Raw genomic sequence first — 68,505 nt, forward strand, 5'->3', positions numbered from 1 at the left:
TGATTCCTAATTGATCAAAGAATCTCAGCCATGCAAAGAGCGTAACAAAAGCTCAATTCGCCATAAAGAGCGCATCATAGGGATTTCCGTCCCTCTAGCCAAAAATCGTAGTGGAGGCACATAAGAGTTTCGGTGGTTGATCAAAGTATGTCTGGCACCTTCAATCCAGCTCTTAATGGCATAGTGGACAAGTAGGCATGCTTACGGATTCCTCAAACTCAACACCATGACTACTAGTGATTGTAGTAGTTGAAAGCCTTCCATATAATATTCCTACAGATGTTTGGCTGCAATAAATAGAGAAATGCCAGAAGCCATGTTGCGCACTGGAAGAGTAGCTCTAGCAGAGAGAAAAGCCGGCGAAAACCATGAACAGCCGCTTTACTAAACCTTTGAGATTACGTGACCTGCTTGAAAACCAAACTCCGTTGCCATAGCTAATCCTACGCATACAAAGCAACGTATCTTCCATGAGGCCCTCCGAAATCCAGCCTCGGTAGATATTCCAACCCAGTTAATTACTCCGCAACCACACGTAATGCCAGAATTAATGTTCACCATCAACTTCTGGGATTTCCAATCTCTGCCAACGAATAAAACAGCACTCAGCCCTCCTCTAATCACCTACATCCTATAGCATCTTGCTTCTGAGCTATCTTTATAGGAACCAGGATTTTGATGAGCAACCAATAGCGCACACAGGAAGTGGAGAAAAAACCCGCCACTTTGCAGCTGCTCATCATCAACTAAAGCAAAGAAAAACCCGTCACCACAGGATTAAACACGACCAAGGCTTGACTTAAGATCAATTGGCTGCCACTCAAACAGAAACATCCCTTAGTGTCGACTGAGATAAGCGACAAGCTCAGTGGTAGAGCAATCGGCTACTCTTTCCAATTCACTATCAATTCACGTAAACTCCACAAGCAATTAATGTAAGAACACACGTAGGAAGCAAACCCTGATCTTCCTTCCACTATCAAAAACATGAACATGAATTGGCCAGCCTGGCCTCCAAGCCAGAACTAACAAAACAAGATGGGATCTCCCACCGTAACCAAAAGAGACAAGAGACACTAACTCATAGTGCACATGACCAACTGCCCTCTACTTCATGAGACGAGCAAGAAGATACCTGTGAATCAATCCCACCAATGATGCGCAAACTAGCAGTTTCTTTTCACGCTTCCTACCTCATGTCCCCTCCTTTTCCATGGAAATCTTTGTTCATTGATTGGCTCCTTTTATCTCCACCCTTGAGATCCATTCCTTTAATTTCCTTTCCTTGTGGCCCACTCTTTCAGTCTGTGGTCGTGCAAAGCGCTCCTTACCTGTAGTCTTTTAGGAAAGCACTAGTCCTTCTTCAGTGCCTTAGTGACCACTCCCTCCATCATCCATTCCATGTGCCAGTGCAAGATCCAAGGCCCTCCTCCAAGCTCCGATGGCTATCCAATCATCTCATTGGCGACAAGGTCTTCATCATCATTTCTTGCAATCAGGGTTCTCTATACATATTTCCAATATATATGTATTCAATACAAAAATCATCTCAAAAAATAGAGAGGGCCAATGTCATGATATTTTCTAGCTACTATCTTCTATCCTATCCCTACTATCTACATGTGCCCTATCAGTGCTAGTGCCTCCTACACATGAGTGCTCTTATTCATGATTTACATAGCATTTTTTATCCGCCGATACAAAAAGATACCAATCGCACAAAAAAACCCATCACATTTTGCCCTCCCCCAACTGCTAGGGCATGCACATGCTCAACAGCACATGTCCTGTCCTCTTATCGTCATCCTAGATCAAATGGAAAAGATGAAATTGACCATAACTTTAGCTTGATAGAAGAGATGGAACCCCCAAGATCAAAGACCTGTTCACTTGCATTAATACCTTCATGCTTCCAACTCTCGACTTCGTGATGCCATATTCTGCCATGCTTCACTTCATCTTCAATGTGTTCCTGCACTGAGTAACCAATTGTATCTTTTTTTTAAACAACATCAAGATATCTTTCTTTATCTACTTTAATGTCATCCTTCATGGCATCTTTTGAGACACTATTGCAACTTGAACATCTTGCATATGCTCCACCTCTATTTCCTCCACTAACTCCATAAAAACAAACCATGAATCATCTTTACCCTCCAAACCATCCTCAGCTTCAACTTCACCCTCTAGCAACACAACTATCGGGGGCAATAAAAGAGACGTGCTACCTCTTTTGTTGCCCCAAGCAGTCCAAGACCCTCACCCATGTGAGGCATTTAAGTGATATTTAACTCTTGAATGAATGAAAGAAGTTCACAAAACAAATGAGCGAGTGCAAGTCCAATGTTCAAGCGTACAGATAAGAGGAAAAATTTTACAAAACCTTGTAGACCATAGGTATCTAGGTAGCGACCATGGTAAAGAAGGTCGAATTCGAAGATAGTCCTATTTATGCTCTAGAATTACATGAGAGACCAAAAGAGACAGCGCATTAACGCGTTGCCTATTTTGGTCCCTCGGGTAGTCCAATAGTCCCCTCCTTGCATAGCGTTCAAAAGACCATGTGACCTATCCCTCCAAGAGTCCAATAGCATTCCACTTCATCTCCAGTTGAACTTGTAATTTCAATTTCACTTTCGCTCCCTTCTTCACTCCCACTTGAGCTGGCTTGACTATTTTCTTTTTCTTCTTCTTCTTCCTCTAGGAGCTTCCTATCCACCATGGTAAATTTTTTTCTTAGCCCTTTTTTATCCAAGAGAGTAAGCGTGCCCTTCCCCCAGTCCTATACTGCTTTTACTAGTCTCAACCATGGTCTACCTAAGATTAGTGGAAAGGCTCCCATCTCGGCGGCTGGCATAACATGACAATCAACCTTTACATTAACCCCAAACACCCTCACATCCAAATCATTCAAAATCCCCAAGCATTTTACCTTGGCATGATTTGCCAGTCGGATCGCATACCCTGCTACTCCATTTAGCTCGCAGCCTAGCCTTTCAACACAAGACTATGTAATTATGCATACTTGGGCTCCACCATCAACATACGCTTCTCCTATGAATTTCCCTTTGTGCCAAGCATCTATCACATGACATATATCAAGCAATTCTTCCAAGGATTGAATTCTTACCGTTTTCTTTCTTTTCTGCTTAGGTGGGTTGACTAGTCGCTTCCATTCTCTCCTTAGCCGAGGGCAAAGCTCCATCAACTGACCATATGAAATATCCACTTTCTTACCTATCAAATCCTTCTGAAGAGAGTAATTTTCTTGACTTCCCTCAAGCGGTAAATCCCCTGTTTGAAAATGCCTTTGTGGTCTTGATTTCTTCTTGCTTGAAGCAGACTCCCCTTCCTTTTGTTTTCCCTTCTTTGCATTACCATGTCCATTCTCAGGCTCTTTTTCTCTTGCTCTTTTAACCAGCATGACTTCAGGATCTTCTAGGTATATCGGTGACACATCTGGCTACCTTTCATCTATCTGTCCTTTCCCTTTTTCCTCTAGTGTCAACCAGGCTTGTTCCAGGCATTCCCTTTATCTCTATTCCATAATCATTTGCACGATTATTCAAATTGCTCGGCAAAGGGAACATATCTCCTCCCCTATGTAGAGACTTATCATAATTTGGACTTGTGTGGCCCCAACCCCCACAATTGCAACAATTATAAGGTTCAAACCTTCTCTCATTAGCTCCTCTACCTGCTCCTGGATCCTGCCTGTTCCCTGGATTTTGATATGGTGGCCTGGGCCCTCTTCCATGTCCTCTTCCTGCACCTCCCAAAAGATTGAGACTGAGATTTTTAAACATGTCAACCACTCATGTATTTCTTTACGCAAACTATCATTCTCTGTATTCTTTGTTTCTCCTGGTGCAACCAAAGTGCTCATAGCATGTTGTTCTTCTCTCCTCGGAATTTGCTGTACTCCCGTGGTCAACTACTCCATTCTAATCATCTTTCACTCTTCACTACAAGGCATAGGCCCTTTTCTGACAACAATACCGACACTTTTTACATTAAATTTTTTTTTCACGGGTGCAAACATCGTTATTAAAGTCATCAAAAGCGTTAAAAAAGAACTGTCGCTATATAGCGATGCTGGTAAACATCCTTATATAGCGACGCTGATAATCATCGCTATATAACGACACTGGTAAACATCGCTATATAGCGATGATTAACAGAACTTTAAAAAAAGCATTAGTGGGCTAAACAAGGCCATAGCAAGCCCTGTTTTGCCTTACTAATGCTTACAAAAAAAAAGTTTTTTATTACAAAATTTTCCTTGCAAAAAGGGTGATACAAAATCGCTCAAATGAAATGATCGAGCAACAAAAGCATATACATGTCGAACATATACAACATTGTTTGTTACAAAATTACCCTTTCGAAAAGGGTGATACAAAATTGCTCAAACGAGCGGATATACAAAATGACATACATGGCGAAGTATATGCAAACTGCTACTACTACTACTACTCATTCGAATCGTCCTCGTCCTCACCCTCATCTTGTTGGCTTGATCCTTGGTCCTCTTGAGCTGTGCCTTTTTCCTGATCCTCGTCATGTGCTCTGATCCCTAGCCCTGGTGATCGCTCGCCTCCGATGATGGGATGCTCGAGCTTTGGTCCTAATAAGAGTGAACCATATAAATTAAAAATTAGATTGGAACTTAAAGAATAAAATAATTTAAAAAGTGAGATTACAAGTAGGAGTAGACTTATACCATGCGAGCAGCCACCTCAGCCCAATCGGCCATTGCTCCCATTGCCTCTTTCTCAATAAACCATGGCTTTATTCCTATGCGAAACGCGCATCGCATCTCTGCATTTGTAGGAAGACAACCCATCGCAGCTTGCTGTGGATCCAATTTATGAGAGTTAGAGTTAGATAAAGTGCATGTAATATGTAGTAAAACAAATTGAACAATACATTAAATGAGAAGAAGTAGACTTACCATGGTTGCCTCGAACACCAACCATCCGCCTGCACCAAAGTGCGAAGTACCTACAATGTCCAATCGTCTCTTCGCAGCCCTCCTCTGACCCTCGAACATTTCGGGATGGTCCCTATTTAACTTCTTGAAGAACTTCCAATCAGCTTTGTCTGCCCAGCTAGGTTTAGCCAACCTGTTTGTGATGGAAGTACGCAAGGTTGATCTACGATGCTTCAACACCAAACCCATGCGCTCTCGCATATAATTCTCATTAAACTCCCAATTTGGCGAGTTAGGGTATTTTTGTTTTAACTCATCGATGACCGCCTGCTTCTTTTAGTCATCTTGATACTGCCAATCGGTAGCAATGCCGCTCTTGAAGTGATGGCTCATCAACCACCTCATGGTGGCCATCACTGCTTTGTCCTTTCTATCTTCTATTATCGCTTCGGCAGCCGTGATTTGATAGGAGAAATCCTCTGATGAGTAAGGAGGACTAATGGTAGCAGAGTCAGAAGGAGTGGAAGTTATGCGAGCACTTCCAGAGTGAGGAGTAGCAGTGGAAGTAGGAGAGGGCAAGGGACTTGAGTGATACTGTGTCTCCGGACCAAGTGGAGACCTGTAGGGATGTGACTGTGCTGACTCGTCTACATCTCCCGAGTCATCATAACATAAGCGACCCCTCCTACTCTTCCTTCCCTTATGAGAGACATGCGCAGATGATGACCCCTCGGTCGAAGGGGCACGAGGGGACGGTTGGGTAGTAGGTCCAGCCGTCGATGTAGGGGAGGGAATTACTAAGGTCCTCTGAGATAGCAGAGAGAAGAATCTCGCTGCCTCCTCATCGCTCATCTGTGCTACAAACTCATCGAGACTCCCGACAAAGCCATGCGCAGCTAGCAAAGGAGTTCCCCGAGGGGTAGTCGCAGTGCTACGTCTAAGAGGAGTCAGACCAGGGGTAGTCACAATGCTACATCCGAGAGGAGTCGGTAGCCCCCTCAGGTGTCGCCTGAGAGGAATCAAAGTCCTCTGGAGCATATAGATCATGATGTCTCCTCCTGCGAGGCTGTTCGTACTTGTCGAACGTGCGACATGATCCCATGTCTAACATAGATATAAACACGAAAACAAAAAACAAAAGACAAACATAAGCATAGGCATAGGCATAGGCAAAGGGAAAGAGGAAGAAGAGGGAAAGGAAAAGAGATTGGAAGAGGGGAAAGAGAGAAGAAGAGGGAAAGGAAAGAAGAGAGAAGAAGAGGGAAAGAAGAGGGAAAGAAGAGGAGAGAAAAGGGAAAAGAGAAAGAAGAGGAGAAGAGGAAGAAGAGGGAAAGGAAAGAGGGAAAGGAAAGAGGGAAAGAAGAGAGAAAGAAGAGGGAAAGAAGAGGGAAAAGAGGATAAGCATATGTCTCCTCCTCTTATGCTCATGCATAAGCATAAGCATGAGCATATGTCTCCTTCTCTTATGCTCATGCTTATGCATAAGCATAAGCATGAGCATAAGAGAAGGAGACATATGCTCATGCTTATGCTCATAAGAGCATGAGCATGAAAGAGGGAAAAGAGGGGGGTAAAGAGGAGAAGAGAGAAGAAGAGGGAAAGGAAAGAGAGAAAGGAAAAGGGGAAAGAGGGTTTAGGATTCATATGCTCATGCTTAAGCTTATGCATGAGCATAAGAGAAGGGGGAAAGAGAGAAGAAGAGGGAAAGGAAAGAGAGATTGGAAAAGGAGAAAGAGGGAAAGAAAGAGAGAGGAAGAGGGAAAGTAAAAGAGGAAAAAAGAGACATATGCTCATGCTTATGCATGAGCATATGTCTCCTTCTCTTATGCTCATGCATAAGCATAAGCATGAGCATATGTCTCCTTCTCTTATGCTCATGCTTATGCTTATGCATAAGAGATCTCCTCCTCTTATGCATAAGCATAAGCATGAGCATAAGAGAAGGAGACATATGCTCATGCTTATGCTTATGCACGAGCAAAAGAACATGAGCATGAAAGAGGGAAAAGAGGGGGGAAAAGAGGAGAAGAGAGAAGAAGAGGGAAAGGAAAGAGAGATTGGAAAAGGGAAAAGAGGGAAAGAAAGAGAGAAGAAGAGGGAAAGTAAAGAGGGAAAAAGAGATAAGCATGAGCATATGTCTACTTCTCTTATGCTCATGCATAATTATAAGCATGAGCATATGTCTCCTTCTCTTATGCTCATGCTTATGCTTATGCATAAGAGGAGTCTTATGCATAAGCATAAGAGAAGGAGACATATGCTCATGCTTATGCTTGAAGAAGAGGGAAAGGAAAGCGGGAAAAAGAGGGGGTAAGAGATTGAAAGATTAAAGGAGAAGAAGAAGGAAAGGAGGGAAAGAAGAGGAGAGAACAGGGAAAGAAGAGGAAAGAGAGGGGAAAAGAGGGTTCCTATGCCCATCACTGCTGCTAGCGCTTAAGGCGTTAGCTGCAGGCCAATGCAAATAACAAAAATAACAAATGGAAAAAAGAGGAAGCACTTATCTGAAATAGTACGTCCTGCTCAATGTTTTGTGGACTAGCCGTACAAAAGAGAGGAAACATACCATTTTTCAAATAAGATGTTTGAGGAAGGAGGAGATTATAAAAGCAACTTCTCAAAAAGATTGGATTAAGGAGACAAGGAGAAAGAGAAGGAAGAGAAATACAAAAAAGACTAGAAGAGGTGAGTCTTCTTTCTTTCTTGAAATCTCATTTTTTGTTTCAATCCTTTGAAATCAAGCATGAAAACTAGTACACAGGTTTAGCAATACAAGAAGAAGCACTCACAAAACGAAATCTCACAAAAAACCTACCTACATTGTTGAAAGAGACTCACCTTTTGAAAAACTTCCTTTCAAGAAACCAAAGAGGGAGAAGGGTGGAGAGGGAGCACAAGAGCTAGGAGAGGGGTGAGTAGTGGTGAGGAGTGGAGAATAGAGTGGGAGGTCGTCAGAAATAGGTGGGAGGAGAGATTGCCTTGCTTACAATAGAGATTAGAGAGTGCTAAAGAAAGCACCGTGCGTCGCGTCGGGTTTCGGTTTTAATCCACAGCGTCACTATATAGCGACATAACAGAGCAAAACGTCGCTATATAGTGATGCTTTAAGACACTTTATGTTCTAAGTTAAAAAAGAAGCTCATAGATGCTATTTTATAACTATTAATATATTTTCTTACAACTTATGTTGTGATTTTATAAGTGTAGATGGAAGGGACGAGTGGAAGCTCATCCGATGATGCGCCAACGCCCAGGAGCACAAAGTGGCTTACGGAGAGGTTATATTGTCATTGCACTCATTGCAAGAGAGAAGTACAACATCAACATCGTATTATCATGCGCCACTTGCAGATGTATGGGGAGGAGCCCGAACCAGTGCCCACCATTGGTGTTGCACATGTTGATGGATTATCGGTAAGTCAAAGCTAGTTAAGTTCACGGTTAATATTGGATACTAGGAAATACAAGATCTTATATTTACACAAAATCTTAAAACACGATGCGGAGGCTGACAAGGGTACGCATATATCTTCACACTTTGAGCAAGACTATAGTCTCTTGGATGATGACGAGGGTATGGTCGACATGATGGATTCTATTTTTAGGGGCATTACATCACATGTATACGTGATGTGAGAGTCTGAGATCAAAATGCGAGAGTTGCAATCAACACAATTGTACGAGGGTGCTAGGATGTCTAAACTACGTGGTTATCTCTTAATCTTGAATGTGCAAGTAAAGTATGGGTGGTCGGATACAAGTGTCTCGGCCCTAATGAGGTTAGCTCTTGCATTAATTTAACTTATTATTTGGATATTGTTTGTTTTAAGAATCATCATGTATGGATTAGTGTACCGAATCATCATTGTTCGAAGCCTATGTATTTTTGAATTGTGATAGGTTGCTCCGCACCAAATACCATGCCCGAATCAAGAGATAAAGCGAAAAAGATGCTAACAACAGTGGGTATGGATTATGATACCATCCATGCTTGCCATAATGATTATATTCTCTTTCGTCGTGAGCATGGAGATTTGGCTAGTTGTCCAAAGTGTGGGGAACAACGAAATAGAGATGACTTGCAGGGTGAGCGGATACTGGTAAAGGTCTTGAGACACTTTCCCATCATTGCAAGAATACAACACATGTTCCGATGCAAATCCATAGTGGAGTTGATAACATGGCATGCATCTCATCAATCCACTGATGACACATTGAGGATTCCCGCAGATTGTGCAACTTGGAAGCACATAGACAATCAGTGGCCGGACTTTGCGAGGGAGCCACGCAACTTACATCTTAGTGGACGGCGTGAATCCTTTCGGGTTACGCTTAATATCTTGGTCGACATGGCCCATAGTCGTGGTGAATTACAAAATCCCACCATGGCTAACAATAAAAAAAGGACACGTTATGCTTGCACTACTTGTGCCAGGAAAGTACAAAGCAAAAAATATGGACGTGTACAAGTTACAGATATTATGGAGAGGAGTGCAGGTCTTTGATATTTCCAGAGCTCCTAGACATACCAATGATATTTTGGTCAGGGGTATCTTGATGTGGACCATGCATGACTACCCAGGATATGGAGAGTGCGCAAGTACGTGGTTGTTCTCTACATGTATAATATAGAATTATGCTTTTATAAATCTCTTTCGCATGCATGTCTTATACTAACACATTCATGCACGTAAGCAGGACTTGTTACAAGTGGGCACCATGCTTGTCCTGTTTGTGGACCGAGTTTGAAATCACTTGCACGCTACTCCAAACATATGCAGAAAAATGTTTATGAAGGTCATGCTCGATACCTTCCGCTCGACCATCTTACACGTGGAGGTCAACTTAATCCACCACCATCATATTTGAAGGCAAGTGGCTGGATTCAAGCTTGGAGGGTGAATGGAGAGGAACCTCTTCCTGGTATTAAGAGGCTATCGATCTTTTACGAGCTTCCTTATTGGGGTCAGTTATAAATTAATCATCCCTCGGATCCGGCCATGCATATCTTCAAGAATGTGGGGGCTACTATTTGGGCACACTTGGTTGGTTCCAAAGACTCGAGAGGAGTGCGAGAAGACTTGCATGCTATGAATAGGATGTCTCATTTGTGGCCTCAAGTGCATGCTTCGGGAAAATTTGTCCTCCCGAAAGCAACATGGATCCTCTCTACGAGGGAGGAGGCAGCGGTTAAGGTGGACATTGCCTCTTTTCAAACACCGATAGGGTACATGCATTGCGTGAAAGGAGCATTTTCATAGGACAATAAGCTTAGTGGCCTCAAGTCCCATGATTGGCACAAGGTCTTACAGGTATTCTAAGCTATAGAATTAGTGTACCGATAATCGTGATGCGTTAGCATAATTATGATTATGTTATATTGTTGACATGAATTCTTTGTTGCTTTGATAGTTCTCCCAATTACAATAAAAGCGTGCTTACAAGAAGATGTTAGAAATGCTATATTCAAGATCTATGGTATTGTGAGGTATGCTTACTATCAAATCGCATTGATTGCATTTTCTTCAATTTAAGCTGATTAATCTGTAGATTGATTATGAAAATATCTTACATGGACATGTGAAATAGGTGGATATCTCAAAAAGAGATCTCCATATCGAGCATCGAGAAGGCTAGGGTGGAATCCATCGAAGCCGTATGCTTGCTTGAGAAGCACTTTCCCTCGAGCATTATGACAACTCAAGTCCACTTGCTTGTGCACATAGTTGATGAGGTGGCTATTGCAGGGATCGTGCATAGTCGATGGATGTTTTTTCTCGAGAGATTTATGAAAACTTTGAAGGGATTTGTAAGACAAAGAGCAAGACCAGAAGCAAGCATGGTAGAGGGATGGCTTGTGCAAGAATCATTAGTATATATCACGGAGTTTCTTGCATCCACGGATCCCGATATGCTGCAAGCTTGGCATAACAAGGATGATGATCGCATCATTGGTGAGGTTCCCCAAGGAAAAGGGATTGAAAGAAAGATGAGCAAAGAAATTCAATAAATTTTGTAACCTCAATAGCCCTGAGATGCAGAAGTGGATTGAGAGATATGAAGTGGCCAAAGCAGAAAGAATAAATGCAAGGACGAGATTTAGAATAATATACAGGTGATCGCAACCATATCCACGGGATCTGGCTCTTCTCCCCACTCACATGTCACTTGATTGGCTACAACTGACTCTACGTAAAGCCGAATGCGATGGAGAGACAATAAACGTGTGCAAGTGAGAGTTATCATTTGGATGTATGATGCATGTAAGTTTCTTAAGTAATTATTTGTGGCAATATACGCTATAAAATAGATGCATCTTCATTGTTTTAATGATGCTCTTTTATAGTACAAAAAGTACAGTGCATTATGGTCATATGGACGACATTTTCGCGTGAAATGTATCGATTCAAAGAGAGTCATGTATTGACGACATCTGGCACCCATCTTCAATATAGGTGGTTTTTCATCCGGATCCTTCTAATCCAAGATGGTGGTACATGATCTAAGTTGCACCACGAAGTAAGCAAATTTTTGAAGATAGAGATGTGGATATGGAGATGCCACTACCAATGCTGGATCCAATTGATCCCGATGAATCTAGCAAAGAAGATGAAGATCACAATATGAGCCAAGAGGAAGATGCCCATAATGACATCGCACGGGGGAAAGATGGAGATCATGATATTGAGGAAGAAGACAACGATCATCAAGAATCACCACACTTTATTGAAGAAGATGATCAAGTACTTTTAGGTGAACGTACGATGCTAGAGTATGATGATGATATAGGAGATCAACTCGGTATAGAGTTGGAGATAGACTTGTTTGGTGCCTTAGACTTAGCTCAAGATGAAACAGTTGATATAAATGCTCTTGATTGATTTTTTTCATCTCAAACTTGGACATGAATATATGAGCTTCATAGGCTTGATGTACATGCTCTCATATTTTTATTCTCTCAAAAGATCAAACATGTATGAAAATTTAAAATTTTTTTGTAAAAAACCTCTAGAAAATGTCGCTATAAAATAGTATCTCAGTGTCGCTATATAGCGACACTTAAAAGTCGCTATATAATGACTTTTGTAATCGTCGCTATATAGCGACGTTTGGCTAAAGTTGCTATATAGCGATGCTTTACAGGACGCGCTTTTCATACCGACGATTAGCGCCCCCATGTGCTAAATGTCGTAATAGGATCCGTGTGTAGTAGTGCTTTTGCTTTTGCCAGATCCCACAGCTTCCTAGAAATTGGCTACATGTTTCAGTTCTAGCTTCATCCACAAAGGGCCTCTAAGTCTTGAAATGAATTTCTCTTTCTTCAACATGGCAGGTGACTGCTCATTCCCTAGTGACACGCACCAACGATCCCACAAGTGGCTGGAATATATGCATCAAGGGGACCTCTTTGCACAAAATTTTATATTTCATACCAGAACTTATTCGGATCCTCTATCCTCCTATAATGCTACAAGAAAGCATCCCTTGCCAATTCAAAAGTTACTTCTACTGGTGGATTATTCACTGCCTGAGTGGCTTTGCAAGCATGAAACCATCTCCTTACTTCATCCTGCACACAATAAGTAAAGATCTGTAACATGAAGGCTGCATCTTGCCGATTCTTGAGCAAACAAGTAATTTCCAACTGTTCCATGATGTTTTTGGCATCCTCGTTCGGCATCCCATGAAACAATGGGAAGTCCTGAGCCATGCTTTCTGATGATCAACCACCAATCCCACGAAACAATGGGAAGTCCTGAGCCATGCTTTCTGATGATCAACCACCAATGATTCTGGTCTTGTAAACTGAAGGTCCGACCAAAGACCCCGATCCTCCATGGATGCACCAAAAAACGTGATGAGACTGACTGGGAGAGCTACACTGTAATGCCTTTATAGCTAGATGAACAGTCACATTTGCAAACACATCGAGAGGACACACAATCCCAAGATGAAACACACAATCCCAAGATGAACTCAAAACACTATGAACTAGAAAAATACTGAGAAATACCATATGTTGATAGCCACCAATAACTGTAGAAAATACAACAATGAAATGTATATAGTAATCACAACCTCCAAGCAACCATGAACTCGTAGATAGAACCCCCTATAGGATCAGATAGATTTTGCTTACTAAAGATTGACTCGAAGCCCCAAAGAGAATTGAATGGGACCTCGGACCTTGTCTTGAATGCTCAACTTCTAGCTTGACTTGGGATTTCTTTCGAGTCCTTAAAGCCTTTTAGAATTTCAAAGAGTTGCTATCTTCCTTTATCTATGCTTCTACGAGACCCTTGAACAAATCCAATGATCACCTCGCCCCTTCCTTTGATCCCACATGCAATCGACTGCTCATATGCAGCCAATCACAATAGTGAGCCCTTTTAGACTCACACACGACTTTCGCCTGCAAATAAATCAACACACTGTGCCAGTAAGTCAACAAACCCTCAATGAAATCCGTGAACCAGACTGCTCAGTAAGCTCGGGAATCCTTCCTATGGCTAGCTTCTTGTTTTGATACCTAATTACTCAAAGAATCTGAGCCATGCAAAGAGCGTAACAAAAGCTCAATTCGCAATAAAGAGCGCATCATAGAGATTTCCGTCCCTCTAGCCAAAAATCGTAGTGGAGGCACATAAGAGTTTCGGTGGTTGATCAAAATGTGCCTGGCACCTTCAATCCAGCTCTTAATGGCATAGTGGACAAGCAGGCATGCTTACGGATTCCTCAAACTCAGCACCACGACTGCTATTGATCGTAGTAGTTGAAAGCCTTCCAGATAATATTCCTACAGATGTTTGGTTGCAATAAATAGAGAAATGCCACAATCCATGTTGCGCACTGGAAGAGCAGCTCTGGCAAAGAGAAAAGTTGGCGAAAACCATGAACAGCCGCTTTACCAAACCTTTGAGATCACGTGACAATCACCCATGAAACTGCTTCGCCATCTGCACCTGCTTGAAAACCAAACTCCGTTGCCATAGCTAATCCTACGCATACAAAGCAACGTATCTTCCATGAGACCCTCCAAGATCCCACCTCGATAGATATTCCGACCTAGTTAATTACTCCGCAACCACACGTAATGCCAGAATTAATGTTCACCATCAACTTCTGGGATTTCCAATCTTTGCCAACGAATAAAACAGCACTCAGCCCTCCTCTAATCACCTACATCCTGTAGCATCTTGCTTTTGAGCTATCTTCAGAGGAACCAGGATTTTGATGAGCAACCAATAGCGCACACTGGAAGTGGAGAAAAAACCTGCCACTTTGCAGCTGCTCATCATCAACTAAAGCAAAGAAAAACCCGTCACCACAGGATTAAACACGACCAAGGCTTGACTCAAGATCAATTGGCTGCCACTCAAACAGAAACCTCCCTTAGTGTCGACTGAGATAAGCGACAAGCTCAGTGGTAGAGCAATCGGCTGCTCTTTCCAATTCACTATGTAACTAACGTAAACTCCACAAGCAATTAATGTAAGAACACACGTAGGAAGCAAACACTGATCTTCCTTCCACTATAAAAAACATGAACATGAATTGGCCAGCTTGGCCTCCAAGCCAGAACTAACAAAACAAGATGGGATCTCCCACCGTAACCAAAAGAGACAAGAGACACTAACTCATAGTGCACATGACCAACTGCCCTCTACTTCATGAGACGAGCAAGAAGATAACTGTGAATCAATCCCACCACCCTTCTTAACTCTTCTTAATGATGCGCAAACGAGCAGTTTCTTTTCATGCTTCCTACCTCATGTCCCCTCCTTTTCCATGCAAATCTTTGTTCATTGATTGGCTGCTTTTATCTCCACCGTTGAGGGCCATCCCTTTAATTTCCTTTCCTTGTGGCCCACTCTTTTGGTCTGTGGTCGTGCAAAGCGTTCCTTATCTGTAGTCTTTTAGGAAAGCACTAGTCCTTCTTCAGTGCCTTAGTGACCACTCCCTCCATCATCCATTCCATGTGCTAGTGCAAGATCCAAGGCCCTCATCCATGGTTCCGATGGCTATCCAATCATCTCATTGGCGACAAGGTCTTATCATCATTTCCTACAATTAGGGTTCTCTATACAAGCATGTAGTTATTTCCAAAATGTATGTATGCAATACAAAAATCATCTCAAAAAATAGAGAGGGCCAATGTCATGATATTCTCTAGCTATACTATCTTCTATCATATCCCTACTATCTACATGTGCACCTATCAGACCTACTGCCTCCTACACATGAGTGCTCTTATTCATGATGTACATAGCATTTTTTATTCGATACAAAAAGATACCAATCGCACAAAAAAACCCATCAGTGTGTAGGCAGGCGTGTGGGTAGGCCCTAGGGTATGCATGATAGAGGGTGGGTAGAAAGTGCGGGGGGGGGGGGTCTTTATAAAAAATGATAATTAAAATAGGATTAGAAAATTTAAAAAAAGAGAGAAAGTAAAGGCAAAATAAACTAGGAGATAGGAAATAGGGGCATTTTAAAGGATGATGAAAAAAAGGAGAAGGGGAATTTAAAGGAGGTTAAAGAGAAAATGGGGGGGGGGAATAGAAGGGAGGAAGGGGTAGGAAGTGTGTGTGTGTGTGTGTGTGAAAAGATTAGACAAGAACCCCTCAAGAAGGTCCAAGAATATATGCACCACACTAAGCATTATATGATTAAAGAAAAGGTATTTATAAAGAATTAATGTAGGTAAATCTAAAAATAATTTTACAAGATTTTATTTAAAAAATTGTGAGGGAGAAACTTTATACAAAACCTCATCTCCAACAATGTTGATACCTGCCACCACCCAAAAAGTTTAAGTTAGAATCATATCATAGCTTAAACAAAAAGGGAAGACACGTGTCATAGCACTATTGGACTTGTTATTGATGTCCAACATGAAGTACAAAATTGATCCACAAAATAGCAAGGATTGGGAAGATTCTGTAATCCCCACCGACACATTTTAATTAGAATCCTATTTTCCTTATTATTGACACTCATGAAAATTGGAAAAATGGTCAATAACCAAATGGCCATAGATAACCGAATAATAGTGTGTCATATCTATGTGTGTGGAGAGGTACCATAAGATCCACTCAATCATATGGACTGCCCAATATAGAGAGTACAATGGCATAACTGCCAATCGAAGGTAGTAGTTCTCAAGGATGTCATTGAAGGGGAAGAAGTATTCCACTCTTGACATTAGCAATGGACTCCATAGTTCACGGTGACTTGAAGAACCATTTAACCGTGAATCTTTACGGTAGCAAAATAAGAAGCTCAAATGGACCTTCTAGGTTGCAAAAGGAAGGCCAATGTATAGACCTCCAAGTAAAAAGACCTCTTAGCCCGTTAGCTCTAGTAGTGGAATTCTCGCACATTGATAACCACAATATCCGCCATCGAGCAACGGCATTCCAACATGTTGATAGCCACAAGATCCGCCATCCACTATAGAGGAAGAAACACCACCCGAAAGCAGCACCGCCCTATAGAGATCTTTTGATTCCACCACATACTCCTAAGAGTTCATCCGAGGCCATATAAGTCGTTGGCATTGTATCATAGGCTTAGAAGATGCCATGGCACCTACATATAGGTACAAGCTTCACGGTTGATGGTAGTATTTGCATGGTGTACTTAGTAGATGACCGAGCAGTTTCCAAGTCAAGCATAGTGAGCAGAGAGCTCTCCAACCAACGGGCACTCAAGTAGGGACCCTGCACACAAGCAACAGCCGACGAGCAGCCGACTACATGCTATCAGTGTCTCAATGTGGATGCATACCAAAGCACAGCGCTGCGCATGGCGATGAGGCTTGCCATAGCCAACACCATTCACTAGGCTCCTACAGCAATCCACAGACTCTGTGCGACTCCCTCATCACTATGTTAGAAGCTAACACAAAAGGCACAACTGTCTGCGAAGGTGCCTCCAAATACTCCCTGTTATCAAAATGGAATGAGGCCACTAGGTATGGAGGATAAATCAAGGGTAAATGGTATGAGAAGGAAAAGGGATCACTGATGAGGATGGGACAAGTATCCAGTCCCATTGCTGTGCATGCAAACAATATGAAAAGGGACAAGTATGATAGACGAGGATCAAACTATAATGTGCTTGCCTTCCTCGATTCATGGCACGCAAACACGCAATCGTCTCTGTAATCATTTTGGTCGAGGCCATTCAATGGGGACTCAATGGAAATGACATCCCAAAAGCTGCAATGCCTCCAGATAGCTCATGTTTGTGAGCATGTTGTTATCTCATGTGCCTACCAAGTACTCAACTAGCCGTCATAATTCCAAGCATTTGTCCCAATGTAAAGATCTGGGAACATCGTATTGACATGAACCATTGACCAGCAACGTAAGAACTACATACAAACAGGAAAAGAGTAGAATTATGGTAAGAGAAAAGGTGCGGGGCAAAAGCAGGTGTTGTTGTGCCAGTAATCTTACTACATACTCACAGACGTGCAGCCCATTGTCTATTTGGGAAGCACGAGCATGACTTACAATAAAGCATATCACCTAACGGAGTATTGCAAGTGCAATAGAGGATGAGGTAACGAGCCAAAAATATCAGAGAGACCATCATATTAAAATGTAAGTTAAGGTGAAGAATGTTTTCTCGCATTTCATGTCTAGTTAAGGCAAGAAAGACACAAGTTAGGAGCCTTAGACAGAACTCAAAGCAATCGAGGACCATTAACAATGGTATTTTGTCTATCCTGGGTGCGTTGAAATGCTATGGGAGATGTTCTTTCCATTTCTAGGGCTCCATACAATCCAAAATGTTTGCATTCTATTTCTACTATGGCACCCTTCAGTGAGCGAGTGTGCTACTTCAAGGTAGAAAAACTAATGAGAGCAATGAAAAAATGGATGAGAAACGAGTAGGATCGTTGCGCATGGCGCTTGCATCATAGGGGGATGGTGCCAGGCCCTTTCCTCACCCTTCACATAGTTCTCATAGTCAAGAAGGTAGGTGGAGGGGGATGGCACCGGGCTCTTTTCTCACACTTCACATAGTTCTCATACTCAAGAAGGTAGGTAGAGGGTCTGTTCTCACAGCCAAGAAGGTAGCCAAAAGGAAGGAGAATGAGTTTGTAAAACAAGGGTGAGTGTAAAGGTAAACAACGGGCACCTAATGATCAGGCTCCAACAATTAGAGAAGCAACACATAGCACATGACAGCTCCACATGCCAAAATCACTACAATGATATACAGTACCTCTAAGGCCATCGACTGACAAACGACCTATGCATTGCAACACCATCCAAGCAAAAGCTAGCCCAATAGCAAAGGTGGACTTCTTCTACCGCCAACACAGCAGCATCGACTCCAACACGAGCAGTCGGAAAGCCTCCCCCGTGAGCAGCCTATCCTCAACAAAACCAGCAACAACAGGTCTCCTACTATACTGCAGACACAAGCGACTATAGCTTCAGGGAAGCGCTCTAAATCAGTTAGGGCAAATGACTCGAGTAGCAAGCGATTGCCACTCAGCACACACCACAACAGCACCTCCATTCCCAGCAAGGGGCTCTCCTACGAGCTCCAACGACGAGCATAAATGGTGGCACACAGCAACGACTGCAGCATCAACAGAGCAACCAACGACCAGCACAAATGGTGGCACACAGCAAACGACTGCAGCAACTAGCTTCCACCAGCCTCCACAAGCGAGCGTACTCTCCGAGCAACCGCCATTGACAAGCCAAGCTACCATGAGCTGCTCCAAGATTCCAACAAACATGCACAGCAAGCAACGGGAGGCCCCGTGATGATGTCAAGGATCAAGAAGCGATTCTAAACAACTCATATGCACAAGATTGCCTTCAACGTGACAGAATCTTAAAGATTCTGAAGTATCACGTATATTTTTGTAGTACCCTAAGTGGATAGGGTTAGGGTCACCATTATGATTGGACTCAGATCCAACATGTGGCAGATAGGAAACTCCCTGGGGTAGGTCTAGCTGACCCCAATTTTGGTCAATGGTCAGAATTTGGCCATGCGGCACGACCTTTTCCACGTGAGGCAATCCCATCTACATCAACACAGAGTGATTCTATTGATGTGCATTCATCACATTCATGCATGGATCTAACTCCCACACCAGATGCAGATGCAAAACAGGTTTTCAGATATGATAATGCAGTTATTCAATCTTGACATCAACATTTAGCACCTCCTCTGCCTCATGGATATCTTATGCATTCGTAGTTGTATTTTAGACTTCTAGGCCTTCTTACTGTCAACTCCTTCTTAACAAGCCTATGATAGATGCTACATCCCATGTCGATGTATGTTTAGCCATGCACACATCAAATCACCTTCAGCTCATGACAATTGAGCATACAGATTGGAAAGGTTCCTACACCTTGTCAATTTTACAAGCCTCATCTTCAGCAAAGTAGAGTATCATAGAGTATCATACTTGCATCTTTGGCCCCCACATTTACGCAGCCTTGAATCACTCTGTCCATACTGACTATGCGATCTTCTTCAACCCCACATCATTCACCAAAGATTATAGTTCTACTATAACATACCTCACACATTGTTGTCAGTTCTTTTGGGTTGACGACACTCTTGTTTATCACAACCTATTGGATTCTTTCTCCATAGCTACATTGACTAGCTTCACATTTGAATGCCTCTTCTATGGAGAAATTTCACAATCCATGGTGACTTATGATATGTTTAGCTTTGACATGTACACAATTTTCTTCATGCAATCATCTTTTGATCAACCAATCTTTGATCTAGGTGGACTTTACTTTATGCATATTTCCTTCCTCTTCCCTTCAGCCTATCTTCTTGGTTTTGATCCCAAAGGCAAAGGGTGATGTACAACTTAAGAGGGGGAAATGCACGTTATGTATAGGATCTAGTAAGCTGTACTCATTGTACATGCTTGCACTACGTAGTCCTTGTGCTCACATATGCGCAAACTACTCTAATACTTTTCAGTTTTCCTTTCAAATTTGGATGCTATCATATGCACCAAATGAAATCCATAAAAAGGTCTCGTACATGCACCCTCTACTTATCCAATGCAATTTAAGAGGGGGTGTTGAGGATAGTGTAAATTGAACTATATCAAGATAGGGTTCATAGGAAAACTCTAGCCCTAACCCTAACCCTAAGGGGTTCTCATGTATATTTTAAATGGAGGAATGGTAAAGACCCCATTATGGGTAGTGCCTACCATTCTCCAATAACTACATAAAAATATTTATATGGAAATATACCTTCAAGAAGTTCTACTAGATTCAATACATCGAGTAGAGCACCGGTAAAATTCGAGGAAGTCAAGAATTGTCGAAGGAGATATAGAGATTTGTGCTTTTTGAAACCATTGTGGTCATAGAATTAACCATTTCCATGATAGCAGTGAAAGCAATGACATTATTGTTGCATAAATAAGGAATAGGAAAACTTTGTTACTGGATCATTTTGTATGATTGGACTATAGTTCTATTAGATTGGAAGTGGATAAGTTTGGATACGCAAAAAAGAAGTGTTTTGTTTTTTCAAATTTATCCATGGTAAAACTCCCATCCCCTAAGATCTCAATGAAGAGATTCATGAAATTTGTGGATAGAGTCACCACTTTATCTGAAATACAGATGGATTTGTGAATGGTTTCTTTTATTTTAATAAGAGATAAAGGATGAATTATTGTAATCTCTGATAGCATTCGGATAAAGAAAACCTTTTATAGGATAATTGTTAATACATAGAATGTCATCTATGTATCAAAATGTGTGTTCGAAGAGTGGTAATAAGTCAACTCTACCAAGTTTCTTGAGCCTTAAAATGAATGCAAAATCATACCAATAGAAATATAAATTACACCATAATGGTGAGCATGAAAAACCCATTGGTATTCCTTTAACTTGTTTCCAAACTCTATCACCACATTATATAAAACAATGAGTGATTAGACATGATTCATCTATTATGGTCTAGGCAAATTGATCCTTGTATATCTATCAAAGATTTTGGCTTACCCCATGTCCCCTTGGACTCATTGAAATGGGTCAAGATAAAGGGTTGTAAGGGTTTATGCTTGAAGGCCCAAGTAACCACTTCTGCAAGTATGGTTACTAGTCCATCATCCCCATGTAAAGGTAAAGATTCATAACACTTTGCTACATCAACACAAAAGATAGAATCGATTATAGCTGGAAGATTAAAGATAGAATCAATTATAGTTGGAACATTTAAGATACCTCAAATATGTAGTTCATTATCTGTATCAACTTTAAAAAGGATTTGGCAATTAAGGTTTTGTTATGGGCCCATTCTTTTAGAACCTCCATTAGGAGTCCATAGAGTCTCATAAGAAGTTTGGCCAAGGTAGAGTAGATACACTTATGAGAATTGGTAACCCATCTATGAGAACCCTTGTGTAGCCAACTTAAAACTTAAATAGAAGAAAGGAAGACTGTCATGTGATGGTATTAAACTTGGCAAAAGAGAAATTAAATCATTCAAACAACCAAAGGCGACCCGTGTAGGGTTGACCCTATATTTTCTTCCATACATGGGCAAAGTTTGGCCCATTAAGTCTAAGGCTGGCCATAGAGCAGATCCAGTGAATGCATTTGAATACCGAAGTATTGAAGCATTTGTCTAATCTCAAGATATAAATATATGATTTAATCTATTCAATTTCATCCATAACATCATCATTATCCAACCAAAATTCATACTTTCTGAACTTGCTAGTATTGAAAGTTTTAAGTTGGGCATCATAGTCATTTAAGAAAGAATACTTAGCCAAGTGATTGTTGTTTAAATTGCAAAAAAACAATAACTCATTCCAAAAATTAACGAGGGATTTAAAGGCCAAGGAAAAAGACAAGGTTTACAAGGGATATGATTTAAACCCTTGCAAAGTGTTTGGCTAATAATTTTGCTCAAAAAGATTTTGATATCAAGCATCTAAGCATGCGATCCCCCTTTACTGTTATCTAGAGATGCCTCTATAGTAAATGATTTAAATCGTTTAAGAAGATCATTCACAAAAAGTTTTCTCATTTCCCCATAAAAAATTATTGAATACTTATTTGCCATTAACAAGTATTCAACTCATTGGTTATCATACTTCCATCCAAAAATGAGATTGGAGAGTAAGCTTATCAAATCGGGATAAAACTTGTTAAAGCATGATAATAAATTATCCCTGAAGGAGACCCTCTCTAAAATTTGAGAGGTGTAACGAAGATGCCTAATGCCCATGGTTTCGTTATTAAGAGATTTTTTCACCAAAACCCTTCTTCCAAAAACCTCCATCAATGACCTAGAACATGTGTCAAGTTTCTTTCCTAAGGTAGGAGTACTATTACTATTATTGATCATAGTCTTTTTGCCCATGTTGGAACTGGATCCCAAAGTAGGAGTATTATGGCTAATTCTTAAAAATGTATTGTTGGGAGTATTAGAGGGGGGTGTAGATAATTCTATTATATAATGTCAATGAAAAGTATGTCCCTGGCTAGTAGTATTACATCCACCTCTTGTGTAGCTTCTTCCTAATCTAGCTCCACCCAGAAAGGGACCACATTGCATTTTTTATTACCTCCACCCCCAGATTTTGGTTTCATAAGATCGGCACTTTCCTTAGAAAAGGAAGGGGGTTTAATTCATTTTTCACTATATCGGTTCCTTGTTCACTATCCATTGAAGAAAAAAGTTTGGCCTTTGGATTGTCCACATATTCTCTTACCCCAAAGCCCTTTTACTTGTATTACAAGGACTCTCATCATCGATAACAAATATATTGTTGAACCTTTCTTATTAAAATTGCTCTCCTTCCTCATACCATGCCTAATATAAATACTTGTTGTGCCCCCCCTTTTTGTGCTTTAATTCTTAATTGATTTTTTCTCAGAATATGGAAATGTAGTTTAAAAATGTTATTAGTATCATTGACCCATTGCAAGAATTCATGGAGAGCATATTCTTGGTTCTTCTTGTCCAAAAATCAAGCCCTTTGAGCAAGATCTCTAGATCAAACCCATGATTCAAGTTCAAGTTGAATGGTTAGAGTGGATTTTTCTTGTATTGGAATGAGAACTTTCTAAGTAATAGATCCACAATTGAGGTGCTATAAGTTTGAAAAGCCTGTAGTAGCTACCAACTTTCTAAACAAGGTAGCATTATTAATGAACATTGTATTGTGTTATTGTAACTTCTACATAATACCTTAATGACTCTAGAATTATGTAGTACTATTCCACATACATATTTGTTTTGCAAAAATGGTGTATGAAATCTCCACTTCTTTTGAAGGATCCTATTGTTAAAGTTAGACTAATACTGACAATGGGATGATGTTGTCTTAAAATCTAGGGTAATAGATTTGTCCTCCCTTTTTGTCTATCTCAAACTATGATGAAAAAGATAGAAGTCAACCTCACGTGAATGGATGCTCGCAAAGTGGATAGTAATCCTAGGCTTAGTACAACCATCCCAATCTGATAATTTAACATTTGGTTCATAACTCCTTGTCCAATGTAGGGTTTACTTTCCATTAATAGGCAACAATTCACCTTTAGTGAATTGTTTTGGTTCCTCGAATGGCATGTCCTTCCTGAACATTTCATGAATCTAAAATCAATGATTGCATATAAAAATACATTTAAACACAATGGCACAACTTTTACATAATTAACTAGAAACCAGCTTGCCCTTTCATTATTAAAATTATCACACATTGTTAAAGTGATAAATAAAGTTGGTAGAGCAAGACACTTGCTTGATAGGGACTTTCTCAATGAAAGTATGGTATTTATGTACATAAAAAGTGGGAAATCGTTTGTATAAGACAAAAGAACTTTAAAGGAATCATCTTTTTCTATGCTTAAAGTAGCCAAATAACAATTTGAAAGGACATTCGATCTTCATCATGACAACTTCAAGGGACTCCTATGTAAAGGGGAGGCACATCATGCAAGAATAATGCAATTGTTTTTATAGGCTAAGCCCTTGTATCTAGTCACATGTCAAGTAATGTGGGCTACTAAAAGAAATAGAGTGACCTTCTAGTGTTTTACATTTAAAAGAGAGCTAAAGACAAGATAATGCCCCTTTTAAACTTAATATACGTTTTACAAAGATGATGCATGTCCACAACGCAAAATATTTATTTTGAAAGAGGGAGGACAAACAATGAAATCAAACATGCCGAATGGGAAAACGATGTGGCATTGCCTAGATATCTCAAAATTCTATGAAAAGGTTCTAGCTTTTAATCCATTTTGTAGTACTTCAAACTAAATTAACTACAGTATTATGATGAAAGTATGACTCGTATAATAATAAATGACAATCAACATTCAAAGTCTTGAAAAGGTATTGCCATCTTGTATGTTGTAAACGTGTTCATTAAAAATTATATCCTTTAGGATGCGTGTCTTATCAAGAAAATAATATTAGGACAATAGTCCTTATCAAATGACAAGTTGCTCTCTTAAGAAGCATGACTTTGCAAGATCATTATTCTTTAAAGAGGCTAGTCTCTATCATAATGACAAGTTGCGCTCTTAAGAAGCATGACTTTGCAAGATCATTGTTTTAATAATTGTTTAAAGAGGCTGGTCTCTATCCATTGCTTGTTTCAGCAAGCATGCTCCTATAAAGTCAATAATACCTTTGGGGCCAAAACTGTTTGAGAAGGTCTATATTAGATATCTTGCTCATTCATTTTTTTTGAGAATACTAGTAAATTCTAGATAGTGTGTTGGCTATTACTAAAACTACATGTAATCCTAACAAGTTATCAAGATTACAAAGAGTATATTTTTATCTTGATGAGGGTTTTTCTATAACTTGATTCCAATCAAATCACTTATTGAAAATATACTGGTGAAGCTTTACCTATTGCTCATCACCATAAGCCATTTATGAAGCTTTACCTATTGCTCATCACCATAAGCCATTTATGATCTTGATAAGTTATCAAAGTAAGACCTCTACTTTATGATGCTTTTAGATTCCTTTAGTTTTGAAGAGGATTATTTATGAGGGATTATGACAATCAATACCATGTTCTTATCATAAATCTAGGCCCATGACAATATCAACTATCTATAAACATGATAGATTGCATTTTTGTGCTAACGTTATGCATCTTTGTTGGTGCTAACTTAATGCACCTTTTTTGAATTTCTCATGTTCGCACATCTTCAAGGTTCTTGCACTCGATCAAATTCTAGGAGATAGTACCATTTATAGACATGTAAGTTTCTTGTCATGTACACAAGTTAGTTTTGAGAATACCACTCATTGACAACAAACCATATGGGTGTTGCAAATTTAAACCTGTCTATTAAGAATAATCCTAGATACCCTTATGTTGCTTATTGTACTATGTATATAAATGTAAGCAATGCTACCTATATGTGGTGCCATGATGTGTTTCGACTCTCTAGGGCCAAGATTTTGTTGGGATGCAAGCATGATCTCCTTGGTACATAAAAACACGTCATGATGCTAGGCCTAACATGATCTTAAAACCTTAAATTGTGTAGATTTGAATAAATTTGTGTATTGAAATTACATGTGATCATCTTTATGAGAAAGATCAATTGAGGGATTGTGTAATGGTAAAAAAGAAAAGACTTTATGAAAGTGTTATCGAATTTTGTAAGCTTCAAAAGCAATAGCTAAGAAAGACTATTCTTACTTCCATTTAATATTATTAAATAAAATATCCCTTGCTTAATAAGTATTAAATCTATGAATAAGTATGTTCAAAATACATTTTCCTAATCACCCCCAGGTCTTCAATTTTGGAGTATGCTAGCCTCAAAAGGGGCCATTGACCCATGACATTTATAATTCAAATTCATCCTCCACCCTCCTTAATGTTGATTGATCATGCAGATGTTGGCAATTGTCCAAGTATTGAAACAAGGCTAGGTCATTTGGTTTGTGAAGACAAGGATGCATCTATACATAATGCTCTACTTCACAAATTATAATTATTTTTATCAAAATGTACTATAAGGAGGTATTACACCTCTAGATTAATGTTCTTTATCTATCTGAAGAATGTGATTCATATGATTCACATAAGTGATATGTATATTGTACATTGCAAACTTTACCCTGTCACTTGCGATAAATGTTAGTCCACATCATTATTGGGCCTTGAGTGCAAACACCAAAAGTTTCATTATAATACAAAGATTTCTTTTTTAACATGGAAGGATATTATTAGGGTCCAAGGATCTAATTTAGTTGAGGTGAAAAGAGGACGGCGGTACGATAGGAGGCATTGGTATTATGGGACCCTTTTTTTAGAAAAATATACACCCTTGCTACTAAGTGTAGAGCTTACCATTTGGGAAGGCAAATAGGAGCACAAGGGAGCACAAATTTGAAAGGGACACCACAATTTCATTTGTAGGCCTGTTTGACAAACCCCTAACCTTTTTTTAAAAAGCATTAGGGTAAAGCAATGGGTTTGTATAGTACTTCATCAAGCTACTACTGACATCATTGAGAAGAAAACATTCTAAGGAGCTTCAAATCTACATCAACTTAGAACTTAAAATAATAAAGAATTCTTAGATTTTAGTGAGTTTGTGACTAGTTAATGTATACTTCCACCAAAGGCAACAATAATTGTTAGCTCGTCTCTTAGCTTCAACGATCTTCAATTAGCCTCTATACTAGCACTATCAACCTACATTGTGTCTATCCAAGCCGTGAAAGTTTGCCACACACACTCAAATAGCTCTCCTTACAATGTCGAGTGACAATTTACATGCAATTTAAAGCTCCAATTGAAATTATTTGAATGAACAAAGAATAGATAAAAGTAGAGGGGATAACGTTGGAGCTCGTGTGCATCTGTGTTAGGGCTTGTTCCCATCTGACAACAGTGTGCAACCCAATTTGTAGCCAAAGTCCCTTCCTACATGTTCACATGCTTGATTTATAAAGAGTAGATGCAATGCTATCAAATGTATACAAAAGTAACTAGTAGCATATACGGATGCAGAGAGCCTCTCTCAAGCCTTAGTTGCCATTTACAGATTGGATCCTGAGTATCCTTGTTAGGTTTGTAGGCTTGTGGGAGTTCGCAGATGAGAGTGTAGACGGAGCAGATTGGGTGAGGCTAAAATAAGGTGCAGTAACGCTCAAAATTGCACATTCAAAAATTAAGGTCCCATTTTGTGTATTAGAGAGCATTTCCACGCTCTTAATATCGAGAAACTATTTTCATGGAACATCCATTCACCACTATTTCCACGTTTTGTTCCGCATCCCTAAAATGAAAGTAGAAAGAAAATCAGCCCCACTGGAAGGGCCATAGGAATTTTGTCTATGAAATTAGGATTGAATCTTAATTGATTCTAGTTCGAGACGAGTATCGGTTTGATAGCTACAAATTAGAGGAGCCATTAGAAGGTAATACACACTCATAGGTATGTTGCACTATGTTGCAATTTGGGCGTAGTATGTTTCCATTTGCTTCAATTTCCTCTTGTGGCCTTAAAAAAGCAACATATGCCGCAATTTGGGCATAGTGTGAAGAGCCTCTAAGGTGCGTTTCACACTCATCCGCTCACAAAAGGGTGGACTGAGTGACGACCAATTAAAATCTGCGTCGCAGAGAAGAATGCTTCACACACGTCCACCTGCCTTTAGCCAAAAACTGATGTGTCGTTTAACTCATAGACGGGAAAAATGATCTTCTTGGGCGGCATCAACCTATCACCCAAGACAATGTCCGGGTGGATCGAACCAATCAATGCACTAACGGGAATAGAACGTGGACCACCTACTACTATTCATGAGAGCTTTACCACTTGGACAATCCTATTTGGTGATAATGAGGTGGAGCATTTAATACTTGTACAAAAGATGTCCACCCGGTTGTGAATCGGCAAGCGGACGAGTGCCTCAATTTACGGACGAGTGTGAAAGTCCCCTAAGGCAATAAGGTCCCCTAAGCAACTTTTATGCTGGATGGTGCATTTTGGGCATAGTGTGAACAGCCGCCTTAGGTGGACCAACATCTCCATGAATGGGGGGGGGGGCACCTGAGAAGGTGGGACCGGGGATAGGTGGTGGAACTCAAGACGTGACTAAAGGGTGGGGCCGGGCCCAAACAAAAGCTTGATGTAAATAGATCCACGTACAAGAACTCTGTTGTACTCTGGGGTAGAGCTAAAGATTAAAAACGCGCGAGCGCGTGGATAAAGCCGACGTGTGTGATGTCAGCTAAAAAGGTCCACCAAATTTAATGGGTTTCCTTAAAAGGAAGCTGACAGAACACGCAGGAGATTACCTGCTTATCTAAACAAAGTAGTACCGCTAAAGCTAGACACGCCGCCCCAGGTTAAAGCCTTGAACACGCAAGTCGGCGCCCGGACTGATGACGTCATCATTTCTCTACGTGTCACCCTTACCGTGATCTTCGGCTGACGCTACCCCAGCGTTGTTTTTCAATTCCCCTCGCTGTCACTCTGATGCGGTGGGACCCGCCAGTTAGGGGTCTAATCCAAAGGTTAACGCTAATTGTGATTTTCATCGAAGATTCCTCCAGCCTGTCGAGTTTTTCCGTGACTATTGAACATGGGAGTCAAGGGACCTTAAAAGCACATTCATGCGGTGAATGGTGAATGGTAGCTGCTAGCATCCTGCAAGGGTCACCCGTGACCCAAGTAAGATTTCATTTGATACAACCCTACAGTGCTTTCCAAGAGACTATGATTCGAAGTTTTGAGACGAAGTTTTGAGACAATGATTTGAAGCTTTTCCGAGTGTACCTTAAGGTCATATCATACCTCATTATTGTGGGTATAGAAGTCAATTCTTAATCTAACGTCACTTACTCTCTCAGTTGTCCCTTCCATGTTTCTCCTTTTTTATTTGATATTATAGTGTGACTTTTACAAGGGGCAAAAAGTTATGAAGCTCTCTAGGGCTTTGGAAAGGCCTTCCATGATCCATCCTCTTGGGAAAAAAATAGGAGTCTAGGAATAATGAAGTCTCAAAAAGTTGTGAGCTTAATATGTGATTCAAGGTATGGATATGCAATGAAATTCATAGCCAAGGAATATTCCTAGAATTGATGCACATCAATATTGAGACCTTGGTGAGGGAAGAGCCTAAGATTTTGTAACTGCTGAGGTTTGCAATGCATCTCCCACGTTTTTTTTGCGCGTGAACTAACCGAAGGGGGACTGCTAGGTTTGCATAGACACCCGCCATGGAAACATGCCCTTAGAGTCAATCCCCATGGACCTATAGAACTAGCTTTTTGGAAGATCGTAAAATCTTCCCTCCGTTTCTCCCCAAAATGGACCTGAAATTGCGGAGTGGGCATCTCCGATCTCCGGGGGCACCCTCTGGACTCGCTCTATATTTCTTGTTGCCTCACTCCGTGAAAATCGAGGCGGGTCCAAAAATAGGGAGAATGAATGAGCTCCTTCGAATACTCTGGTCCATGGGGACATGCTCTTATAGCCAAGCATGGCCCTTGCTTACCATTGTCCATGCAAGCCAATGAAAACTCGGGCCTAGATTAGGGACGTAGATTATTAGAGGGCGGAAAACGGATTAACCGGGTTAACCGGAGGCTGCATGGACGTGGAGGGGGACGCGTGGAGGGGGACAGGCACGTGCCGGTGGAGCGAGGGGATGTTGGATATATATAAGCCAATGAGAGAATATTTGCCCCCCCAAAAAAAAGGGTGGTTTTTGGGAAGGTATGTATGCAAAAAAAAAAACAAAAAAAAGCTTTAGTTTTTTTTTTTTCCTGTCATTCTTGTAAACTACACAGAGCTTCGTCCGCCATAGCCACACACCTTCAAGCTTCCATCTTCTTCCCTCCTCAGCTTCTCCCCTGCTCATGCATCCCGCCCTCCCCCGGGATCCTTGCATGACCTCCCTTCTTCGCCCTCTTCTCCCTCTCGCTCGATTGCATGCTGATCCAGATTTCCCCTCTCTTCTTCTGTTTGCCCCCCCAATGGAGCTCCACCCTCCTGCTCTTCTTCCCGTCCCTTCCCGCCTGGACGGCGGCGAGAACAAACTATACGTTTCCTTCGCCGCTACACAGATACGCGACGCGCGTTGACATTTTGTGATTCGCTGGACTGCTTTCTTGCGGAAACTCTTCAGAGCTGCGTCCTCCGCGATTCTTGAGCTCCGAATATTGGTACCGACGGCTACCGTGATGCCTGGGTATTGAAAGCGCAGAGCCACAAACAATGTCCTGTTGTTGCAGGAATCGGAACAAGAGGGCCACGAGCAATGTGCTCCCGGGCGTGCCGTCTTCTGAAACAGCAGTCTCCGATTTGGATGCATCTTCGATTGACTTGGCTGTTTTAGTCCGGCGAACTAGCGAGGGAGAGGACACAGTGGTAGGAGCTGCTGCCACACAGGGGACCGCGAATAGTATGAGGGCCTCCATATGTCTCAAGCTTACTGTTTTCGTTGGCTTATTGGTAAGCGGAAGTAACTTCACTCGTAACATCTACCAATTTCAAACTAATTCGAATCGATTAGTTTCCTTGGGTACTGTCGCCGGCAGCTCCCATATTGTCTTCGGTGGCTTGTGGGTGTAGGTGATGCTAGCTTCTGGTGTTCCTGCGCTGGTGCTATGGTTGAAAGCCCACGATCAACTCGTCCAGGAGATAGAGCGCCGGCTTGTCACGGTTTCTACATTAAGGCAGGAACAGCTGAGAGATTACTTGACCAGTCAGACCGACAAGACTGGGTTGATATCGACCCGAATAATTATTAATTCCTTCTTGGCAAACTATAGCGCTGCCAATGAAACCTCAGCTCTAATTGATCTGAAATCTGCCACTGAAGTCACACCAGATCTTGAAGGCGCCGCAATATATGACAGAAATGGCTCATTGGGCTTTTCGACCGACGACTCTATGTTTCAGAAAGCACTCGGACCAACTGATCTTGACAGCATCGGTTCAGAAGGATTGAAGATTGGTCTCCCTGTACACATGCCTAACGGGTGGATTTATTATATTTCAAGAGGCATTTATGAGGTATGATCTCGCTACTCACTTTCTCTGGTGTTCGAGAATTGAAACATTTGCTGGACGGAGAGTCCCGAAGGCGGCCCTTTTTTCAAGCAGTCTATTTGAATTGTGTGACCTTTGTTCAAGTAGGACGTTTCTCCTGCATCTGTCGATGGAACATCAGCATGACCTCTCGTAGTGCGGCTATGCTTTGTTTGTTACGTGGCCACAGTGTTATTTTCGAGGTGTATGTTGAATGGACTTGAATTCCGGTGAAAAAGGATCAACTTTTGATACGCAGATCAGAAAATAGTCGATGTTGCGAGTTCTATTTTTTTAATTTATTGACATTAGAAGCTCATCGATAGTACTGTGTAGTCGGCCTTGAGACATAGCAAGATTATTTATCAGGTTGACACTTTCAGGACGCATGCGCGGCATTTGATTGACACAGTTAATGAAGGATGGGCCTGGGAAGTTTGCTATGAATTGTATTTGCAAGAATCGTTTGCATACTGGCTTGCATGTGTCATAGAATGATGAACGGAGTTGGCTGATTGTACAGAAGAAAATGGCGGGCATTCTTAGATCCCCTTCCATCTCTCTGGACATACACCCCGCTTATCTGTTTGTGAACTTTTTAAAGATATTCACCGATCTGTTACTGGATTCGTGCTCTCCCTTTTCAAGCAGTTGGACAATGATGAATCTTGCGTGCCAGGTATGTTACCTGGCACAGATGGCCTTCCACCCTCTCCAGACCACCTCCCTAACTGTGATCTCCCACAGACACAGAGTAGCAGTCTTGAGCACCTTCAGGCACAGATGATGGTAGGGAGCAATTGTCTCTCATACGGGGTAGCTGGCTGGTCCATCGCCCTGAATGGCATAGTTGGCCGTTTTTGGACAGCCTAATGTGGCCGTAGCCCAAGAAGGCTGGTCTGATCCACGTCTGATAAGTGATAAACCAAATGAGGTTGATCTAGTTGTCTTTCGACAAGATTTATGCAAGGACCTGTATCCATACAGGCTTCATAATGGGAGCTCAGTTCCCAGACACTGGTGTGCCTTCTTTTGTTACATACATATCCAATTCTCAGGGACAAGGACAAAACATAACTCTAACAGTTATCAACTCGATGAGGAATGTTTCACAACTTTTTAAAAACAAGAATGCAGATACAAGATGTTAATCCCCAGCACGCCCACTGGAATGGTGGTAGTCTTTTATTCAAAAGTTTTCTCACCCATTGCAAAATTATGTCTTGTCAGCTCCCAACCTGTTTGTTAGTATTGATGGTCATCTTATTCAATGCACGATAATCAATGCTCATTCGAAAAGAACCATCTTTTTTCTGTACTAGAAGTATGGGTGAGCAAAAAGGAGACGAGTTGGGCTGAATCAACCCTTTGGACTTGAGGACTGAAGATGCCAATCTTGAAGCCTGTCTCTTACTTCCAATGTTGGAATTGGAACCAAAGGGAGTAAGAGATCATGTACGCGGAAATTGCAGTCTTTATTGCTTTACCACATGTAACATAAGATACAATGGGGATAGCCTCCCCTTTATTCCTGGCACCTAAACGCTGGTTTTCCCCCCTATGGATAAAACTGAGCACCCTCTCAAGGTATTCTATTGTTACTTCCTTTCGATGGAACCACGGTGTACCAAGTACAACATCATGCTGCTTGAGAGGAGAGATTAAGAAATCCTCTTGATCTACATAGCTCTGCACATGGACACGAAGCTTTCCAATCAAAGGAGTAACTTACACTGGATTCCCTTGGAACATTTGATCAGCATCAAGAGCTCTGCCTAGCTCTTCAGTTTTTATCCCTAATCTCAGGGCTAAATCTTCAGATATGAAATTGTCTGTAGACCCTGGATCAAATAGGATTAATGCTTGCTGATCTCTTATCTTTCCCCACGATAGCAAAAGCTCTTTTTCCCTTGGGTCTGAGGTACTCCCCAAAACATCTGGGACTGCTCCCACCATTTGCCTCGGTGGTACTTGTGGCTTTTTTTGCTCCTTCTCCTTCCCTTCCCCCCTCAGAACCCGAAGGCTTCTCAGGGCATTGGGCAGCTATATTCTGTTCAGGAGTGAATGGGGATTTGCCTTTATATGACTTTGAAAACTGAGTACCCCTCGGATTCTGAGGTTGAAACCCTTTCTTTTCAACCTTGGGATACTCTTTCTTTTCTGATTTTGAAAAATCAGTTTTCTTTCTTTCAGCACGTCCTGCATGCAAGGATAGTACTGTGGATGGATCTTGTAATGGCACAAGACTAGCTATTGAAGCTAAATGCATAAGGTCTTGAATGTTCTTTGCCCCCAAAACATTTACTACTGCCTGAATTCTTGGACTGAGACCTGCTCTGTACTTTCTCATTTGGGTTCCTTTGGAGATCTTTTTAAAAGGTGCAACCTGCAAATAAGATCCCAAAATTTTTGGTCGTACACATCCACTGTATCTCCTGCATCCATATGCAAACTGTCCCAATCTTGAAGAACATGATCTCTAAACTATTTAGGCATAAACTGCTGGTAGAAGGCTTTCTTGAAGTCCTTCCACCTCTTTGGGACTGACCCATCTGTGGTCTGTGCACTCCACCATGCACTAGCTGTCGCTGTCAAGTGCAAACTGACCATTCTTAACTTGGAGGATTTCTGAAAACTTTTCTGTACCAAATGCAGCATCAAACTGCCTGATGAACTGCAATGCTTTGTCTGTATGACCATATTGTCCATTATAGGTCATAAACTTGATAGATTTACCTTCTTCCTTGGTCTCTCTGGAAGACTTTCTCTTCCTAGACTTCTTGCGTTTCCTTCTTTTCCTGGATGGTCTATCTGATAAAGAAGAAGATACAGAAGTTGAGCTCGAGGTAGACGGTGAAGGACTTGGAGATCGGTGATGATGCCTCGATCTCTTCCAGCTATGAGACTGTCCCCTATGAAATCTCTCTCTCTCAGGCTGTACACGAGAGTGTGCCTCTGGCATTGGCACATCATAAGCTGCATTAGGCATAGTTTCTGCTTGAAACAAATGCTAAGCTCTTGGATCCCTTCTGAGATTTTCCATCTCTTGTATACGAGTGCGTACCATCTGCTCAAATTCTTGCTGATTTTGTTGCACATTTCTCTGTCTTGGATGTGCATCCCTCTCTCGTGAATCCCATTGGATAGGTGATTGGGCCATTTTCTCTGCAAATTTCTCACACACACTGTGTATGCACTGATGCACGCAACCTTTGTTTTTCAAAGAGAAAATTTACCTCAACAAGAGGTGTCTTGCATTCATAATCTATGCCAGTACCGGGCTGTCAACTCAAGGCATATACCCACAAGGTTGCCAAGGCATCAACAACTATATTGCCCCTTTTGTGGCTGCTGCAAAAAGCACTCAGAATGCATCTGACTCCCTTTTCCTGAGCACAAAGGCATGGATTCCTTTACTTGTGCAAATCTCTGATTTTTCTCTGATTTCTGCTTTTTCTGACAGTAAATACTCTCTCAGATAAGTGAAAACTGCTAGCAGAAACAGTCTATGCAACTTTTTTGTGTGCGATAGTAATTGGATGAAGTAACCGGCTGGTTACACTAACCAGACTGACTGGTTCTGGTCTGTAACTAGACCTCTAACCAGATTAACTAGATTCTGAAGTAGCTGAACCAGACTGGAATCTGGCTAACTGAACCAGACTGAAATTCTGGTTAGCTGGACCAATCTAGTCAACTGGACTAGTCTCTAACCAGAGTCCAAGTGAGTGAGATTAAGTTCCCTTAACCAGATTGGTCCCGTTAGATCAATTGGCTGGACCTTTAACCAAGGTCAACAAAATGATGGTTGACTAACTGTAGTTAATCGTAACAGGGGTTGCTCTGACCCAGGTCTGCCACTTGGTTGCCACGTGTCCCGCTATGTCATCACCCTGCATGTGCTGCCACGTTAGCATCCATACGTGTCTGCCACGTCACCTGTCCTCCAGCATTGCCACGTGTCAGTGCCACGTCAGCTCGCATGTGCGGCCACCACATCGCCTGTGTGCCACGTGTCTGCTGACTAAGACTATATTTGCCACGTCATCACCTCTGTAGCCTTCTGGAAGTTCAAGCAACGCTTGGTCTCCTCGACGGGCGATGGCGATGGTGGCTCAAGCCATGAGTAGTTGCGACGAGGTCATCCCAACGGAACATGTTGATGAAAGAACGCCACCCAGCAATGCTTTCTGACGCAATAAAACTTTTGCTCTGTTCATTGCCCACGAGCAGCGTTTACTGCCAGCCCTCCCTCATTCCCTCTCTCAATAGAGACACTAGGGCCCAAGACAATAGTCGGGCTGGACCCCCCCCCAAGGATTTTATTACTTGAGGGAAGATGGAGTACATAGTTCAGCGTAGAGTTGTTCATACATATCCAAAAACGTGAATGAACATGAGCTCTAAGGCTCTCTTTCTTGGCAACAAGCCACTTGTCAAACTCTACATTACTTTCCTAATTACATGCCACTAAGGGCAACTCTGGAGTCTTCGAAGCACTTGGTCACACGAACCGCCTCCTAGACTCTTGGTAGGCTCCCGTAGCGCTTAGGAAAATAACCCTTCCTAGTACCTGCAACAATTAATTAAAGCGCACCACTATGGCACCCATTAATTGTTAGCGCTTGCATGCAAACAATACACTGCATGCAAACAATACACTGTGGACTAATTCTAGTCACGGTGGGCGTCCCCCCTGAACACATGTGCACACAAAACAAATATAAAAATATATTTATTTTTTGGTTGACCGAAGTCAACGCTCTTGATCATAATTAAGGGGCTTTGACCAAGGATCGAGGCGCCTTAATTATAGTCAAGTCTCTCCAACCGAAGTTGGCACAACTCTCCAACCGAAGTTGGCACATCTTGGTTAACCGTAGTTAACCCTCTTGGCGCATGCCAAGTTTCGTTGACCGAAGTCAACACTTTTTGACCGTAGTCAGCTCCGTGGTTCTCTGGTTAACCATAGTTAACCCTCTTGGTAATAAACCAAATCTCCCTGACCGAAGTTAGGTTTACTTGACCAGAGTCAAGTATCTTTGACCGTAGTCAATTCTTTGACCATTAAAGGAACTCTTTGACCATATTTAATACAGATGGAAAACTCTTTAATTATGATCAAATAAATGGTCACCTGTACTTTGACTTAGGATATTTATATGGTGGTGACAGAAACGACTAGGACTATGATGATATGGTTTCCATGTAGCTTCTTGAAAATCAACCCCATGTCAAATCCATATTTTGAAAAGGGTTGCCCTCAGTGCCTTGCTCGCAATAAAGTGGACATGATTGATCATGCCAAGATAACCTATGCTTGTTAGTGACATGTTAAAAGTCTCTCTTTGTCGATCTTCGTGCCTCATATTTTTAATCTTGGTTTTGGGCATAGTGGACCTCTAAAGTAGTTTTAACATTTTGTCAGCATGGTAGTACAGATTTTTGAACTCAAGGGCATGGTGACCTTTCCTATTAGAAATAACCGCAAGAAGGGTACCCGCAGTGGAAGATAGATAGTGTAGCCCAGGAACTCACACAGTGGTGCTTAGATGGAATTTAAACTTCTTTCCTTAGTGTGCTCAACGTACATGTGCAAGCCAAGTAAATATACAATGCTAATGAGAGAGATGTAGAACCAGCAGTAAATATATTTCAGTCCAGCGATGGACACAATACAAAAACAAGTCCAGAGTCCCACCGAAATGTGCTGTTCTAACCAAAATGTGCTGTTCTCCTACCTCCATGGCACTTGTAGATTACTCAGCCTGCGTGCCCCTGTAGAGCTTGAGTTGGCTTTGTTACCATGCCTGCAAAGACACCTCCAAGCTATCCCTCTCGGACAGTCACGTGTCAGGCAGTGAATGCTCCTTTGATCTGTACACCTTGCTGCCCTGGAAGACAGCCAAGGGTGAAGCCTCCCTATGAGCTTTGTCTGCAGCAATCAGCTCCTTTCTGGTCCTTCTGCATGTTGGTCGAAGGCCTGCTGTTAGCTGTTCTGCTGCTCTACTGGATGAAATATGAGCCCCCAATGGGCTGCTTTTATAGGGGCTGGTAGCCTCCAAAGTAGCTGGCTGGCAGCCTGTTCTGGCCGACCAGTAGCACCCAACCAACCGACCTGGTTGGCTCTCAACCAACCTCATAGGCAGTCCGGCCTGCCACGTGTCAGCCTGACACTGGCCTGGGAAACTGACCTTCAGTAAACTAAAGAGCAGTAAACCGTAACTAGCTTAGCATTCATGTAATTTTTAGGCGCATTGCATCTCTTTCATCCACTTCTTTAAACACAAAACCACCTAGAAACAACTTTGAAAAAGAAACTGGATGGAGGCTAGAATGCCCCTGCTCAATGAACCAAACACAAAACACCACACTGGCCCCAAATACCTTGGCGTCCCTTTCGGTATTTATTTAATTCTTCAAAAGTGGAATTCTGCTTTACTAGATCACTCAGCCTGCTTGCTCCTACAGAGCTTGAGTTGGCTTTGTTACCGTGGCTGCAAACACACATCCAAGCTATCCCTCCCGGACAGCCATGTGTGAGGCAGTGAATGCTCCTTTCATCCGTACACCTTGCTGCCCTGGAAGACAGCCAAGGGTGAAGCCTCCCTATGAGCTTTGTCTGCAGCAATCAACTCTTCTGTCTGAAGAATTGTTCTAGAAATTCTACTCTAATGAATTAGCTCCAGCACCCTTCCAGGTAAGAATGGATAATCAGAGAAGGATACATCCACTTGGCATTCTAAGAGGCCAAGAAATCAGCATATGGGGATTATGTTTCATTGTGACATTTGTTGTACTCTGCATGGAGGAAAGAGACAGCTCCTACTCCATGCTTCTAGGAAGACCTTGGCTCAGGGCTGCAAAAGTGAAGCAAGATTGGGGAGGTGAGAGGATTACAATTAGAAAGGGTAAGCAAGAGCTCCCTGACAACAAAGAAGAGTTTCCCTAGACATATGCAGCCATTGGAGGAGGGAGTCAACATGGTGGCTGAACTAGAGGAAGATGAGGAAATGTTCCCATAACCCTTATGGTGCAATTTACATACACCATTCTCAACACCCCCTCTTAAATTGCTCTGCAAAAGAAGAGGGTGCTTTACAAAACACATTTTTTTGATTTTTTGAATGTTGCATAATGGCAACATAAATAAAGATCGGAAAAGATGCACAAGAGTGCAAAAAGAGCACAGGGGGAAAAGTATGTACAAAGGTGTACAACTTAACGTTCACTTCCCCCTCTTAAGTTGCAATTGGCGAAGACCAAGCTGATGTCGAAAGTGTGCAAACTTATCAAGGGAAAGTGGCTTGGTGAAGATATCTACGACTTGTTCTTGTGTTGGACAATGTATCAAGTCGATTTCTTCACTCATTTTTCTCATGAACGAAGTGATGAAGGGTTCCATGGATTGGATGGCACAAGGTTGGGATGGGAGGATCCAGGCCCACTAGGCTCCCAATGGGCTCTTTTTATAGGGGCTGGTAGCCCCCAAAAATCTGGCTGGCAGCCTGTTTTAGCTGACCAATAGCACCCAACCAACCGGCCTGATTGGATCCCAAACAACAGTTTGACCTACCATGTGTCAAGCCCTAGGCCTATATTCAAGCCCAAAGCCTCTGCAAAACAGCTGCCTTGCACCTGCAGACATTCCGCTTCGTTCCAAGACCTGTCCGAGACCTACTGCCTCTACTCCAGCTCTTGGATCAGCTGGTACAGCTCTGTACAGACAGCTTATACAGGCACCACCTATCCTGGTTTTCTCCCGTGCTGCCTTTCCATGCTCCGTCTGCCCCAAACAGTCCATACACCCCATGATGCTCCTGCATGCCATGTGGCAATTCTGTATACTTTCTGTCCTTAAGGGGAGCTCCATTCTGCTCGGTGTATTCTTGATTGTGCTGCCCCCATGGCAGCCTATTTACTATGTGAAGAACCAGACTTTTCGAGAATGCAAATGTGTGCAATGCATGCAGAATTTGAATGCCAATTGGCCCTCCAATGGAGAAGAGCGCCCTCGTGAGAGTCCTTGTTTCTATTTTTGACCTACATGCAAGGTGTGTGAGAGATGGTGGATGAATGCAAGGTGAATGAAGAATGCTACGTGAGATTCACAATGAAAGGGTGATACCCTTTCATTAATGTCCCTTGAGATCACTCAAGTTCCATCTTCCCATTTACACCTACCCTTAGCCTATTTAGCCTATGACCCATGCATCTACCATTCAATGCACCTTAATGCACCCTTCCCTTCCTATTGCCCCTAGGACCTAGACACGTGTGTGCACTTTTTTATTAATAGAATAAGTATCACATGTCCAAATTCTATGCTGTCTGAAGCAGTGGCTCTAGTTCGACTAGCCCTATCTACTGAGATGATCCACCACCATAACAAATCGGTTGGTGTCCATCATAAATACATATACATGTTACACCATTGGTGTATAATATATAATAATGTTTTTAATGTCTACTAATCACGGATTAGTGATTTCTCTTGTCGTGACATGCTGCCCATATGGCAGCCCCCTCTTTTTGCTTTTCTCTCTCAGTATGCTAACCCACATGGCTGCCTATGTACTGCCCATGTGGCAGCCACATCATTCCCAAGTCCACCTCTCCAATGCTCTCATTGATCTACATCAGTGAGGTTTTTACGCCAAATTTTGTGTACTATGTAGCAGCCATCCAAAGAACAGGTGCGAATCTTTTTGGTTTTCAGGCAGTACTGTCTACCCATTTTCCCTTGTTACAACGGTTTGGAATGGATACTCAATACCAATTAAGCAGCTTGGGAACTGACCAAACCCTATATGACCCAACCAAAGACACTGCAGCATTTAATCCCTCTCAACATGATGGCTTAAAAAGGGGATGGAAGGATTTTTACAGTTTATAAATCACAAGACTTAGAAATATGTGAAGTCCGTTAATTTGTGCAGAAAGCTGGGTGTTTTTCTCCGTAGTAGTGATTTCTCTTATGATGGTCTTGGTTCCATCTTTTTCCCTTGGCTCCTTTTTGTTTCTGTCTCTGTTTCAAACTTCTAAGTCTTGGATGTTGTACATTACAATGCATGTTTTGCCTTTCTGCTTACAAAGGTTTACTTTATGTGCAGAAGAAAACATTGATTGGTGTGTTGGTGGCTTTGGTAAATGCTAGCAAATTAGAGATACTGGTTCAGGACAGGACTGGGCTACAAACAACAGGTGAATTGTTGATAGGTGTGCCAATAAACTCAAGCGCAATTCAGCTCTTGTTCCCACCATTAAAGAATACAAATAGGACTCAGTACCGTCTTGGTGGGGCCATGGGACTGGCCGTGAATGGAGAGTCTGGAATACTGACACTACGAGACTATAGTGGTGCCAAAGTCATTGCAGCGTATAGACCTGTTGGTTTTTTGCATTGGGGTGAGAATTTAAATCTGCTAATTGCTTGCATTTGTTGTGAACTATCCTTAGATTTGGGGTATTGTTAGATTACTAAACTAATATGTTTGAAGTCGTTTTACAGGTTTGTTGGCAAAGCTGGATGTCCGTGAGGCCTATGCACCTATTCATAGCATCCAAATTGTGATCATCATCACAATTGTTACTCTCCTTTTTTTGGGTGTGATGGCCTCTCTCGGGTTAGCTAAGGTTTAATATTCATCAGTTTGTATTTAAGTTTCACTCTCTTTGTTTATACGGTTGAAGTATCTTCATGCTTCATGTGATTACAATAGTCATTCGGGGCATAAATAAATATCACCCCTAGCTCGTGATATTTTGCATATTATGTGCAGTGCTGTATAAGGGGTAACAATAATACTTCTGAACTTCCAGATCTATTCAATATGATGTATGTAGGTGCATTTTGCCATTACTTCATATTGTCTCGTGAAGACTGAGAATAGATACATTCAAAAATAGATTTGCAGACACATTTATTTCTAACAACAGTCACACAATTACGATTGTTTTTTGCATTCTCACAGCATTGTCAATAAATAAAGAGCAATTTATGTAAGGAATCTTGAGTCTGTTGTGTTGTACCCATGGGACTGGTATTATGTCATGAGTAAGGATGTGGTGCGTATCTAGGGTTAGTCATTTTGAATGTATGGTGTTTGGGCTGACTCGATGCTGATGTCACTAACAAGTTCAGATATGGCATGCAAACGAATTTTCAGATGTTTTGGAAGAGCACTGTGCAATTTCTAGGCACACGTTGTCATTATCTTCTGCTGTGGGGAATGTTTGCTGTAGCAAACAACCTCCACATCTGTTTTCTAGCTCTTGACACCTGTATGATGTTGTAGTTAGATGCATCAATAGGGGGTTGGACTGATGCTCCCATGTGGGCAGCAAGATGGCTGCCACATGGACAGCAGAAAGACATCTTTCTTGATGTTATTTTGAGGACAGCCAATAAATCCACCCTGGTCAGCAGATTGGGCTGACAGCCCAATATATGGGCTAATTGGGACTGCAGGCTGTTCAACCTCTCTGTCTTGTTTTATTCTGCCTCTCAGTGATTCTCAGACTTTTTCTTGGTTCATTTTTTGTGTTGCACGAATGTATATTTTTTATTCATGAGGGCTCACTTTTCTGCTGGATATCCAGGTTTTTACGTCGCCTATTGTTGATCTTGGAAGAGCTGCAGCAGCTCTTGGTCAAGGTGATATGAGAACTAGGGTAAAAATGGGAACTATCCTGCTTCGTGATGAGATAGCTGATTTGATGGATACATTCAACAGCATGGCACATCAAATTGCTAGTCATCAGTTGATACTCGAGCATAAGGTTGTTTGTAGGTCTCCATATTGTGAGCTTAAGTCATCTGTAGGGTGTAGAATCGAACTTATACGTGAAGCAGGAATGCTCTTTGTCATCCTTTCTGATGTTCTCATGCAAGAGTTCTATTCTGTGCAGGTCAGGGAGAGAACATCAGAGCTAAAAGAAGCTAACGATGGCCTTGCAAAGCAAATAGAAGTGCGAAGGAAAGTAGAAGTAGAGCTGGAGAAAGCCAAAGATGTTGCCATAGCAGCAAACAGATCAAAGTCTGAATTTTTGGCTAACATGTCCCATGAAATTCGCACCCCTTTGAATGCAATCATAAATTTCACAGAGCTTTGCTTAGACACACGAATAACTCCTGAGCAACAGGAACATCTTGATTATGTACTGGCGTCCTCTCAACCTATTAATTTTCCAAAAGATATACCTATGCAAATTGGAATCATTGTTTATTTGTGTTACTGGTTTCTCCCAGGTTGGGTTGGGGTTTTGTAAACTTACGTTATCATTTGGTGCAGGTGCGCTTTGCTGCACAGCATCTCTTACGTATCATAACAGACATCTTAGACTTTAGCAAGATAGAGGCAGGCAAGCTAGAGATGGAGGACATACAGTTTTCTCTGTTTGACCAGCTGGAGCATGCTGTGTCAGTGCTGGCAGCACGTGCCCTGAAAAACGGCCTGGAGCTTTGTTGTAGGTTTGATGCAGATGTTCCTGACGAGATTATGGGAGATCCAGGGAGGCTACTTCAGATTTTTGTAAACTTGATTGGTGAGATTTTACTCAAGTGTTAATGATTCTAATGTTGAACGCATTTCTATCACTTTGCCTGGTCCTTGTCTAGCTAACAATAGTGTATGAATGCAGGCAATGGCATTAAGTTTACAAAGAAAGGAGAGGTGGTTGTTTCTGTGTCTGTGATGAGTAAAACTGTGGATGCTGTCGAGCTTCTCTTTTCCATCAAAGATACTGGTACATATGCAGTTCTTAACCCTGATCTTTGAATGTGTATTGATAGAATGGAAAATTACTTGACACATTTTCTCTCTCTCTTTTGCAGGTTTGGGTATACCTGAAAGCAAGCAACCACTGCTGTTTCAAGCTTTCTCGCAAGTAGATTCCTCAACACAGAGGTGACATGTCTTAGTGAGCTGGTTTAACAAAGCATTTTGTAATGTTGATGTATTTTTGTACAATTCTATGCTTTTACCTCAGTGTTAGGTGACATGCGGAAAGGAATCGGCTTGCTTAGTGGTGTCGGTCAATCTTGTCATGTTGAGCCATACTGTGATTGTACGCCAATCCTATGATACAAAGTCTTACTGTAAGATCTGGTTGAGGAGGGATGCCATATCTTGTACTCTTGGCTATGCGCGCTAAGGGCTAAGTCGATCTTAAAGACTTTTATGTAAAGGTATGACCCAAGAAATTTGAGTCCAAGTTTGAAGGACTGTTTGTTGCCTTTTGGACTGGCAATTATCAACATTTAATGTCTGATTGCCAAATTCTTGGAGCATCTATTGTGAATCATTATTTTGAGTTAGGTATGAAGAATCACAATTGACTGGTCGCTATTGTGGCAAGCTGTATAACTGACTGGTTGATCATGAGGCTGTATACTCTCTTGGTAGATGGTTAGAAGTAGAGAGTGCTCTACATATGACTTCAAACAGCCTGGAATCACATAATTGTTTTCAGCAACTAGCAAATTGCCTCTAGAGGCCGTTTGTAGGGGAGACCATGTACCTCAGAGATGTCACAATGTGCTCACCTTCTCAAGCTATTCTCATATAAGACTCTATGCACACATAATATTTGAGTTTTGTACTAGTTGGGAGATGCACAGGCTCTTTCTTGGTTCTTTGACCAAATTGTGTACTATTTTCTCTCATGTACAATCTTTGTCTCTTGTGGACATAAATGAACTCTCTTCTTTCCTCGCTTTCCGTCACTTTCAAATATCTTAATTGTAAAGTTAGTGATTTTCTAGCCTTAGGAATGTACTTTATTTTGATGAATTGATGCTTTCATCTAGTGCAATAGGGCCCCCCAGCAAGAAAAACTCGTTTATTAATTAATTTGTCGGGGGGCGGCGATGGTCGATTAATGTGATGAAGGATTGATTAAGGTAATCGCACTGCGCAGCCTGCAGGAGGGTCGTGGCTTTGTTGAGAATTGGCTCAGGATATGCTATCACTGGATCTTGATCACTCATATCCTGAGCCAATTCATGTGCCATTTGATTATCCTCCCTTCGCACATGTTGGATATTCCATGCTGTGAATTGTTGAAGCAACCTTCTTAAGTGACTGAGATTAGACGGCAAATCGGACACTACCACTGGTGTAGTTCTTGAAGTAATCTGGTACTTCATGAAGATCAACCTCTGATGGTGTTGAACTAGCTATACATAGTCTATGGTCACTGAGTGGTGTAGTAGCATTAATCAATTTTTGAGGATCTTGTGGACTTTCTTTTCCTGAAGTCTCACTATGAAGGCCCATCCTCTTCCCCCTTTTCCCCTATCTCTCTCTCCCTTTTGCTCCTCTATCCCCTTTCTGCAAATTTGTCCCTATCCCTTTTCTACAAATTTGTGACCATACCATTGTCATGCTCAACATCTTTATCAAATCTAACAATTGGATATGTAAGGTACAACAGGTGTCATATATATCCTGACCATGCAAGGTGTTTCATGATTGCAATGCACTAGCCTGTGAGGCAAAGTTTGTCTCAGCTTGGAGTCCACTTGAAATATGATGCATGACAATCTTATTACTAAGATCAAAGGGATAAAATACACATCCAATGTAATCGGATATGACAGATTGCGGATGGTAATCAAAAGGATTCCATTGGGCTAAGAGTCTTCGTGTTGAAGCTGCCCTAAGCTTTTTCCATGTTGCTCAAACCCTATGTATAAGATGCCGGAAACTAGAGGCATTTTGCCCCATGCTCCCTCCATTGGCATTTGACTATCCCATGGTGTGTAGTAAAGCTTTGTTGCTGTCTCACTTTGCCAAATGCATTGCTGTCAATTCTTACTTATCTCACTGCTTGAAACGTGATGGCGAAGAAGCTTCAAAATGGAGCCCAAATGGGGATGAAAAATGGGCTAGAAACAGCTTGGTAAGGGCTGGTAAAAGGCTAAAAACTTGGGCTAACAGAGCTCTCTCTTTAATATTTTGGGGAGAGGGGCTCGCCTAGGACATTTAGTACACTAACCTAAGGCCTACTAGGATAGTTAGGACACTTAGTTAGAGTAACCGAATCCAATCTAAGACTTAGCCTTACCCTACTTAGGTTAACCCATTGACCTAATCCAATCTAAGACTTAGCCTAACCCTACTTAGGTTATCCCACTGCCCTAACCAAAACTAAACTATACTAACCCTAACGACAAAGAGGGTGGACTTTGAATCTCGGTTGGCCTGAGCTGTTTGGCCTAATTGTGTGTAAGTAGCTATGGCTTGCGAAAAGCATGCAGGATGTCATGACGAGAAATCAGTAATCCGTGATTAATAGACATTAAAACATTATTATATATTATACACCAATGGTGTAACATGTATTTGTATTTATGATGGACACCGACCGATTTGTTATGGCGGTGGATCATCTCAGTAGATAAGACTAGTCGAGCTGGAGCCCTTGCTTCAGGCGGCATCGAATTTGGACATGTGACACTTATTCTATTAATAAAAATGTGCACACACGTCTCTAGGTCCTAGGGAAAATAGGAAGGGAAGGGTGCATTAAGGTGCATTGAATGGTAGATGCATGGGTCATATGCTAAGGATAGGTGTAAGTGGAAAGATGGAACTTGAGTGATCTCAAGGGACATTAATGAAAGGTTATCACCCTTTCATTGTAAATCTCACGCTACATTCTCTATTCACCTAGCATGCATCCGTCATTTCTCACACACCTTGCATGTAGGTCGAAATAGAAACAAGTACTCTCACAACGGCGCTCTTCTCCATTGAAGGGCTAACTGCATGCATTGCACACATTTGCATTCTCGAGAAGGCTGGTTCTTCACACAAGATGAGGTTTGACCCTACACTCGTGGTGACGTGGGCAACGGCTCCTATTTTGCCTTCACCAAGTTCTGTTGTGGTGACGATGAGCTCTTGTATTTCTGCTTGTAAAGCTCTTTTTGGTCTTTTGTCGTTTTTGTTGTTATGGCAAATTAGTAGACAGAGTGCAAGAGGCTCGAATGATTGCTAATGGAGCAGCGGCAATCCATCGTTTGTTGTTGTTGTTCCTCCTACTGCATTGGTGTAGCTTCTACTATGTGCAAGACTCATCTCTGGTGCATGTTGCAACGCTGCCTGAATCCTATCAGTTGGTGTTGTGAAATTTTGACTGAAGTTGAAGCAACGGTGCCAAAGGTAGAGCTTTGTCAATGTAGAAAAGGGGTAGGTGCACATTAGAGAAAGGGCTAGAGGAGCGGGAGGGGAGAGAAGAAGGGAGAGAGAGAGTAGGCAGCAATTAGGGGCAAGGAAGGTGGGAGAGTAGATAGATAGACGTCACATCAAGAAGTAAGTACAAAGGGTGAGGAGAGGGACTTTTATTGTCTTCCTCCACTATCTCCTTTTTGCCCCTTTCTAGGCCTAAACATCCCCAGGTCAAATTAGGCCTAACCCTCACTAACATGGCCCAATCTTGGCCTTCATTACACTCCATTTGTCATACTTTGGTGCCTTCAACCATTGTGTTGCACGTTAGCATCCTATAGGTTCCAATGTCTTGATTACCATGTTAATATCCTTGCACTTGACCTATCTTGCGTGTCTTCTGATGCTTCTTAGCCACGGTGATGAGGCATATTGGAAACCGCAAAACTTAAGTACTTTCCTTATTAGCACCAAATTATTATCCATGTTACAATATTAAGTTAGTTACCTAGTTACTAGTCGATGTAACTACATGTTTCTATTTCTTTTTCCAATTTTCATTGAATGCTATGGAGGGTTTTATAGTTGCAAATAAGATATGTTTGCATGATGTTAAGACCATGTTGACTAGCAAGGATAAATTGCTTTTTTGACATTTGTAAGGACTCCTTTCCTAATAGACCGGTGAACCTTGTTAACTTAAAATTTTCCCTCGACTCCAAGGCTCACTTCCAAAGAATATTGAATGCGACAGAAGCCAGAAGTGTGGACAAGGAAGGCCCTTGGATGAGAGTGGATTTGCAAGCAAGCTTAATCTTCTGCCGCATGGTGGTCGTGCAAGATGATTCAAGAACTTTGAACTTGGTAGTCCTAGTTTGAGCATGAAAAGATGGTGAGCACAGAAGCTAATGATAGCAACAGGAAGATGATCCACCACATGCACTAGCTAAGGGCTCAACCTATCTCTATGAAAGGTGCTGCAATCACTAGTCATCACAGGTTGACAATGAAAAAGTGAAGGTGAGTGGTCAGTAGTCACCACTGTATAGAGGTGTCTGACAATGCATGGATGTTCAAAGTAAATCGTTGCTACAGTGCATAGGGTGACAAATATATGTTGACACACCTGGTGACCTCAGCATGGAGAGTATGATGATGAGGTCACAAGAACGTCTTATATTTGATGTAGTGTCAGTGTCTTGTCAAGAGTGAGTGCACATAGATCATTTTTGTGTACATGAATTATAATTATGACAGAAAATTGTAATGGTGTTTAATGGAGGTGAACTTGTTTGCTACATTAATGCACGTGCAATCTCTGGCCCGCATCAGATAATATTATCTTTATACCCCATGGCATCAGAAGACTACTGATTATAAAGCTATTTGGATCTTACTCTTCACCTGCAAATTCGATATTGTCATGTAAATACATTTGGGCCTGTTTTTATGTGTGGTTATTAAATAAAAATTACATCAGCAAAGAGCTACCCTGGATGATCACATTCTGGCTTGCTCTTATGCAAACCTCAAATTGGATGTCCTTGTGCCCTATAAACAAGTGCTGTTGGTGAAGTGAAAGGAAAGCATAGAGTGAACACGTACTGAGAATTCTTGCTAATAGAATGAAGAAAGGTGAGGTCCTTAAGTAGGCACCTCTTACATGATCACTGACATCACTGATGACCTCTGAGCTCCACAATCATCTCCTCAATCTGCTCCTAGATTCTCTCAATCATCCTATGTGGCTTCTACCACCACCTAACAGTGCTTATGGGCACCTAATTGTGCCTCTAGCACAGACACATAGAAACCAAGGTGTGCCTGGGGCATACACCTTGAGATATCCCATCATACCCCCCCTCAAGGGAATGCCTCAGGCTATGTCAAGGATACATCTAGTCTCATAGTTTCTCATGCCATCTCATGGTGGTTAAGGATAAATCTATGGCTAGGTTCTCATGCTAGCAAGGGGTTCCCAAGGGAGTGAAGTAAACAAAAGGGATACAAAAGACCTTCCAATGGTTATCTCCCCTGCATGTACATGCACACAATGTCTGCAGGAGGTACCATGGAGCAAAACACATACACATGGCCTACATCATATGGTGACTAGAGGTGTTTACAAAACACAATAGTTTATTTCATTCATTTTGGAGGACTATCCAGGCTGAGTACCTTGACTCAACATAAAAAAGGGAGATCTGGAGCATATATGGAGATGATTTAAAAAGCATATCTTCATAGGATGCCTCATCTTGTGGAGGCACATCAACTGAAAGTAGATTGGCAGTTTCTGACTTTGTAGTTGCTTCCTTTTTGGCTCTACAAAACTTTTCATGGTGATTGTTTTTGCCACAGTGTTTGCATGGATTGATCTTGAAGCAGTCTTTTGAGAGGTGATTAGTCTTTCCACAATGTTTGCAAGGTGAAAACTTGCCCTTCTGGATTTTTATGGCATAGGTTGTGTCATTGCCTCTCCGGAGTTCCATGTGCCTTTCTTCTTCTTGAAGAGCAGAAATAAGACCTTCAAGATTAGGATTATGAAGATTTTTCAAAGTGGTAACAACATGATCATAATCTTCAGGCATACTCTTGAGCAACACTGCCATTGCATCATCTGTAGTGATTGGAGAGTTGATAGAAGCAAGTTGAGTCATGAGACTCCGCATATGATTGACATGGGCAGCCAAAGGAGTGCCACTGGCCATCTTTAAGTCAAAGAAAGCAATCTTAAGTGACAATTTTGAGATGTGAGAGCTAGCACCAAAAATAATATTAAGCTTCTGCCAAGCTTCAGAAGGAGACTCCAAATCAGATATGTGATGAATATAGTCATCTCCTAAGGCAAGAGCAATGATGCCATAGGTTCTCTCCTCTCTAGCAGGATCTCTTGCCGGGCGTGTCGGAGCTGAGGATTCTCCAGCATTTGAGGCTGTTGAAGAAGAAGTTGAAGCCGGTTTGACAAGCCCCCAGAGGTTTTCCCTCATCAATGCAAACTTAACCTTCATCTGCCATGTGTGAAAGCCCTTACCATTGAACTTATCCATATTCAAGATGGTAGCCATGAGAGGGTCTAACCCAGAATGGGCAGTGTCTACTCTCTTACAAGGCTAGAAAGAGTTGAAGAGCTCAAAATACAAGCATTTAGAGTAGCAAAGGCTTGCAACCAAAATCCATCCTACAAATCAATGATGCTTTCACTTGCATGCTTCATAGAGGTGACTAAATGAAAGTATAGCAACTTAAAAGAAAGTTGTAGCCACAGTTGTATTGATGCTTTTCAATACTTTAAAACCTCAAAAATGCTAAAGTAGCATCAAACTCACAACCTTGTCAAAACTGTCCAAAACAGAGGCCTGAACTTGGAGGGCTTGTATCTCACTCTTCAAAGCAAAGAAAAAGGGCTTTCTGAAGCAAAAGAAAGCTCATATACCAGAGAAGATCCAGCACAGAGGTTGGGCGAAATGGCGCGCGATATTGCTGGTTGGAGCGTTGTCAAAATCGACTGGTTTTTGGCTCTGTTCTCCTTGAATATGCAACCATTGCTGCTCAGATTTATGGAGAAGCTTCCCCTGAAAGGAATTAGAGAAAGGTGGAGCAGACACAGAGAAAACGAAGAAGACAGTTTCGACGATTTTCGTGGAATGGCGACCAGCAGCGACGACCTTTCTTCAATTGCTAGCAGGTGGAAGTTCGCCCATTCGAGGGTTATCTCCAGCAGGAAGGGCTTGGAGAATGGCGGAGAAACGAGGGAGAACAAGCTTTAGCAAGATTTGGGAAGAAAGGGAAGAAATGGTGAAGATGAAGAAGAAGAAGATGGAGAAGAAGAAGATGATGTGGCACAAATGGGCTCAAGGAGGATCGAAGGGCTCTGATACCATGTTGGTGAACTGAAAGGAAAGCATGGAGTGAACAAAAACTGAGAATTCTTGCTAATAGAATGAAGAAAGGTGAGGTCCTTAAGTAGGCACCTCTTACATGATCACTGACATCACTGATGACCTCTAAGCTCCACAATCATCTCCTCAATTTGCTCCTAGATTCTAGCTTCTACCACCACCTAACAGTGCTTATGGGCACCTAACTGTGCCTCTAGCACACACACATAGAAACCAAGGTGTGCCTGGGGCATACACCTTGAGATATCCCATCAAGTGCAACACGTGTCTGGGAACAACACTTATTTTCAACTACATGTCCATACATGGGGCTTGAATAAGTTCTTCGAGGGTGCATACATTGTGAAGATTCATGTTTTTGAAAGCATAAATCCTTTTGCAACGCAGATGCAATTAGTTGCTCTGTGATTGGTGCTCCAATATATATCTTTTCCTGTTACGATATAAACATTGTCTCCTTGATTTGATTTTTTAAAAGGAATGGTGTATTCTGCATTTATTTCACAAATCTCTTTCTCAATGGATGGTTGTATACCACACAAAAATTTTGTTTTCTTGTCTACAATAATCTGCACGGGATAGACAGGATGACAGGAATTTCAGAGATCGTGGTATGCCACATTGCAATCAAACTTGTTGGTTCATGAGGGTTGTATATTTGGGACACTGTTTTCTGCAGACTGTATGGAGGAACAGGATTGGGTCTGGTAATATCATCGAAACTTGCAGCTGCAATGGGGGGAAAGATGTGGGTGGAAAGCGACGGTGAAGAAGATCATGGAAGCACCTTTTACTTTACAGCCAGTTTCCATATACCCCCAGCTTGCAATCTCTCTTTTAGTCCAAGGATTGATATGTTCAAAGACATTCCTGCCCTTGTTGTGGATGACAATGAAACCAGCCAAAATATATTGGTAGATTTGTTGAAGGTAATGGACTTACCGGGTTTTGAATGCTATACAATTACCTTTGGTTCTTTTCTTAACTGGGTATGTGGCTGAATATGTGGTTCTTTATTTCAGAACTGGGGGATGATAGCTGATGGTGTTAGCAGTGTGGAAGCTGCTGAAGTGGCCCTGCAGAAGGCAGAGAAGGCAGGTCAGAAGTACAATGTGTTGTTGCTAGACATGTGGTTGAATGGAACGGATGCATCTGAGCTAGTTTATCTTCTCCACCGAAGGCCCAATCTTCTTGGGAGATTTTGTGCTTCAGCTACATTCTTACCAATTGATAGGGATGTTGCTGTGAAACATCCTGTCGAATTAGTCATGCAACCTCAGAACCCTGGAAGCAATAATATCTCAGAAGATGGCATGTATTCTGAAGTTCCAGTTGATATACAGCACTCCAATGATAATGTGGTCAGCAAATCTGAAGACAGTTCACACAGTAGGCTATGCAGTCAGGTGCAAGGAACACCTCTTGATGATCTTGTAATCGAGGAAAACCAAGATTGCCAGGCAGCTGTTGCTGCATCAAGGGTCCGCAGGTGCCATTTGTCAGAGAATAACTGTCCTCCCATTATCATGCTGACTTCAGTGAATCACACTGATGCAACCAGGTATTGTCTCAAGGTTGTTAAATCTGTTGTAGTCTGCTCTTGCTAAATCATGTGGCATCTTTACTTGTGCAATTTATTCTGCTTATAAATTACTATAGCCTCTAGTTTCTTCCCCTCCTCTTCTGCCATGTATTCCTGAAAGGCAGGGGTCCCTTCTCTGCTCTTTTATCTAGAGCAATTGTTATTGTATGCCTCTTTATATTTAACAATTTAAAGGCCTGTGTGTGTTTCAAGTCTTCATCACCTCCGTGGTTATTTCTATTTCGTGGGGTGGCAAGGGAGGGAAGCGAGGGGTGGGGCAATAACAAGATATCATTCATTTCCCACAAGATTTGCAAAATTTTCCTCGGTTCCTTATTTATTTATGTATAGGTGCGAGTCATTAAGCTCATTGTCACAGCTTGTATGCACTGCAAACCTAGAAAGTGCATTCATATCATCAAGGCCTGTGCAAGCATCATGGTCATTCTTTTTGTCTCCAGGTGCAAAGAGCTTGGCATAAACCTTCACACATCAAAGCCCATCAAGCGTTCCTTACTTATTAGGGTATTAGAGACAGCCCTGGGTTGTCAAGGCAATTCATTTGTCATGGAGGTATGAAATTTGAAGGTTGTCTGTATCTTGAAGACTTTTGTCCTGATGTTCTCTGTGGTGCGTTCCTCTTGAGGACACTTTTCTCATCTCATACTTGTATCATTTTGCTTGATTTCTAGGGTAAAGTCTCAAAGGGATCTTCAGAAAGTCCTAGCAAGAGTCTGCATATCTTGGTTGCGGAAGATAACCTTGTAAATCAACGTGTAGCAGTGGTGCTACTGCAAAAATGGGGCCATACGACTGTCCTGGCTCGTAATGGAGCAGAAGCTGTCGAACGGTTCACCAAAGAATCATTTGACCTAATTTTGATGGATGTGAGTTAGTCAAACTTCTTGAAGTGCTTTAGAGCTGTGAATGTCTTCATAGATTAAATTTTATAGCAGATTTTTCAATCAGAGAGAGAAAAAAAAGCAGCACTACAGTATGGTTAAAGAAATCAAGCATTTATTGTGGTATATTCAAAACATATGTGGCCTTTCACACAGCAAGCACTGTTATTTTTATTTTATGAAGTATGGGTGTTTACAAATGCCATGCTAGTGCCTAGAATTACGTAATATCATTTATTTTCCATGAGGAAGCACATTTTGTTATGACACCAGCTAGCAACTTCATCGAATCCGTAGTGCATGTTTTTTGCTTGCAAATGGTTTTTCATGTCAGTTCTGTTTCTGTGTTCTTTTCTTTACTATGACTCTGTAGCAAAAAACTTCCTCTTTTTTTGAGGAATCTCATTGTTGTGTTACTGACTTTCAAGTATAGAAGTGCATACTGCCTGATCTTTGCCATTTTGTATTCTTGCCTTCGCAACAAGAAGAGTTTCTGCAGTTCTTGGCTATCAGCCACTAGTGTATCCTATTCTGTGAGGTACCGGGGGTGAAAAACAGCAGGCATTTGCTATAAATCTTCATGGAAGGAGATGGCAGAATCAGCTCTCACTATGTTTTGTGTCTCCTGTAGTTTTGGTTTTAGGTGCATAGTTTGGGTGGTGTCGCAGTAGGCCTTTCTAGAATGCAGCCCAGTAACGTCTGCTCCTCCCCTACTTTTTGATTTTTAATACAGCTCTTTGACATTTTAAGGAATGTTAGGAACATGCAGGTACAGATCTACACACAATCATTCACCATGAGCATTGGTCCCCTTATGAAATTGAGCGTGGATGCAGTAGGACTTTGTAGAACATGATCCATGGAAATAATCAAAATATATTGAAAGAGGAATTCAAACAGTTGGTCCAATTGCACTTGAAAAAAGATAGATATGTGAAAATCACCTCTCTTTTTGGGATAGCTACTCTGCGATTAGTGAAAACAATTCATTGTAGTAGTTCCTTTTCTTTTTGGACATTGATGACTCGGCATTAAGTAGGTTCAAGCCCTCAATAGATTTGTGGTTTTTGAATTGGCCTAAGTAAGATCAGGTCCACTCGCGCAAGTCATTTATCAAAAAACGTTTTGAAGCTCCCATAGCAATGTGGCCATACTTTATTTATTACAAAAGGGCCTACCAGTTTCACGCGTTAATGGGTTTGGTAGGAAGTGACCCGAACTCCTTGATAATTGTTTATCTCGTTCAATTTGAACCTTCGCACCTTGAACCCTTCTCGTGTTTTAGTGAGCAAGCCGCAGGTTTTCAACAAAAGATGTTCCAGCTCCATCTTGAGGGGAAATTAGGTGCTTTCAGAAGATTTTGTAAGCTATCCTATCCCAACTTTGTGCATCAATTGGTGAAAAGTAGGTGGGTTGGAGGAAAATTGGTTCTTGTGAAGAGACTCGTGGCGGCCAATTGGTGGGTGCTTGATGTCAATGCCATATGACCCAAAATAATAATGTCAAACTGTCCCTCACCTAGGTTATGGGGTGAACCTGCACACAATCGACCGTAGATGTCGCGTGCATTGATAAGAGGTGCATCATGGTGGTGCCGCATGGGAAAATATGGTTTGCTTAGGAAGTTGGATAAGGGCAGGCAGATCACGATTGATTAATCATAGTAGCTGATTTGTTGTGTAGGTAATTGTGAGCTTTAGGCTACTAGAAATTTTTGCAAATTTTTAACCTTTTTCCATGATAACCTCCCTTGATGGTTGGAACATGCAATAGTGGGTGGCTGTATTTCCCAACAATGTGCATGTGTGCTGTACCAAGGGTAGGCACTTGTCTAAGTGGAAGGTATGGCTTTGTCAAGTTGATGCCATTCGGTCAATTTAGTGTGTTTGGGTTATGGTTGCACCCATTAAAGTTTTGTCAAATGCATGCATTTTAGTTCTTGGACTAGTCCTTGTCCCTTTTGGGTGTCCCCACGGTTCTCTTTTACCAATGCAAAGCAAAGTATTTAACCAAAGTCAATTTTCTTTGACTGAAGTCAATCTAATAAGATTCCTCTTTATTTCTTGGGAGAAGCACCAATGGGTGGCATCCCCTCCGCCTCTAATCAAATTTTCTCAACTGAAAAGCTTTTTGATACAAGTGTAAAACTTGAGGATACTCCCAAAAGAACTCCTTATTTACCCACTTGGCATCAAGCGCCGAATAGTCTTGAACTTGACAAGGTACCTATGACTAACCTTGCCTCTGGGTCCCTTTTTCTCAGTGTGATATACAATCTGTGTTGGTTGGAGTATCTCCTCCATTTCTTCCACTTTTGGTGGTTCTTCTTGAACTGGTTTTGTGGGTTCTAGTCCTTGGTACTTCTTTAAAAGAGTCACATGAAAACCATTTTGAATCTTTCAAGTTTTTGGAACTCGGTCGATATGCGATTTCATTTATGGGCGCAGTAACTTAGAATGGCCCATAGTATCTAGGAGACAACTTTGGGTATACCCTTTCTTTTCCTTTCATCTTTTTAAGTTTGGCTTTCTCGAACTTGAGAAGTGTAAAACCACTGTACCCAAAACAACTTCGATTTCCTTCTCCTAAGTTGGCCGTGCAGAATTTCTTTGCTAGGAAATCACACCCTCCCCCCCCTCTCTCTCTCTCTCTCTCTCTCTCTCTCTCTCTCTCTCTCACATACACACACACACACAGAGCACTAGGGCCAAGTTGGCCGTGCAGAATTTCTTTGCTAGGAAATCACACCCTCCCCCCCCTCTCTCTCTCTCTCTCTCTCTCTCTCTCTCTCTCTCACATACACACACACACACAGAGCACTAGGGCCCAGGACAATAGTCGGGCTGGACCCCCCCCGAAGGTCTGTATCCATAGAATGAAAACTAAGTACATATTTACAAAATCGTTGTAGGAAAATCTTACGTGAATTCCATTTTAGAAAGAGCTCTCAGCTCATTTCTTTTGGCAATATGCTAGGTGTCAAAATATCTAACTAAAATTTAGTTACATGCCTCAAAGGGAAAAAGTCTAGGGTCTTTGTAGTCATCAGTTTCATGGACTTCTTCGGGCTACCCATTGGGCTCCGTAGCATATTGGGCAATCAACACGTCTTAGAACTTGCAACCATTAATCAGAACGCACATAGCCATGGCACCCATTAATCGTTAGCACTTTTGCATGCAAATAAACCTTAGACTAATCCTAGTCTTTGTGGGCGTCCCCACCAAGCAAACATGTGCACATAAACATGATACAATTTCTTTAGTCAACCGAGGTCAACCCTCTTGGTCGTAATTAAGGGGCTTGACCATGAGTCGAAGTGCCTTAATTATGGCCAAGTCTCTCCAACCAAGGTTGGCACATCTTGGTTATCTGAAGTTAACCCTCTTGGCGTAAGCCAAGTCTCGTTGACCGAAGCCAACACTCTTTGATCGAAGTCAACGCTTTGGTTCTTTGGTTAACCGTAGTTAAACATCTTGGCCTCTTGGCGTAAGCCAACTCTCATTGACCGAAGTCAATCCTTTTTTACTGAAGTCAACGCTCTGGTTCTTTGGTTAACCATAGTTAAACATCTTGGCCTAAGCCAAGTCTTCCTAACTGGGGTTAAGGCTTACTTAATTGGAGTTAAGTATCTTTGACGGAAGTCAATACTTTGACCAAATAAATATAACTTTTTGAACATAATTGATTATGATCAATAAATGGTCAACTGGAACAACTTTGGAGTATTAACAGCTTGGTGACATGGATGTCACGAGGATGGATCCTTATTTGTGATGATACCCACTCGTCAATTTCAACCTATCCAGAACCTGTTCCTGGTGAACATCTTGTTGAGAGCTCTTGAGTCTACACATGTTCGATATGCCCCATCCTTTTTCTAGACTAGCAATATTGGGGAACAAAAAGGAGGAGAACTAGTTCACATGAGTCCTTTGGACAGCAAATCTTGTGCTTATGCCATGATCTTCTAGTTTGGGCTACACTCATGTGATAGGGTGGACGATCTGGGGGCTGAATTCCTTAAATGAGCTAAAGGTGTGATCTTTGGGCTGCTCTGACTTCTCTGTCTCGCCACTCCCTCCGGGGGCGGACCACACTTATCTCTTCTTCAACATCTCTACCCCTTGTCTTACAGCGCCGTCTACTGCTCCGATCACTCACACTACTTACCATGATATACATTTTAATCATGACCTAGCTCTAGATCACATACCCCTCTTAGAGGACCGCGCTGCCTTGATTAGCCGCTCACTCCATGAGGCTGCCTTAACGCTTTTCCCAACAATACCTACTCCACTAGACTTCCACCTCTTGGATCTGTGCCTTGCAATAGTTGGTACGATGCGGAGTGTAAGGCCCTTTGTTGTGACAGCTCCGATTTGAAGCCAAACATAATCTTCCGAACAGTCCAGACACTATACATGAGTGCCGTCGTCTAATACGTCGGAAGAAGTAGCCAGCTATCCGCCAAAATGAGAAAGAGTTATTGAATACACTATTTAGTAACAACTCCAAGGATTTTTAGCGCAAGTTTCTTGAGCGAAATTCACCCTCACCTCTCAACCATACCCGAACTTGGCACGCATATGCATGCAGCGTTTATGATGTCCCACACCCGCCTACCTCAGATCTCTTCACTCACCCGCCCCACCACTTGCACTCTCTTCACTAGAGATGGCGTCAAGGACGCCGCATTGAAACTTCAAAATGGTCGAGCGAAAGATCACGAAGGGCTTTGCATTGAATTTGTTGCATATGGATTAATATCTTAGCCCCGACCCTAGCTAAGATTTTCCATTTGCCTTGGCTTCCCACGCGCTTGGACCCTTAACACTATCACTCCTATTCACAAGGCAAGGGATCCCATGAACCCAGGAAACTACAAGACCATTATTATTGGACATGTCATGTCCAAGATTTATGCATTAGTACTTGACACAGAGATTAGCCAGCTTGCAGAGATACAAGGACTCAGAGCAGAGAGGCAGGCAGGATTCTGACGGGACAATGCGACCATGGCTCATGTGCTTAACACTCCGGAGCATTATAGAGGAGGCCAGATCACGAAAACAAAATGTATATTGCTGCTTTGTGGAATTTTGCAAAGCCTTTGACACGATCTCACGGGCTCTTCTCAATAGGCCTTGTTACTGGCTGTTTTCTTAGACAACCCTCATCGCTTAAGCATATGATCAATAAACTGCCATTTTGTGGAGTTAAGTAGGAGCTACCCACCATCTTAGCTGTTTTCAGCAGTGGGCAGCACTGTAATGAAATCCATGGCATAGTATTAGTTGGCCTTCCCCTATTTAGTAGATGGCAGACCTACCTTGAATTATACAGCAAGATGTGTCAACTGCCTTCTGGTAATGGATATAACAAGCCAGTTAGCTGCTTGTTGTCCACTTTGTCAAGCATTGTGAGACAGACTTTTTAATAGCTCTCCAAAGAGACCTTTAATTGAAACTTTGTTTCACCTGATCATAGGCCTTCATGACACCCAAATGTGCTGGCATGGGAGAAGGACCAACTCCAACATTTTATATAGTGAGCCTGGAACCAAATAGAGAGCCCTATAATTCACTATGCAACTAGAATTCAGGATGATCGGATCCTGTAAGTCTGGAAATATGGCCGCTGCCTTAAATTCTGCATGTGCTTCCCTTCCCTTGTACTAATCCGGGAAGACAGCGGAGATGCAATCAATGGGTTTGTGGACAAGGCATCCACAACCCTTTTTTTTTGGGCTTTCTTGTGTTTAATGCCATTCATATGAGGGCACTGCAAACTACCATTTTCTGCTGGACAAACAAGTTGGTCTGTGCCCGTGTAAACAAAATCTGTTCTTTATAGCGTTTAGATTCGTCCTTGTCTGCAAATAACAGGGTCGGAGTAATGGTCTAATCAATCCACGATCCAACAAGCCTTGGGCTTTTTTGTGTGTTTTCTTGTGTGGTGCTTGGCTCACTCGACATTGCAGGCTAGCAGCACGCAGGGCTGGGGGTTATACAAGGCCACCTCCCGCGTCAATCTTTGAGCATTGGCAGCCTTCACTACATCGGCAGGGAGAATGAGTATCTCCACCACGTGAGGTTGATCACTTAAATATGTTGCTTGCACATACAGAGGGACAGGTAGCAAGGAATGAAGGCTTCTGAAGGGATAGTGCAGCCCTAGTGGTCGTGCATATTTTACATGCACTCAGTAATGATGAGCAATAAAGGACTAGTTAGCATTCTCGATTTTATAGGTTAGCTCTTTATAATGGACATGAAAAAAGGCTCATTTTGATGTATCTTTTACTCGTTGCCTTACTCAAATATTTACCACAGTGTGTCTGAAACATATACATTCTTTCTGCAAGTAATCATGCCGTTACGTAAAAACCCCTCCCCCCCCCCCCCCCCCCCCCTCTCCCTCTTCCCTTCCTCTCCCTTTTTTGCTCTGTCCTTTGTGCTGTTCCCCCTCCCCTCGTGCCTTTTTTTAATTTTGTGTTGGAATTGATGATAATATGTTGAAGTTTACAAAGGAGGAGATTTTTCATGTCTGTTTTGCAGGTTCAAATGCCTGTTTGTGATGGATTTGAGGCAACGGCCAAGATCCGAGAATTGGAGAAAGCTCATGACAAAGCTCGCAGGACTCCAATTGTAGCTATGACAGCCCATGCAATGTCAGGAGATGGGGATCGGTGTATTGCAGCTGGCATGGATTTTTATATCAGCAAGCCTTTGAACTCCCTAAAACTGCAAGAACTACTGCAGACTGTGGCAAGAGGACCCCTAAAAAGGATGGGTTCTCGTGATTCCCCTAGATCGTCAATGTCAATGTCATAGTGGATGTAGTCACTGCCAGCCTGAGGCTACTGGATGGGCGATTCGGAGAAGACAGTAACAGAAACATGCTGATGATTAGCAATGGCTTACTCCCTGTATTCACAGCCATTAAAACTTAGATGTTTGAGTCTCCAGAAGCTAATGGCATCAATTTTTGTTGCTTGGAAAGTGATTCTTGGGAATGCGCATCTCTGATTACTGGACTTCTCTGGCTGAACTTGCAAGACTTTCAGTTTACCATAGACATGCAAGGCCAGCATCATATTCTTCAGAAGCCAAAACTGTAAGAAGGATTCATATGCGGTCCTAGGAGAGCAGGAGATGCATTGTTTACTTCCCAAAAGGGAAGCTGCCATCAGACTGCCACAATGGTACAAATATTATTTCAGGCTTCAGCAATCAGTGAAAGCCTATAACATGTATAGCTCCTGGCTTTGGCTATCCTGGGATAAGATTGCTTCCATGGGAGAGATGCACCACAAATGGGTGTAGGGAGTACTGTCAGCCTGTTGGCATGGGTCCTGTTCTTCTAAGCCCAGATATTGTATAATTATTGGATACATTTCACAGACATGCCAGACAGTTTTCCTAGTCATGCAAGCTTAAAAAGGATGCGATTGCCAGTTTATCTTGGTATGACTGGAGCTGCACCATCTGTTAAGAGGACTGTTTGATCAAGAATTTCCACCTGATGATGCTTCGGGTAATTAGCGTACAATTTTGCTAATACAGGTTGAAGGTCCATGCTAGGCCAAATACAGTCAGAGGCTATTCCAGCGAGCCTGGGTTTCGAGCCTGGGTTTGATAAACTGATATGTGTATCCTCAGCTCAAGGAATGAGGGAAATTTTATTTTTTTTCAATAGACAAGTGAGATTCCTGCAGCTCTTCGCAATCTGAAGAGGTTGTAACTACAAGTCCCTTGGCATTGAGGACGATCAATCAAGCATGGGTTATCGAGGTTTTTTGTTGAATCATGTGCCACTTGGAATTTGAGCCTGAGTGCTCTACTTTAAAATCCAGTCACTAGTTCAGGAATTTTTGGAAGCTGAACTCTTTTGACGTTATTAGCTGGTTCTTTAAGTTGTGTGAAGTATGTAATTTGCATGATGTTGAGTGGGGATTTTTGTGTGAAGTATTAGCTTGTTTTTCAAGTTGCGTGAAGTATGTAATGTGCATGATGTCAGTGGGGTTTTCTGTGCTTATGGTTGAATATGTTCATGTGTACATGGGAAAGTGGTATTATTGTGTGATATGGCCACTGTGTCGTACCTTACCGGTTGGTAGTGTAGGTATGATCATTGTGTGACTGATGTGTCATCGCTTCTGGGACTCTTGCTACAAAGGAGCCATGACATTCTCTTGGTCCATTTTATGACTTTCCATTGCTCCTGCCCTGGACTCAACCCTGCCGAGGGTATGGGGGAAGATGGTGGCTCTGTTGGAGGTCAATGGCCAAATGGGCTATAGTCAACATTAGCATTTCGGGTTAGCAATAATGTAGTGATTACAAAGTGCTTTGGGTTACTTAAACCAGCCTTAACAACGTAAAGGGTGATAGGATCCACTTAATTACAACATACACAATAAATTGACAAATAATTATGCACCTCATATTAAATCACAAGGGAGCTAGAGTGCACCTACTCAGATACAAGGACTTCGATTGGCCCCAAACGTTGGCGCCCCTTGTGGTATTTATTTAACATTCATTTGAAGCCAAGCGGTTGATTACAAAGGTCTTTGGGAGGCAAACCAACCCCCGTAGAAACCTCGACCAGCCCACCGTGTAATTCCCTATTGAACTCCAAATGGTGAAATGGCATCCAATTACTAGACAACCCCGAGTCGTCAGCCAACCAAAGCGTGCAACAAAGACCCCAAAAGCATCCATTGTCTATGTCACACCTGTAATTGCACAACCAAGTGCCCAACTAGCCAGACATAGTTGCACAATAGCAAGATAGCTCCCACAACAAGATTCTGGTGCAATCAAACCAAAATTGCTATCGCGAAATGGTGAAAATCAACTTGGAGCCTTCCTTGCCACCAACCAATGCATAAATCCACCTCCCTCAAGGAATCAATTCCAAGCGCAATAACCAGCCAACAACAAGTCCAGGAACGACAAAAGCAGGCAAAGAGAAGCCTTCCTTCGCCAAGAATCCTTTGAAAATAGCATCGGGACTAGAAAACCGTAAATCTAGCGAGAAACAGTAGATCCAATCTGGCTTGGCCTAGAAATAGCTTAGGGGAAGTCTTCCAAGCCTAGAGAATAGCAAAATTAGCGACAGCAGCCCAAAAAGCAAGTAGAAAATAGGTCGAAATTTCACCTTCTGTTAATGCTTGAAAGACTTCATACAAAACAGCCGCCCCGAAGGTGCCGAGTATATAAAAGAACCAGGAAAAGGTTGAAAGAAAAATCGGCCTGTTCCAGAGAAACCCAGCTCACTGCCTAGGGGATCTCTGGTACTGGGGCTAACAGCCAAGTGGGACGACTATACAACCAGCGAATCTCTCGCAGAGTGAAGATGTAGAAGACTTATGCAGGCCAACCCTTGCAGAATCGAGCACGCCTCTCAATAGTCACTCTATAGCTTGGAGTCCCACGCCTCCCAGGTGGAGTGTAGAGTGTAGATGATATCCTGCCAAATGGCGACCATGGTAGCCGAGGGTGGAACCGGATGCTCACCCATCACGAGACTGCAACGAGCCACCAGAGCAACAATGGCACTACCCCTCCACTCGCATCTGCTCGATGGGCAAGCCTCCATGGGCGGCCAACCAGAAGAAGTAGGATATCTTCCTCGGCCGCAAAATGGACCATAATCGCGTCCAAAACTTGAAACTGACATCCCAGGGCACTCTATGGGTCACCCAATGCCGCTTCCTCGAGGGGGTCCACCTCAAAGAGTACATCTGAAGCCTCCTGCCAATCCCTGTGGTGTAGGAAAAGAAGGGCATCTCATCCATCTGCTCGGCAACGCCGCCCCTGGAGGGCCAGAACCACTCTCTTGAATCCCACTAGATCTCCCTCAAGGGTCTACTCTCCCACAGCCAGAGGCGCCATCTAGGCGCATCATGCTCTGAAATATTGAGAGGGTTAATGTGCCACTCCTTCCCCAAATGTCCCACCACTCTGATCATCTACTAGTGAATCCCATTAAGACTCCCATCCATCTCAAGGTCTCTCTCAGTGAGCGGATGTAGGCCTCCAGGTCCTACACGATAGAAGCCGGGGTGCGTGCTACCTCGATGCATCCTCCTCCTCAAAGGAACACCGGTCTGAGAAAACTGCCCCAACCAAATGCTGTCCCTCCAAACGCGAAGTCCCTCCCACCAAGACTCAAGGATGGCTGGGTCAATCTCTCTCATCCGCTGCCCTGCCCCTCGCAGATGCGCTACAGCGCCAAACCTCGCCTCTGCCTCCATGGGTAATTTGCCCCATCTGCCAAAAGACCCAGCCGGACCACTGCTCCACTGTGCCCAACCAATGTGCGTCCGCTGTCTCCAAGCATACGCCCCTCCTGATCTCGGATCTTTGGGTGCCACATAAGGGGTTGACGCTCGAACTCCTCTTTGCATCTGGGCGGAGCACGAATGAGACCCCTCGCTAGTCTCTGCCAGACCCTTTGAAGGCTCCGCATCAAGGGGGAACCCTTCCCTATAAGGGGGGCCTCTAAGAAGATCCACCTGTGTGAAGGCTGCCACTGTCCTTTGGTACGTGGGGTGTTCCTGAGAAGCCCTCTCTGTAAGAGGAGCTTCCAAGGCTCTGCACCTGGGGTGAGGCCGCGAACAACCAACTTGCCAAGAAGGGCTCTACTCTGCATCTCTGGATCTATGATACCCAAGCCTCCCAGTGCCTGTGGCATGATCACCGTCTGCCAAGTGACCTGGGCTCTATAATTATGCATGCCATTCGATCCCGCCTAAAGGAAGTTCCGAACCAATTGTCGGAGCTGCCCAATGCATCCTCTATGAAAGCACCAGTAGGAGGCGATATACCACGCCGTGGCAAGGATGTGGTTTGCCACTAAGGCACACCCTACTTGGGAGAGCTTGGCCGAGCTCTAGTAGAGAAGCTTGCACCGAACACTCTCAAGGACCGGGGCGATCTGCTACTTTGCTGTAATGTCAATAGCAATGTGGCAACCGAGGTATCTCATTGTCTGACCCCACGGTATTCATCTAAAGCCAAAGTCCCTCCCCCACTCACAGATATCTTGTGTCTCCTCATTGCCTGTGAAGAAACCTATAGACTTTGTCCAGTTGATCCGTGCACCCGAGGCCTCACAATAGATAGCTAGGGCTCCCCTGACTCTCTCCAAACTCGTTGTGGTGCCCTCAACATACAAGGCCATGTCATCTGCAAACTCAGAGTCAAGTAGTTCCTCATCTTGTTGGATTGGGAGCCTCAACCCTGTGAGGCCCGCCACCTGTGATCTCAAGTAGTAGCGCAAAGCCTCCGCCACGAACAAGAAGAGGAAGGGAGTGAGTGGGCAGCCTTGGTGGACCGAGCGCGAGAGAGGACAGGCCTCGCCCGTGTGTCCTCCGACAAGCATCTGGCTAGAGCTCCCCAGATAAAGCGCTGAAACTCCTCTAACCTATCTGTCTGAGAAACCCAATCTCCGCCTAGTGCCCTCCAGGAAGAACCACTCCACCTTGTCGTAGGCCTTCTCAAAATCCAAGAGAAGGATGGCTAGCGACTGTGACTCCTTCCTGGAGCAATCCACTGCCTCCCAAAAAGTGAAGATGTTGTCCACGATGCTGCACTCTTAGACAAACCCCGTCTATGTGTCATGGATGATGTTAGTAAGATGGGGCCATAACCGCAAACTCAAGACTTTGGCGAGGATCTTGTAAGCGGTATCAAGCAAAGTGATTGGTCTTGACTGTTGGATGCCTGACCTATCTCCTCCTTTCAAGATCAAACAAATCCACCCCCTGCTCAAGGACTGAGGGAGGGAGCCCGTGTCGAAAATCTCCTGGCATGCTAGTTGGAAAGGGGTGGAGATAATCTCCCAAAAGTTCCGGAAGAAGGCCGGAGTCAAGCCATCCTCGCCAGGATACTTCTGGGATGGGAGAGCCTTGAGGGCTTTCCAAAGCTCCTCATCCATGAAAGGCTCCTCCAACCTACTGCATAAATCCTGCGAGACTACTGTCGGAACGTGATCCCAAACTACCTCTCGAGCCACAATACCAGTTGGAGTCATCCTCTCCGTCTGAAAGAGTTGGTTGTAAAAACCTGTGGTCAGGTCTAATATCTCCTGTGGGTCAGGGTTCATGATGCCCTGCAGATCCCGAAGACGCTGCAGCTGTGTGCCTGCCGATTGGGGCCCAGTGGTATGGAAGAATTGCTTCGTCATCTTGTCCCGCTGCTGTACCCACCAGGCCTGGGAAGAGTGATAGGAGAACTTAGCCTATCGAATCTCCGTGTCCTGAAGCTTAAGGCGAGCGCTCTCGAACCTGTTACTAAGCCACTAAGAACCTGGAACCTGCTCTCTGAGCCGCTCCACGGAGGTGAGGTCTCTCCTCAAAGCCCGCACATGCTCTTGAAGCATCCTCCTCCGCCTAAGGACATGAGCTTGTAACACCTCACTGCTCCTCTGGATCGCATCGACCACCCACGAAGCGGAGCCCTCGCCCGGTGTCATCTCTGACTGCATTACAACTGGGACAACAAACTCCGCTTTTAATTTTGCATCAATTACATGGGTCTTCCCCTTATGTGAAACTATAATTTTTCTTTACTTGGCTTCTATCACCGCATCCTAGTGACACATCCATGGCATACCCAACAAAACGTCACAACCTACAAGGGGCATGATATAAAAGCCTTCACTGTCCACGAAAGAATGAATATGCAAGTGCAACTTCCCTATGATAGGTGTGACAGGAGTGGTGAGCTCCGGGTTTTTATAGCCATACCAGCTTCACAGCTCGGTCCCATCTCCTTGGCTCAAATGCCCAATCTTGTTGCCATCTCTGGAGAAATAAAGTTGGCCTTTGCACCTCGATCAAAGAAAATAAGGGTTGTTTGATCACAAACCTTACCCTAAGCTCTACATAACTCAGTTTCCTCCCCCTTGGGTTGTTCACATCACTAATCACATCAGGCATCAAACCAGCCATGGTCTTCTATTTCTACCCCTTCTGATCACCTTTGCCTGCATCAGCCTTCTCCTCATTCCACTTTGGGCAATCCCAAGACACATGGCTTGGTTTTTTGCATTTATAACATCTCTTTTCTTCATAGAGAGGTTTCAACCCTTCTGAACTCAAATACACAGCTGCCTTTTTATTATTGTCACCTCCCTACAATAAACGCAGCCTTCTGATGATTAGCCTTCTTCTCTATTTTGGAAAATTGGAACCTAGATCTCTTGTCTGTGCCATCCTTCTTAGATTCCTGGTTCTATCCACCTTTGAACCTAGAAGTCTTCCCCTGCATCAAAGCATATGCCGTGCTAGCATTCTCAATAAGTTGAGACATATTGGAGACTTTAGTCTTCATGCAGTAGTCTCTCAACTCCTCGGGCAGCCCGTAGCAATATTTCTCAACTTGCTTAGCAAAAGGAACAATCTGATAGGAGCTAACAGGCAGCAAAGCTGCCCAAAACTTGCTGTTATACTCCTTTAAATTACGATAATTATTGGAATTCAACTCATGCCAAGCAGTCATGATATCCACCTCAAAAGTCGTGGTAATAAGCAACATAGCTTAAAACACCTATTTAAAACCTACCCACATGTTTAGTGTGGTGTTTTGCATGAGCATAGTGGTCCACCACTGAAGTGCATTCCCCTTTAGAAAACTTGCAGCCTAGTGTATTTTGGATGACTCTGTGAAGTTCCCTCCTATATAGGCTACATCAAACTACTGCAAAAAGATCAAGGCCTTAAGTTTTATCTTGTAGCCCACTAAATGTCTCAAACTTTACTGCTGCACCCACCTCTTTAAAGTCCTTTATCTTCCCTTGAGGTGCCAAATTATCATCTATAGGTGCCTGGGAAAAAGGGATAGCAGCACTCACTCTATCTCCCATACCACTAGCATAGGGAAAAGCTATATTATTTAGACCAGCACCCATATTTTGCATATTTTCCAAACCAAGGTTACCTGCTGCTGCATTAAGCTTACTTGTTTCCATCCCTGGGGCTGCTCCAACATGTGCATACATCATATTCTGTCCCATGGGCATTAAAATAGGCTGAAACCCAATTGTTTGACTAGTAGGCATACCTGAAAATTGGGCTTGTGGGTTGACCATGGTCTGAAACATTGAACCACCACCAAAATAACCTGGTGGCACTAGATGTGCCATAACTCCTTGCTGTTCAAAAACCATGGACTGAGATAGTACTAAGAAAATGTATGTAGTCTCATTGCGGGGAAACAATATGTCCACGTCCTACAAAATGGAATTTGTATTTGAGACTGCTTCTTTTAGTATATCCCAAACAACCATCATGCTGGTTTTATTAAATTGTTTTTATAAATCCCAAACGATAAATCCCATGCTTGTTTTTAGTATATCCCAACAACTACCGTGCTGGTTTTCCATAATGAATACACACATCCTACAAATCCATTCATCTTGTAATAATAGAAGCAAACCACCACGCTAGTGGTTGTTAATATCCTAGTGCAAACCAACCACTGTGCTGGTGATAACTTCTCCTGTACTACTATCATGCTATCCCTACACTACTGCCATGCTATCCTAAAATTTGTTTCATAGTGATATACTAAAATAGTGCCCTTTAGATTGTCTATCATTTCGTTAACCATCAGATTTCATCCCATGCTTACTTTTAGTATATCCCAACAACCAGCGTGCTGGTTTCACATAACGAATCCACACATCCTACAAATCCATTCATCTTGTAATAATAGAAGCAAACCACCGCATTGGTGGTTGTTCATATCCTAGTGCAACCAACCACCGCGCTGGCGATAACTTATCCTGCATTAATCTTGCACTACTACCATGCTATCCCTACACTACTGCCATGCTATCCTAAAATTTGTTGCATAGTGCTAGTGCCCTTTACACTGGTTATCGTTAACCGTCATATTTCAACCATCGGGCTACTTAAAACATTTAAATAGTAGCATGGAAGTTGGTCGATACAAAATTAGGTGTTACGAGCACCGTAAGAATATCCACAAGTTCAAGAAATATTTGCAAGATTTTTATAATTTCAAAACACAATGACATTTTATTTTTTCAAGGAAATTCTAGACTCCCAACTATCTTATCAGCCTCTCTATGGCAAGCATCTCCCAGCTCTTGAGGCCAGCCCGACCTTCTCATTCGTCAGTCTCATGTTAGTTGTCTAATCGAAAGCTTTTGTCTCACATTAGTTGTCTAATCGAAATCGTTCATCTCACATTAGTTCACTAATCAAAATCTTTCAGTCTCACATTAGTGATCTAATCGAAATCTTTTGTCTCACATTACTTGTCAAATCGAAATCTTTCATCTCATTATTATCACCACGTTGGCATGGATCAAAGGACACTATCTAGTCGCATAGCTGAGAAAACATTGCCCAAGTAAACTTTGGAGAAGATTAACAATTCAATAAATTAACACAGATTACATAGATTACAATCTCAAAGACTCCTTTACTTTAGATTACATCTCAAGGACTCCTTGTTGAGCTCCCTGATTTTGCAGACACTGCCCTCCTTGCTCCTTTCCAGAATGGGGTTGGTTCCTTCTTGCAGGGGCCCAGCCCCTCCCTTGATGCCGCTTCCTCTTTCCTTGATTTGAGCTTCCTGGTTGTAGGCATGGCGTTTCTTGCTCCTTTCCTGAAGGGGACTGGTTCCTCCCTTCAGGCTCCTTTTCCTTTGCAGTCAGGCTCGGTCTTGGACTTCTTCAATTTGACCTCCTTATCTTTAAGATCTTTTGCCCAAATGGCAAGTTGAGCTATAGCATCTACTTTCTCGTGGTAGATAGCTGTAGCAGGCAGGCACATTTGATCTATCCATGACCTGGGCAATGGTAAATGGCATTCTCTACATAGCGATTTTGTATGCACAAACACTCCAAAGCAAAAAATGTACATAGAGTGGTAGCATGCAGGCCATTGGATACAACAGTTA

The 68,505-nt window shown here is 42.5% G+C and overlaps 1 protein-coding gene across 1 annotated transcript; it reads left to right on the forward strand.

Annotated features, from left to right (window-relative positions):
* The first annotated feature begins 29,777 nt into the window (after positions 1-29,777).
* LOC147881755 (uncharacterized) lies at positions 29,778-60,386 on the forward strand. Its single transcript, XM_087401763.1, has 14 exons — positions 29,778-30,417; positions 30,538-30,981; positions 40,110-40,404; positions 40,508-40,632; positions 41,599-41,778; positions 41,908-42,156; positions 42,291-42,543; positions 42,640-42,744; positions 42,833-42,905; positions 50,754-51,003; positions 51,097-51,635; positions 52,118-52,229; positions 52,349-52,543; positions 59,119-60,386. The coding sequence occupies exons 1-14, from the start codon at positions 30,181-30,183 to the stop codon at positions 59,392-59,394; spliced, it is 3,333 nt and encodes a 1,110-aa protein (XP_087257889.1). The 5' UTR covers positions 29,778-30,180; the 3' UTR covers positions 59,395-60,386.
* The last annotated feature ends 8,119 nt before the right edge of the window (positions 60,387-68,505 follow it).

Source organism: Dipteris shenzhenensis, chromosome 30, assembly GCF_047967505.1.
Source record: "Dipteris shenzhenensis isolate YYH24624 ecotype China chromosome 30, Dip_SZ_1.0, whole genome shotgun sequence".
NCBI lineage: Eukaryota > Viridiplantae > Streptophyta > Polypodiopsida > Gleicheniales > Dipteridaceae > Dipteris > Dipteris shenzhenensis.

Coding starts and splice junctions, on each gene's coding strand:
- LOC147881755 (XM_087401763.1), top strand. CDS start 30,181: ATGTCCTGTTGTTGCAGGAATCGGAACAAGAGGGCCACGAGCAATGTG. Junction 42,906..50,753: donor GTAGATTCCTCAACACAGAG/GTGACATGTCTT, acceptor TGTTTTCTGCAG/ACTGTATGGAGGAACAGGAT. Junction 52,230..52,348: donor GCAATTCATTTGTCATGGAG/GTATGAAATTTG, acceptor CTTGATTTCTAG/GGTAAAGTCTCAAAGGGATC.